Source organism: Telopea speciosissima, chromosome 9, assembly GCF_018873765.1.
Source record: "Telopea speciosissima isolate NSW1024214 ecotype Mountain lineage chromosome 9, Tspe_v1, whole genome shotgun sequence".
Lineage (NCBI taxonomy): Eukaryota > Viridiplantae > Streptophyta > Magnoliopsida > Proteales > Proteaceae > Telopea > Telopea speciosissima.
The window spans coordinates 25,850,136-25,922,224 of record NC_057924.1 but is presented as its reverse complement, the minus strand read 5'-3'; the positions used below and the strand labels follow the sequence as shown (position 1 = coordinate 25,922,224).

General features: G+C 42.8%; 1 protein-coding gene and 1 long non-coding RNA gene across 2 annotated transcripts; one reads left to right on the top strand and one right to left on the bottom strand.

Annotated features, from left to right (window-relative positions):
• Positions 1-37,507: 37,507 nt before the first annotated feature.
• On the bottom strand, positions 37,508-69,259 carry LOC122641115 (protein VTE6, chloroplastic). The gene is made up of 6 exons (XM_043834437.1): positions 69,208-69,259; positions 68,737-69,143; positions 68,354-68,607; positions 56,288-56,411; positions 40,876-40,980; positions 37,508-37,897 (listed from the first exon to the last, which is right to left on the bottom strand). The coding sequence occupies exons 2-6, from the start codon at positions 69,121-69,123 to the stop codon at positions 37,811-37,813; spliced, it is 957 nt and encodes a 318-aa protein (XP_043690372.1). The 5' UTR covers positions 69,124-69,143; positions 69,208-69,259; the 3' UTR covers positions 37,508-37,810.
• Positions 37,828-56,541, top strand: LOC122641117. Its single transcript, XR_006329811.1, has 3 exons — positions 37,828-37,950; positions 39,520-39,530; positions 56,529-56,541. It is a non-coding gene; the product is annotated as an uncharacterized LOC122641117 (long non-coding RNA).
• Positions 69,260-72,089: the final 2,830 nt, after the last annotated feature.

Below are 72,089 nucleotides of genomic sequence, written 5' to 3'. Positions count from 1 at the left end.
GACCCACACTTTTAGGACTTTGAAGGGGGTATGCATACAAAAAAACTTAGGGTCCAAGGCTTACCCATGGTGTGGTCCAATCACCCATCAAGGTGTGAATAAAATTCTTGTATTCGAGCTTCTCCGCCCCCCTTGATTGTTATGGTCCAAGGTCACAGGTGTTGACCGTTGGAATCGTGGCAATACCTATCCATAAGAAATTCAATTTGCCCCGGGATATTAGGGTGTACTTGGGCGCGGGTGTAACATTCCCCTAACCTTACAAAAAAATTTCGTCTGGGGATTACAATAAATGAGGATACAATAAATAACAAAACTCCCTACTCAACCACTACCCGGACTAGGTTAGGGAGTCCAGCCAAAAGTGGGGCAGTGCCAACTCAATACGCCACTGGTCAGGGTCTCACTACTTCACTTCCTTGTAGAAATGCACTACGTATGGGATGTGGTTTAAGTCAACCTCGAGATCAATTGGTTTAGAGCTCGATGCTTATAAGTATCCTAGGAGGTTCGGACCTCAGATACCAAACATAAGGGATAAGGGGTCTAATTGATCTCCCAGATCAGGCTCTTAACTCTCATCACCTTGAGTTGCAAGGTCAAGTTTATACTATCTTTCACACAAGGCTCTTGCCTTGAATGCTTTCATTTCAGATCTTTCCATTACCTAACTCAACTTTTGGATTAATTGGAATATTGATGGAATCTTCTATTGTTCACTCCCAATACGGAGGGAATGCATTTGGCGACCCATTACTCCATTCATGCCTATTGTTGGGAAAAGTCCTATCAAATCCTTTAGTTTTAGTTTTCAAAACCACACAAGTCTACAACTAACACCCGACAGAAGATAAATTTATAACAACTTCCTTTTGAGAGCTATAACTCACTTCCTAGTCCCAGGTCTACATCAACTCTTCTAAGCGACGCTCAAGGTTAGGCAAGGTTTACGAATTAGCTCTCCCAAGGCTCACCCAAGGCCAAACATCGAAATCACAACTATTAACCAATAATTCGCATGACCAAGGTTGATACTCAAGTCAACTAACACAGTAAAATCAGCACTAAGGTCACACTGGCGGTGTAGGGAACAATATAACTCACGTTAATGGCTATGAAGGTACCTGTTCCAGTTTCAAATTCAAACGTACATTAAGGCACAAGATAAATCTAAAAGGATATGACCCCATCTCTAAATAATGCACCCTCCTAAAACCTAACCCATGAAGAAAGGTCAACAACAAGTACAAAATGTTAGGGGATCTGGACCAGGAGATACTAAACACAGATGGATTGGGTGTCAGTACGGGTCATAACTCGGGTGTGGGTCCGATAAATTTTATAGAAACGGAGAAACTCGTGACTAATTCTCCACTCATGTTTTTGGGGATTTGTTCCACATTAAAATCCTTATTAACTTCATGATTAAAGGTAATTGGAAATTCTAAACACTATCTAGCATCCCATTCATGGATCTAGGTGGGGGTTTGGATGAACCGAAACCTCAATCAAAATAGAACTGCTACTGATTTGGGAAATTACATGAGTAGGCTTTCACTTACCCAATGCCTCCATTGGTTGCTTAAACTCAGTAATTTAAAACACCATACAGCCATTAATTCATTCGTTTATGAGTTTAGGCCAAGAATCTGGATTCTATATCTATACTAGTAGCAATTGATGCACTGTTTTGGGGAAAACGCAATGGAGCATGCAAAAATCCTATTTTCCACTATTTACTAGTTAGATTGGTTTCATAATATCTCCACCACGTACTTGATCAATTATTTTGCATCTCATACCCGGATTTGGGGAAGATTCCCACCCTATTTTAAGTCCTTATTGTTCCCATTTGGTTCAAGTTAGCGAATTGTGTTCATAGCTCTTGGTTAAGTTCCTCTGCCCACAAGGCTTACACTCCTTCAGGTAAGACTTATACTGCCTACCTCGTTATGTACTCTAATATGTTATGGTTAAGGTTACTAGTTTAATATTATTAATGAAACCCATTTCCTCCTACTCTTCTCCACTTCACCTAGGAGGCATGATATATCCCACTCCTGTGTTTTATTTCATTAACCTTATCTTTTAAGGGAGGGAACTCACTGGGACTTAAGGCTTTTATTCTCAAGTTAAAATCACCTCCTTTACCTATGAAATGGAAGTCACTGTTTGGACTAAAGACTGTCATTCCCTACAGACTTATCTTGCTTGCGCAGGCTTTAAACATTATGACCTCAAGGTTAAAACAAAGATTAAACAAAGTAAATGAGTAAATTACAACAATATGGGTGTAAACATTAAGACACAATCATATAATCATTATATAAAGGTATGGCCACAAAGTCTCAAAAGATTGGGTCCAAATGCCCAAAAGAACACGGACGGAATCAGTGTTGTGAGTCCATTCGTGACTCCATTGCATAATAGGCAGAACAGACTAACGGACGGATCATGTAACGTAAATCCGTTCGTGCATCCGTCCTCAAAGTGGTTGGTTTGACAAAAATACCGAATCAAATGGAACTATGGATGAATCCTTAGTTGTGCTTCCATTCGATGTTCCGTACAGTTCTAGGAACGAAAAAATACAACTTTTATGTTGGACGGATTTACGAACGGAATCACCATAGTGGATCCGTTCGCCAAATTTTATAAAAATACAGCCGCAAGTTTTTCAAACTCATTTTGGCTCTTTAGAGTGGACAAAACCATAGAGCAGAGGAGCTCCAATTGTTGTCCGTTCGTTCCTCCTTCACGTTCCCTTAGTGATTTGGAGACCCAAATCATCAAGAATCGGCCCCATTGCTACAAGGCAAAGGTTCTTCCCTTCTTTCTCTTCTTTCCAGATTGTTCTCTCTTAGACTCCTAGGGTTTTTGGTTGTTTCTTTCTATTCTTTCTCCCTTTTTTCTGTTCAAAGGACATTCGTGGAGATTTTGGGTGTCATCTTGCTCTATTTGCACTCCCATAACCATGTGGGTACCGAAACCATGCCAAAATTTTGATTGATGCTAGGGTTTGGTTGAATCAAGCCCCGACCGAATGATGCTACTATTTTGGGTTAACCATTGTGTGTATATTTGTGCTTTGAATATGTCAAAACTCCTTTCTAGAAAACACTTAAGTTTGTTAGCCAAGTACACTATGCCTAGTTGACTCATTCCAATGGTTTCTAGGAAATGGTTGGGATAAAACTCTCAAACTCCTACTGTTGTGGGGAAAGAACTTCAAGGCATAATCCATTTCATTGCATTCCTTATCATTTCCATGAGAGGTAACTTATTAAAATTTCCCTCAAGCACATTTGGTTGTTTGTGTAACTTCTAGGGTAGGGATTGGAAATACACTTACCCTTGCATTGATTCTCCCCAAATCAAACTTTGTTGTTGGCTAAAATTTTTTACTTAAACGACTAATGAGTTTGGTTCTTCGCTTGGAAACACTTGGTAACCAAAGGTATAGGTTTGCCTTTATAGAATCACCCCCTTTTTATACGCATGCTCAAGGGAATTCATTTCCTCCAATTATTTATATACTCCACCATTGTTAGAGAATTCTACTCCAACCTGGTACTTATTCATGAGGATGCGGACAGCCTCAAGTTGACTTCCTTTATGAAGGGAGTGCTAATTGCTTTCAATGAGGTGGAGTTGGGGATACTCTTGAGTATATCTTCAGGAGGGAACAGGGTGTACTACCCTCTAGGGAGTGATCCCAATAGGTGATTATCTTCGATGGATAACCAACTTCTGTACCAGACTCTCACAGACTATGTGTATGATGACAGTGATGACTTATCCAGATTTGGTCCTTCTCAGCGGGTCCTAACATACATTGCCAAGACGAACTTGGCCCCAGCTAGAGGACACAGCACTGAGCACCCATTGATGGCAGCCTCACTAGCATATTCCCTCTACACAGGGAAGCAGACTTGTCTTCCATAAGTTATCATCCAGCACATGGCGCATGCAGTCTCCAATCCCTTCCGTAAGAACAGCTTTCCCTATGGAAGGCTGCTCCCTCAGGTTTTCCTCTACTATGGAATAGATCTCAACAGTGAGACCCATGCTGCGAGTTCTGAGGGACCATTTGGGTTCAATGCATTATAGCGGATGGGCATACCATATGATTCCTATAGTTTTGGGGAGCCTGTCAACTATGGAGGGGGTGGGAGAGCCCAAGGGAGTGAGGAGGATGATGTATAGTAGTGGGATCTAGGCAGCACACTGCAGGGGCCACCAGCACAGAGGATACAGGTGCAAATTCGGTCCTTGTTGCCATCAAGCGGTTGAATCTAAGGATGACGGAGGGGTTCACTAAAATCAAGGGGCAGTTCTCATCTTGTAATCAACACCTCGAGAGGATGGAGAAAGAGCTTAACGACATCAACACTTTCCTCTATTATGGTGGGGGTGAGAAGACAGACGACAGAGATGGCATGGAGAACTAGCCCAGTTACTTGACTTGAAATCAACACTTGTTTAGTTTAAGATTTTTTTTTTTTTTTTATCTAGCTGAACTTTGGTGAGCTTTGATGGTGGTTTTATTTTTATATTTTGTTTTCAAAAGGTGCACTTACCTCCGAGGGAGGGCCTAAAATGTATAAACAGTCAGTGATTGAACTTATTATATATATATATATTTCCTATCAGTTTGGATTTCTATCTGACTGCTATAGTTATCATTCTTTGCGAAGTCAATGTAATACTCCCTTGAGGGGTAACAATGTAACTTGACAGCTGACACCCGGACATACACGCATCTCCATCTTGACGTCATAATTGTCTATTATTTTCTTTAGTTCTCGGTTTGCATCCTAGCTAGTCTTCTCCCAGTGTCTGTACACACTCATTTATGATCTTGAAGCTTTTAATTAGAACCTAATTGTTGGGAGTAAATCAAATGTTTCCACCAGACTGTGGTTGGTGCAGAGCATCTCACTCTGATACCATGTTGTCACACCCCCATCTCAATAATGGATGAAGTACCAAGAAGGGGTAACTAGGATGACAAGTTTCATCCCAAAACTACAAGGATCACAGATACAGTGTCTCAATCCACAGTTTATATCCAATATTAAAAACATAATAATATTAGAGGGCTTAAATCAACGGAATAATACATTTCGAGATAGATCGGAGTCAGCGAAAGCGAAAATCAATTAAAATCAAATAGTTACAAGGTATTCATTAGCTAATGATAATATATACTGTATCTGAATTTTTTCCACAACCATCAAGTGGTTCCTCCAAGGATACATGGAGTTTGTACATAATTTAAAATGATTACAAAAGTAAAGATTTAGATCATGCCCCAAGGGCACCGTCCTTGAATGTACATCAACATCCAAGTCTTAGCCACTAGCTCCTCTCGATTCGCATCTAGAGAGCACATCAAGAGAATTACCAGCACAACAGCTAAAAGGGGTTGTGCAACGGGGTTAGCTCCACAAGCTAGTGAGAGGCTAAGGGGAATGCACATACACACAAACACATAATTACAAATAGTTCATGATGTATGCACATGTTAGATTCATTTTTCACCTAGCATGAAAATCTAAGTCAGGTATATGCTACTATGATAACTCGGGAGATATTATGGATCACTTAACTTATCGCCACAATGAAACCTCAATTATCACAAAGGGGACCTACGCTGGTCGAAGGCACCAAAATCACCCAGTAACAGACCCCCATAGACATTACTACCCCTAACTTGGCCTCTCTCCCCCACAGGCAATAAGTGCTCTGACTACCCAACACATAAACCCCTGTTGGTAAGGGTCATAGCATAAGGAAACAAAATCCTAACCATAGATATACTACATGCAAGTTTGATCATCCTGAGAGGTATTCTGGGTGCATCGACGTCCCATTCCATCTAGTACCTAGGTATCAGCACGGCACGACACATATAGGGCAAGATGACAGTCAATGAATTTCATAAAATATTCCTGGGATTCCGGTACCGATACACCCAGCACCGTAACCCAATTACAATAATGAAACATTTCACATATCCACATTTGAAATAGCTCGCAGTTTAGACAAATAATGTAAATTTGTAAAATGCTTATTAATCATATAAATAGTATGATAATGATTCTTTAACAATTAACAAACCCAAACAAGCACCCAAAACCCACTCACTTAATTCGGATATCGTTCGCTGTGTTTGGTATGGGTTGCCTTGATATACGCTCTCCTGTACAAGTTAGACGGCCTAAAGATATGAGAGCAAGTGTTAGAAGGTGTGTGGAGGGATCCCATGCTGAGTCCCAAAGGTTAAAGTGGGGTTTTACACAAGACAACACGGACAGACTCAGGGACGGAAGCAACAGGGTGAGTCCGTTCCTGGCTCCGTCCAGGCCAAAAGGTCAAAATGAGGGACAGATTCACGGTCAGAACCTCACCATGAATCCGTTCGTGCATCCATTTGATCACTAAGACATTCCCGAGAGGGAATGGAACCACGGACGGAACTAGTAGGTGAATCCGTTCTTGGCTCCGTTCGAGCCAGCTAGCAAAATGTGTTGGACGGATTCATAGATGGAACCATAACACTGGATCCGTTTGTGCATTCGTCGGGGGTCTATCCGAGATTTTAAGGGATTTTCATTCTCACCTTGGAACCTGGAGGTCACAGGGCTCTTTGGGTCGGAGAGGGGAGTCATAAGCCTTCTTAGGTCATTAGAACCTAGTCCAACCCATGGGTCCAAGGTCTCACAAGATTCCAACCCTTTGGTTCAAATCTAGGTTTTAGAGTTGGGGAAGCCATAGGACAACAACAATGGTTGTAAATGGGGCTGAGTGGAGCTATAATTAGGGGTAGGTCTTCATTAATAAAACTCCATCATGAGCTAAGCTCCACCTTGAGTCCCAAGGGGGACCTTAGGTTAACCCACCCTTAGTAAAGCCTCCCAAAACCCAAAAACAGAGAAGGGGAAGAGTGTAGTAGGATGAAAACTTACCTAGATGAGTGGAGCCCAAAACTCCAGCCTCAAACCAGCCTTGAAGATCCATCTCCCACTCTCTCCTTCCTTTTTCTTCTTTTCTTCTTTTCTTCTTTTCTTCTTTTCTTCTTTTCTTGTCCAAACAGCGAGAAGGGAGGAGGGAGGAGGTAGGATAGCAAGGCTTCTTCTCTTGCTTCCCTCCTTCCTCTTCTTTCCTTTCCCTCCCATTCCTCTTTCTTTCTTCTTCTTCTTCTTCTCCTCCTCGGTTTGGCTTGGATGGGGAAGAAATGAGAATCCTTGAGCCAAACCCTCTTTCTATAAAATGAAATGTGCCTTAGGGCCTGTTAGCCTAGGTTCTTAAACTTAAGAATTCCTTTAATTCAAGTTGGGCCTTAGGGCCAGTTTTTCTAAGGTTCCAAGCCCTTAGATCTAACTAGTTAGGGTATGTTTGGCTTAGCCTAAGGTCCTAAAATGTATTTTGGTCTAGGGCTTATTTGGCTCAGTCCAATTAAAAGAGAACCATTATTTATTTTAGTTAAGCGTTGGGGCCCACTTTCATGGCCCAACAAATCAAGAGAAGGTAAGGGTGGGGGTCTATCATGTCCGAGGACTTAGTCACTGTGTTCGAAACACGTGGACATGGGCCCCACACAGAATAACAATTAAAAGTATAAAATAGCACGAACGGATCCACGGATAGAACCAGTCTTGTGAGTCTGTTCGTGGGTCCGTTGCTGTTGTAAGGGCTAAAACACAAGGAAAGTATCCAGGACTTCAAAGGGGGTATACATACAAAAAAACTTAGGATTCAAGGCTTACCAATGGTGTGGTCCAATCACCCATCAAGGTGTGAATAAAATTCTTGTATTTGAGCTTCCCCCCCCTTGATTGTTATGGTCCAAGGTTATAGGTGTTGACCATTGGCATCATCGCAATACCAAATTCAATTTGCCCTGGGATATTAGGGTGTACTTGGGTGCAGGTGTAACAACATATGCATGAATGCTAAGTTTTGCAAAGTAATGGAACTTTATCACTGATATCGGGACTTACCCTCGATCCCCAATGATACAACACCATTAGTCTACGACATAGTAGAGCCGTATCCCTGGTGCCAGAACCTACCCTCGATCCCCAATGATATAACCCTAACTATGTCAATGGAACCATGCCGGTCCAGGAACACATCATCGGTCTCCCAATAAACCTCCGATAATCCCAAGCCACAGTACTGGAACATACCCTCAATCCTCGGGCTGGATTATCAATAAGGCGATCACAATGTAGGAACATGCCCATCTGCAGTAGTATCCCTTTTATCACACTTAGGCGATCACGGTGTAGGAACATACACATCTACCATCTGTATCCCTTTTATCACATTTAGGCGATCACAGTGTAGGAACATACACATTTACCACATGTATCCCTTTTATCACATTTAGGCAATCACGGTGTAGGAACATACACATCTACCATCCGTATCCCTTTTATCGCATTTTACAAACCCAATATGCAAAATGCTATATGAAACTATCGTACTGAGAGGTATTCTGGGTGCATCGACGTCCCATACCATCTATCACCTGGATACCAGCCCAACACGACACATGATAGAACAATTATAGAACATGATAGATGCATTAAATAAACCACAACACCATCTCATCTATTTCCAACCACAATCACAATGCACAACCATCAACTAACATACACATGAACTCATTCATAGTTAAATAATGCAAACATACATTATGCATGAAATATGGCAAGTAACATAAATGCATAAGACATAACATTTAACCATAGAAACACTCAAGAAAGAAACAAAGTCCACCCCCCATCCACTAATTGCTTGTTATAGATTCGTAACCGTGCAATGATTCCTGTTCAAGGTTACCCTCCTGTAAGTATACGAATGCCTAGAGAAGTGTGTAAGAGTGTTAGGAGAGGTAGGGAAGGCCTCATAGAGAAGCCCCAAAAGTTACATAATTTAAAGGCTTCAAAACAGCATCAGATGCAAGGTTAGATTCAGACAGGGTCTTGCACCTGGCCCTGCGTCCGATCTTTCCTGCAGGTTCAGGCCTCATCAGATTCAAGGTCGGATGCATGTTGGACGTTGCATCTGATCCAGCCCAAGTACGAATTTTAAGATTTTTAACAGCCCATTTTGCCTCCATTTGGTTATTTAAGTTCTAAGGGGCTAGGGAAGGGGGTGTCTCAGGGTCTATTAAGGTCTTAGAAATACAAACCATTCAAAGGTTAAGAGATTTTATAGATTCAAGGATCCAAAAGCTAGGGTTTCTCTTGGGTGTTTGAAATCCTAAGGTCAATGGGGTTCAAGGAGTGGTTTTAATGGATGCATTTAAAGGTCATGGCACCACTAATGAGGTCCAATACATAATTAAGGTCATACCTTAGGTTCCAATGGAACCCCAAGTCAACTCTAAATTTCTAAGATTCCCAATCCAAAACTAATGAGGGGAAAAGGGGCTTTAAGGGCATCAAGGGTAGAGCTTGGCACCACAATGGGTCACCTAATTATTATACTTAAGGGTATCTTTAGGTTTTAATTAACCCCCACTAAATCTTAACAAGTTCTACTTAAACAATCACGAAGTAGGCGAGGTCACCGGATTAAAATTTTGTCCTAATGTTGCTGTCAAAACATAATCTTAGGGTTTGGGCCCACTCTCTAGGGACTTCCACTCTTATTGGCTCCAAGGTTCCTTCAGAATAATCGTAGCCCTTTAAGTCTAGTTTACAATCCAACTTTAATCGCATCGATATGACATGTATAGACAAAGTTATGGTCAAAATAGTGAGCGTAGGTCAAAGCTGGGCAGTTCTAGGCAAGACCGGATGCAAGTACGGATTTACGCCAGGATGTTGCATCCGATGATACCCAGAATATGATTTTTTCCCCCAAATCCCTACCAAATCGATCCCCAAATCCATTAATGGCTCCAAGGCCTTATAAGGATGATTTCTAAGGTTCATTAGGGTCCTATTAACCCTAATGCCTCAAAGAATTATAGCACCTATGGTCCATACTCAATCATCTAACCCAAACTTGGGTTTTTGGGTGAAATACCTAGGTTTTTATGGATTGGTTTGAATGGTACTTCAAAGAGAGGAGCAAGGCTGTACAATGGAGTGCAAAGCCCCCAATAGAGCTCCTAATCATGACCTCATGAGTATCTCTAGGTATCTACCCATATATTTCCCAAAATAGAAAGCCCTAAAACCCAGAACTCCTAACCATAACCTCATGAGCATCTCTAGGTATCTACCCATATATTTCCCAAAAATAGAAAGCCCTAAAACCCATTTCTACATTATGAAGGTGGAGAGAGAGATGAACTCACCAAGAGGATAGGGTTGAGTTTGTGGAAGGGTAGCTCCTCTCCTTTCCTTCTTCTTCTTCTCCTTCTCTTCTTCTGCCCTTCTTCTTCTCCTTCTCTTTCTTCTCTTTTTCTTTTTATTCTTCCTTCTCTCCATGATTTCTCTTTCCTTCTCTTCTTTTTAGACTTTGCAAATGAGAGGGAGAGATGAGGATGTTGGGTTAATAAATGACTTTAGGCCTTAAGGTTTGTTTGGGTAGGTTCTAAATCCTTAGGTTCGATTAGTTAGGGTATGTTTGGCTTAGCTTAAGGCCCTAGGTGTGTTTTAGTTAGGGTTTGCTTGCTTGGCCATCTTTAGGACTCAAAACTCATTAAAGCCCATGTTGAGCAATATGGACCCACCATCTTGATCCCACATAGTATGGAAGGATGGGGATGGGGTCCACCATGCCTGGGAATACGATGGCGATGTTTGAGACACAGGTTAAGTGGGCCCTACACAAAAATTTACCCATTTAGAGGCTCAATAGTACCATCAGATGCAACCAGCAGTCTTGCATCAAGCCTTTAATCCGAACCTAAGAAAAGTTCTTTTCACTTCCTATTTAGCTCCGGGCTTTGGCCCGTACTTCAAGGGCTTTAAGGGGGTATGTATACATAACATCTAGGGTTAAAAACTCACCCTTGGGTGGTGACATTGACCATTGAGGCAAAGATTCCATCCTTTGGTCAAGCTTTCCCCCTTGACTATCACGGTCTAAGGTCACAGGTGTCGATCGTTGACACCGTCGCCACACCTACCAATGAAGATCCAACTTAGCCCAGAAAATTAGGGTGCATTTTGGGTACGGGTATAACACAACCGGTCTGGATAAGTTCTTCTTCTATGTCATGCTCGTTGTCCTTGTGGAATCGACAGTACTCTTTGAGTTCCTATCTCTGGGAGTTGAATACATTAGCTTGGGCTGCTGAAGGAGTACATGATCGTTAATCTACATCAAGATCTTTGTTCGGGATGTGCTTAGCGGCATGTACTCAGGGCTCTTCTCTTTTCTTTTGTCTTCTAATTGATCAAATCTTTGTTTCTTCCCTCTGCTTCTTTGATCATCCTTCTCAGGGGATGGTCTCTTCTTTTCTTGGGCTCCTTGCTCCATCATCTTTCACGCCTCTAGGATGTCATCCATGTTGGTGTACTGATAGCACCTTTGCAGCAGCTCCATTATGGTATTAGGGAAATTTTTTTCCTGGCAGGTTCCCTGCCCCATCTGGTTGTCTGGTTCCTCTTATAGGGGGCAAAAATGACAACTTAACTACACTCGGGCAGTGTGTTCGGGCGAGGGTTAGGTCATTATTTTTGCCCCCCTATGAGAGGAATTGGACAACTGTACCAAGCAGGGAACCTGAGAGGATAATGATCTTGTGCTAGGGTGATCCAAAGCTATGGACCGAACGAGCCCCTTCTCTGTGACACTGGTGTAGAGCGCATTGTATGCCATGGCATCGTCTAGATCTTTGATGTCCAAGGATTCTTTTGTGAATCTTGTGATATAGTCACAGATGGGCTCGACATCTCTTTGTCTGACTGCCAAGAGGTTGACGGCAGTCTTCTTTTGCTTAATGCTACTCTGGAAATGGAGGACAAAGGCCTTTTCGAGCTCCACAAAGCTTTTGATGGAGCTTGGCTACAGGCGTGGGAACCATGGAGTTGTTGTCCCTTGTAGAGATCCGGGGAAAGCCCTACAAGATACTGTGTCAACTCCTCTGTAAATGGTCATCGTGGTGTTGAAGTAGTTGATCTGGTTATTTGGATCTGTGGTCCCATTGTATGGTATGAAGTTTGGCGGCTTGAATCCTTACGATAACTCATCATTCATGATCTCTACAGAAAATGGGTGATCTCCCGGGAGGGAATGTCTGGGAGGTAACGCCGGTCGACCAAGACTTTGGAGTCGGGTGTCAAGGTCTTGTATCCTTCTTTCTAGATCTTAGTTTGTCTATCTGCTGGACACCGTGATCTGTTGACTGGGCCCATAGCTTTTCCTGTGGGTCCTTTTGTGGTCATTGAGTAGGTCATGTCGAGGTGGATCCCCTACGTGCTCTCTAGACCTGTACATGTTCTCTATGTGCGGCTCTCTGGTTAGGGGTTCTTCTATTCCAATCGGATTTACTATCGAGTTGTGGGCCCCATGTCCCTTGGAACTTGCCTGCCTCATGGGAAAATGCCCATTGAGCATCTCCATTCGGACAATGGGAGTCGTTGTCTTGAGGGAGGATGGCTATGATGACCCCACTCGATTTTCTAATCTTTGCGCCTGAGGCCCTCGTGAATCTTGGGCTATAGGCACTTGCTACGGGGATACCACTAAAGGTGGTAATGGGAACCGAATAGGGCCCCCTTCCAAACAATGTCTCTAAGGAGGGCATTGGTCTATAGGACCTGGAGCTGCAAGTCTCAAATTTGTGCGTTGGTAGCCAGAGCGTGAGGATCAAACGCTTCTAGTATCATCATAGCCGAAACAGGTGGTGGAGGTGGGGGCTCCTCCATTATTGGATGACGTGTCCCCCTAGGTGATCATCAGGGACTGGTGCCACCAGCTCTATAGTCAAATCTTCCTGATTCATCTGTTGCTACACCTATTAAGCCATTCTCCTGGGGCGATTGGTTTTGTCGGTGTTTCCTCTTGGAGGACGGCTACTACCCCTCTTGTAGGAGGAGCTGGGATTTAAGTTTTTTATCCTCTCAATCATTGAAAGAGGGTAATCAAATGGGTGGAATTGAATAGTATCATTTCCATAGACAACGTCAATCTATTACGTCAAGAAACCTCTAGCGGGTCCACCGGGGGTAAGACCTGCACAGCACAACAAACAGGCAAAGGGAGGTGAGCACCGGGCTAGGGGTGCCGGCGGGGGACTCTTTGATGCCTAAGTTAGGTCTCTCTAGCAAACAGATGAAACAAGTGAGAGTTTCAAGATTCTAGTAGTGTTTCTTATCTTTTTTTTCTGTATATCTCCCTTTTGAGGGGTATTACCTTCCCCTTTATAGGGCTTGATCCCCTTGGGGCATAATGTTCCTTGAAGAGGTCCTGATGTGACCAATGGAGAAGGTTCTCTATTTTTTATACGGAAAGTCCCGTATGGAGAGTTCTTGATTGGGGTGAGGTCCCTTATAAAACATAGAAGCCTCTTTTCTTATGAGCATTGTGGAGGGTCATAAATGCGATGGAGAGTTGGTGAGTGGTACTATCCACTAGATTACTGTTTTTGGTGGCCGCTGATCTGCTTAGGCCCTTTGCCATACGGCTGCCCCTAGTGAGAGGTGATGTTTTGGGGTGTATAGGGCAGGTGCTGACGGGTTAATTGACCTAATTGGTGTGCCAACTTCTTCTTACTTCCATGGGGAGACCCGTGGACCCTTTAGCTATAGATCTTTGGGCGGATAACTCTTACTCGATATGTCCATCTTAGGTCTTCAAGTGGATAGTTCTTATGTCATGCCCCAATCCCAATAAAGGCTATATTATAAAAATAAAAATAAAAAAAAAGGGTGATTGGGATGAGAAATGTCATCCCAATACTACCAGGATCACAGATACAGTGTCCCAATCCACAGTCTATACCCCATATCAAAACATGATAGTAGCAGAGTATGTAAACCAATGGAATAATTCATTCCGAGAAGAGATCGAATTCAGCAGAAGCGTAAATCATTTTATAATCGAATAATACAAGGTGTCTGTCTACTAATAATAACATATACTGCAGCTACTATCTCCCATAATCATCAAGTACATTCCATCAATTTATACAGGGTGTTCGTACATGACTAGAGATGATTACAAAAGTAAAGATTTAATCACGCCCCCAAGGGCACCGTTCTTGGGTGTACACCAACATCCAAGTCCAAGTCACTGACTCCATTCGATTCACATCAAAAGGAGCTCATCAAGAGATTACCTGCATAATCAACTAAAAAGAGGTTGCACAACGGGGTTAGCTCCACAAGCTAGTGAGAGAGCAAAAGGGAATACACATAAACACAAACACAATTTGAAATCAATCCATGATGCATGCACATGTTATATATCATAGTCAGGTATATGCTACTATGATAACTCGGGAGACATCGTGGGTCACTTAACTTATCGTCATAATGAAACCTCAGTTATCACAATGGAGCCTACACCGGTCGAAGCCACCAAGACCACCCAGTGGCAGACCCCGATAGCCATTACTACCCATGACCTGGCCTCTCTCCCCACAGACAACAGGTGCTCTAACTATCCAACACCTAAACCCCTGTTGGTAAGGGTCGTAGCATAAGGGAATAAGAATCCTAACCACAAGTATACTACATGCAAGTCCTATCGTCCCGAGAGGTATTCCGGTGCATCAACGCCCCATTCCATCTAGTACCCGGCTACTAGCATAGCACGGCACATACATGATAGGATGACAGTCAATGAATTTCATAAACATTTCTGGGGTTTCGGTACCGGTACACCCGGCACCATAACCCGATACAATATTGAAACAATCCAAATATCCACATTTGAATAAATTGACAATCAAGATAAAAATGCAAGCATGCAACATGCTTATTTATCATATAATGGCATAATAATGAATATCTAGTGGACAGCAAAAACAATCACCCAAAACCCGCTCACCTAATTCGGGTATCACCTGACATGATTGACATAAATCTCACCGATGCACGTTCTTTCCAACGAGTTGGGTAGCCTAAAGACGCGAGAGCAAGTGTTAAAAGATGTATAAAGGGGCCCTATGTTACGCCCCCAAGGTTAAAGTAAGGTTTTAAACAAGACAGTACGGACGAACTCACGGACTGAAGCAACAAGGTGAGTTCGTCCCTGGCTCCATTCAGGCTAAAGGGTCAAAATAAAAGGGACAAATTCATGGACGGAACCTATCTATGAATCTATTTGTGCATCCGTTCGATCCCTAAGACATTCCCAAGAGGGAACAGAACCACAGACAGAATCAGTAGGTGAATCCATTCCTGGCTCTGCTCGAACCATTCACCAAAATACACTAGATGGATTTATAGATGGAACCACGACATTGGATCCGTTCGTTCATTCGTCGAGGTCCTTTTCAAGATTTCTTAGGATTTCTTTCCCATCTTGGAACCTGAAATTCACATGGCCCTCATGGTCATGGAGGGGAGTCATAGGTCTTCCTAGGGTCACTAGAACCTAGTCCTACCTCATAGGTCCAAGATCACACAAGGGTTCAACTCCTTTGATTCAAATGTGAGGTTTAGGGTTTGGAAAATCATAGAACAGCAGAAATGGCTGCACATAGGGTGAGTGGAGCTAACATTAGGGATTGGTCTTCATTAATGGAACCCCATTAAGGGTTAAGCTCCACCTTGAGTCCCAAATGGAACCTTAGGTCAGCTCTTCCTCTAGCAAAACTTATCCAAACCCAAGAATAACTGGAGAAGGGGGTGATGTCATGGGGTGGAAACATACCTAGCTGAGTGGAGCTCAAACCCCAACTTTAGCCAGCTTTGAAGATCCACCTTCTCCTCTCTCCTTCTTTCCTTTTTCTTCTTTTCTTCAATCCTTGTCCGGATACCAAGAGGAGAGGAGGTAGGACAGCAAGACCCCTCTTGCTTCCCCTTCCTTTTTCTTCCTTCCCCTCCCATTCCTTTTCCTTTCTCCTTCTCCTCCACGGTTTGTCTTGGAGGGGGAGAAATGGGAAAATGTAGAGTTGAGCCCTCCTTTTTTTAAAATAAATGGGCCTTAGGGCTTGTTTGCCTAGTCCCCCCCCCCAAGGCTAAGAACCTCTTTGTATTCAAGGTGGGCCTTAGGGCCTGTTTGGCTAAGGTTGCAAGCCCCATTAGGTCCAATTTGTTAGGGCACGTTTGGCTTAGCCGAAGGTTCTAAAAGGTATTTTTGTTTTAGGGGCTTGTTTGGCCCAAGCTAAGTAAGAGAGACCATTATTCATTTTAGTTAAGTCTTGTGAGTCCACTTTCATGGTCCAACAAACCAAGAGAAGGTAAGGGTGGAGGCACATCTTGTCCAAGGGCTTAGTCATTATGTTCGGAACACGGGGATGTGGGTCCCACATGAAAATACAACAAAAGGGCAAGAAATAGCATGGACAGATCCATGAACAGAAGCAGCCTTATGAGTCCGTTTGTGACTCCGTTGCTGCTGTAAGGGCCCAAATCACAAGGAAAGTTGTGAGGCCTTAACCCACACTCCCAGGACTCCGAAGGGGATACGTGTACCAAAATTTAGGGTTCAAGGTTTACCCATAGTGTGGTCCAATCGCCCATCAAGGTGTGAATAAAATCCTTGGGTTCGAACTTTGCCCCTTGACTGTTATAGTCCAAGGTCACAAGTGTTGACCATAGGCATTGTGGCATCTCCCGTCAGTAAAAGTTCAGTTTGACCCGGGATATTAGGGTGTATTTTGGGTACGAGTGTAACATTCCCCCAACCTTATAAAAATTTCACCCTCGAAATTTGTCGTGCCTGGGGACTCCAACAAGCGAGGATAATTTAAATGATAACATTTTCTATTCAACCACTACCCAGACTATATCAGGGAGTCCAATCAAAAGTAGGGCAGTGCCTATATAGCACACCATCATAGGTCAGGGACTCACACCTATCTTCCTTTTAGAACCGCATCACTACAGGGGATGTGGTCCAAGGTAACCCTGGACTCAATTGGGTTAAAAGTTGATGCTTTAAAATATCCCAAGAAAATAGGGCCTCTAACGCGAGGTTACACCATAACGAACAAAGGTCTATTTGATCTTCTAGGCTAGGTCAGTATCAAACTCTCATTACCTTGAGCTACAAGGTCAAACTTATACTATCCTTCACACAGGGTTCTTGTCCTGAATACTTTCACTTCAGATCCTTTCACTACCCTATTCAACTTTAAAATGAATTGGAATATTGATGGAATCTCCTATTGTTCACTCCCAATACGGAGGGAACACATTTGGTGACCCATTACTCCATTCATATTTATTGTTGGAAAGGTCCTGTTACATCTTTTAGTTCCAGCCTTCAAAACCACATAAGCCTACTAGTTAATCACCCAACAGAAGGTAAGTTTATATTATTCCCCTTTCGAGAGATAACATTTACCTTATAGTCTCGGTCTAAGTCAACTCTTCTTAATGATGCCCCAGGTCAGGCAAGCCTTGCTAGTTAGCCTACCCGTGGCTTACCCAGGGTTAACACCAAATTTATTAACTTTTAACCCATAATTAGCATGACTAAGGCCAGGGCTCAAGTCAGCCAATGTAGTAAGATTAAGGCCAAAGTCATACCAGCAGTGTAGGGAAACCTCCTAAGTCACACATTTAAGGATTTAGGAAAGCACCTATCAGTTTCAGATTCACATATACATATATATATATATATATATATATATACAATAATAAATCCAAGAGAATATACTCACTTCCCTAAGGATGCGCCCGCCAACAAGGCTAACCCGTGAAGAAAGGTCAATCGTAAGTACAACATACCAGAGGATTCGGACCAAAAGATATTAAACACAGATGGATCGGATATAAGTATAGGTCATTTCTCAGGTGCGGGTCTGATAGATTGCATAGAAACGGAAACCCGTGATTAGTTCTCTACTCAAAACTTGGGGTTTTGTCCATCATTAAAAGCCTCATTACCTTCATGGTCAAGGTTATTATGGGAGTTCTACACATAAATTGGTATTCCACCCATAGATCTAGGTAAGGGTTTGGAAGATCTAAGTTTAAAATTTATTTTTTTTTAAATAGAAGTGCTACTAATTCAGGGAAATACATGAGTAGACTTTCAATTGTACAACGTCTCCATTAATTGCTTAACTAAGTTATTTAAAACAACAAGCCCGTTAATAGGTCATTATCTTTTTCTTCCTTTGTCTGGCCACAAATTTGGATCCTATACATCCCATTCAAGGTTTCTACACTATATAGGTTCAGTTTTCTTCTTCTCATAAGCTAAGTGGGTTGCATAATGCTTACCCCACACTTGATTCTTTATCCCACACCTTGTTCTTGGAATGGGAAAAAGATTCCTCTCTGTTCTAAGTTCCCACCGATCCTATTTGATTCAAGGGTAGTGAACGGGGTTCAAGCTCCTTAATTAATTTAAGTCTCTTCGCTCACGAGGCTCACAACCTTTCAACTAAAACTTATATTGCCTACCTCCTCATGTGCTCTAATTCCCTTTTTTACCCTTCTTCACTTTGTCTAGGAAACATGATATATTTCACCACGGTGTTTTATTCCATCCACTTGTCTTCTAAGGGAGGGGGCTCATTGGGGCTTAAAGATTCTCATTCTCAAGATAGATCACTCCCTTTTGTATAAAATGGAAGCCACAATGTATACTAATGACTGTCATTCCCTACAGACTTGCCTTTCTGGTGTAGGCCCTAACATTTTGACCTTAAGGCATAAAATAAAGATTAGACAATTAAAATGAGTAAATAACACAACATAGGTGTAGACACAAAATATAGTCATATAATCATCACACATAGGCATGACCACAAGGTCGTAAAAAATTGGGCTCAAATTCTCAAAAGAACATGGACGGGCTCACAGACGAAATCAATGTTGTGAGTCCGTTAGTGACTCCGTAGCAAAATGGGCAGGACGGATTAATGGACGGATTATGTAACGTGATTCCGTTCCTGCGTCCATTCTCAGAGGGTTTGGTTTAATAAAATACCAAAACGAACGGAACTACGAATGGATCCTTAGTCGTGGTTCCATTCGATGTTCCGTGCAGTCCAGGAACAAAAAATTAAAATTTTACGCTGGACGGATTTACGGACGGAATCACTATGGTGGCTCCGTTCATGCATCTGTTCGCCAAATTTTTATAAAAACACAGTCACGAGTTTTTCAAACTCATTTTGGCTCCAAAGGGTGGACAGAACCATAGAGCAGGGGATCTCCAAGGGCCTTCCATTCGTGCCTCCTTTATCTTCTTTTGGTGGTTTTGAGACTCAAGACCTCAAGATCCGATTCCATTGCTACTAGGTAAGGGTTTCACCTCCTATCCCTCTCTTCCAGATTTTTCTTTCCCTTCTTTTCTAGGATTCATCGATTGTCTTTCTCTTCTTTTCTTCACCCCACTGAACAATGAACACTCATAATGAATTTGTATATATTAATGTTTTTATTTGCATTCTCTAACCTATGTAAATACCGAAACCATACCAAAACTTTGATTGAGGCTAGGGTTTTGGTTGGATCAAGCCCCAACCGAATAATGCTACTATTTTGAGTTAACTATGGTGTGCATATTTGTATTTTGATTGTGCTCAAAATTCCTTTGTAGGAAGACACATATGCTTATTAGTTAAGTGCACCTATGCTTAGTTAAAATTCAAATGGGTTCTAAGTAATGGTTGGGATAAACCCCCAAATCCTCACTGTTTTGGGAAAGAACATCCAAGGCATGACTAGTTTCACTGTATGCCCTATAACTTCCATGGAAATCAACTCATTAACACCTCTTCAAGCACATTTGATTGTTTGTGTGATTTCTAGGGTAAAAATTTGAAGTTCATTTCCCTTTGGTATTGATTCTTCCACATTCAAATCTTATTGCTAGTTAAAGTTTTCACTTATGCAAAGCATGGGTTTGGTATTTTGATTGGAAACATGTGGTAACCAAGGGCATAGGTTTGTTTCTACAAAATCACCTCCTTCCATTTCCATGCCCTAGGGAATTTATTTTCATCCAAGGTAATCGTACACCCTATTAGTAGTTATGGCTTGTCTAATTGTTGTGTAACTTCTCTTGTTCAAATAACTCCTACATAAATACATGTGTTTGCATCTATATATGTACATATAAGTTTTATCTTATTTATTTGAGTTTGGTTCAGTCATGGTTGTCCTTTGTTGGTCTCTTGTGTGTAGGGATTAATCCATGGCCCCACGCAGGAGGAATGCTCCAGCCACCTTGCCACTTTCTCCCCCGGCCTTTAATGTCGAGAGGTTTATATCTACAGAGATTGAGGGCCTTTATCAAGAGCATTTCCATGACAGGAAGATTTTAGTGGAGAGGGATGCCATGATTGAAGAAGTGATTGCTTTTAAGGTGGATATCAGGTTCGGCAACTTGAGGTGGAATAGCATGCTGACAAACCCCGAATTCTACTACCCCACCCTGGTTAGAGAGTTTTACTCCAATTTGGTACTTGTCCTAGAGGATGCGGACAACATTAGATTGACTTCTTTTGTGAAGGGAGTGCCTATTGCCTTCAATGAGGTGGAGCTGGGGATACTTTTGAACATATCACTAGAAGGGAACAGGGTGTATTATCCTCCAGGGAGCGACCCCAACAGATGCTTATCTCCTACTGATCGTCAGCTGCTGTATCAGACACTTACAGATTATGTGTTTGATGATAGTGATGACCTCTCGAGATTTGGTTCTTCCTAGCGGGTCCTTACATACATCGCCAAGACAAACTTGGCCCCATCTTGAGGACATAGCACTGAGCCTCCTTTGATGGCAGCATCACTGGCATACTCCTTCTATACCGGCAAGTAGACATGTCTCCCTTATATCATTATTCAGCACATGGCACATGCAGTCGCCAGTCTTCACCGCAAGAACACTTTGCCCTATGGTAGATTGCTCACCCGGATCTTTCTTTATCATGGAATAGACCTCAACAATGAACCCAAAGCAACAAGCACTGAGGGACCATTTGGATTTAATGTATTGCAGCGGATGGGCATACCATATGATTCCTATAGCTTTAGGGAGCCGGTCAACTATGGAGGGGTGGATGTAATACCCCATTTTTCTAGGCATTTATGTTAATTTATTTTAATTTGTAGCTTGGTATATTATGCTTTATATTTTTATTTTGTGCCTAAAATTACAAATTTAATTAATAGCATAGTGGTTATTATTATATTCCTATGGATCATAGGTCCAAGGTTCAAATCACCTAATAAGCAATAAGAAGACTATGTTTTTTTAATTATTTTGTCACAAGGCTAGGTCCATTAAGGGTTTTATGGGAAAGTCACAAAAACACAAAAAGGAGAATTTAAGTGGAGGTGTGCAAACCGTTGATAAGAGGGGGATGAGGCCATTATGTTAATGAGAAGATAAAATAAGGAAAGGAGAAGATATGGAGGGGCATAAGGGAGATTTCAAGGTTGGAAATAAGTTAATGAGAGGATAAAATAAAGAAAGAAGAAGATATGGAGGGGCATAAGGGATATTTCAAGTGGGATAAAAATCAAAGAAAGGGAGATTAAAAGAGAGATGGGATAAAAGAGAGAGAGAGAGAGAGAGAGAGAGAGAGAGAGAGAGTCGTTCTAAGGGGAGAGAGATAGGAGAGAGAAAATCAAAGAAAAAGGAAAGAGAGGGTAGGAAAATCGTGGAAGGGGGGAGTGAGTCCTTTTGGGATTTGAGAGTTCAAATTCTAGGATTTTGTGAGAAGAGTTCCAAGGCTGAGTTGAAGATTGGAGCTTGGAAGATGGTGGAGTGAGGGGCCAAAGCTAGGATCAAGACTTGGTTCTTCAACAAGGTAGGTTCCCCATCCTTGAATTCTGAATTTTTGTCTCTTGAGAGAAGATTTCCTAAATGGGATGGAAGAATAGGGCTTTGATGCTTGAGAATGCATTATGAATTTTATATAGATGAAGGCATACATTATTCATGTTATATGGATGTTTTTCTAAATTTAAATCATGGTATTAAAGCATGGAAATTTTGGATACAAGAGGTGATGAGAGAAAAAGTAAATGATTTTTTCTTGTTTCTGAAATTTCTGGGTTGGACAGAACAGTAGCCCAAGATAGTTCATGTTATCTACCATAGTTAGGGATCGATTCATGGTCTTAAATAATTATTGGGAGTATATATATGTGTTAATATAATCTCCTGAAAATTTCATTAAGAAATAAGTTCTTTGGAGATGTTTATAAATTCATACTCACAGACAGGTCACTATTAGGGTAGTTTTCTGTACCCGAGATTGAGAGATGTGTTTGAGGTATTTATACTTTGAATTTTGATCTAATTTTTGTACTGAATGAACTTTGATCAGTCTTATAAATCCTTCAAAAATATTGAGGACATTTGAGTTCATGAGAATGGACTCATGATTTTTACAAATTGATGACTCCAAATCTGTCTTAGTCAGAATGGTGTTTTAGAAATATTTGGAACTCTATGTTAGGAGGGGTTTCAAGACGTAAGGTCTTATTATGAAATAAATATATGGATGTTATCTTTCAGTAGCTACTGACCTTGTTCAATATTAAGCAAATTAAGTATTTATTTTATATTTTTATATCACTGTAGGTAAAACAGTGACATAGCAGAATTTTACAATTAATGATTTCCACTAGAACCTATCTTAGATTAAAAAGATTTTGAGCTTGTTAGAGGATCTGAGATATGAACCCCTAGTTTTGGGGTTTTTATTTGAAGAAGGACCCTCGAAAGGCCGATATTAATTGGACGATCGGAACGCAGAAGTGTTGGTAAGGAAGCATTGTTAATTGATGGTTAATATTGTAGATTGAACACATATATGTTTATGCAATGCTTATGGTGATATTTAGTAAAGATTTGTTGATATGACTATGTTAGGTCTCTATATGCTTGAATGTTGAATGATCTTATGGTTATTAATGGGAATGTAAATAGTACATGATTCTATGAATGACGAATAAAAATGATTAACAAAGAATGAAAATGAAAAGGAAGTTAAGTACCGACAGGCACGGCCAACATACAACCCGGTGCTCATGAAGTGCCTATGAAGATGGGCATTGAGGCCATCACTGAACCCGTTCTAGTGGTTTGTAACTGGAGCCATTTTGATGGTACAACTGAACCCATTCTAGTGGTTTGTAACTAGAGCTACTTCGGTAGTACGACGGAGATATACTGGAAGAAGATCTAAGACTGAAATGAAATGAAAAATGATAAAATAAATGAATTGTTACCAGTAGATAAATGATTGAAAGATTTATGGAAATTGACTGATTGAATGATTATTATTCAAATGATAAGAAATGATACCATGCTTATGGATAGGAAAATGAAATTTTAATTGCATGAATTTTGTGAGCATGATTGGCAATGTTATTTCTTACTGGGCGATAGCTCATCCCTCGGATGATAATCTTTTTACAGATAAGACAGGTATAAATAACGGCAAGGCATTGCTTTCGTCGAGCAAGATGAAGACTGATGATCTGAGGGTCATTTTGGAGTCTATTACTTTGAAAATGATAGAACTCTTCTATCGTAAGGATATTTATGTTGAAGGAAAATCTTGAACCTGGATGACTGGAAATATTTTTAAAGTTCTGTTCCTCTCCTTGGAGAGTATGGATTGTTGACGTTAGAGCCATCAGTACCATGTCTTAAGTTTTAAATCGTTATCTTTCGCTTACTATTATATCTTTAATTTTATGCACTTTGATTATATTGAATGCTTGACCGAATGTTTTCCTATGCGGTCCCGATCGGACTCTAGTGTCATGGGCCCCACCTGGTCCTTAGATTGGGGTCGTTACAGTGGAAGAGTCCTGGGGAACGAGGATGATGATGTAAAGGTGGTGGGGTCCAGGCAGCACACCACAGGGGGCAACCAGTGCAGAGGACGTAGGTGCAAAATCTGTTCTTATAGCCATAAGGCGAATGAATCTAAGGATGACAGAGGGATTCGAAGAAATCAAGGGGCAGTTCTCTTCTTGTGATCAAGGACTAGAGAGGATACAAAAAGGGCTCAATGACATCAATACCTTCCTCTTCTAATGCGGGAGCGAGAGGACAGATGACCGTGATGGCATGGAGAGCTACCCCGGTTGTTTATCTTGGAATCAGAAGTTATTTGGTTTAGGGTTTTTTTTTAAGTTTTTCTTTCTCTTTGGACATGTTGGAACCCTTTTTCTTTTCTAGCTTTTCTTTTTTTTCTTCTCTCTGTTTGATCAGTTGAACTTTAAAGGCTTTGGTGGTGATTTGGCATCTATGTTTTTTTTTTTTTTTGGTTGAAAGAATATGTAATTACCTCCAAGGGAGGGCTTAACTTATGGGCAGTTGGAGTTTAACTCAATATATATATATATATATATATATATATAAATATATATATATATATATATATATATATATATATATATATATATATATATATATATATATATATATATATATATATATATATATATATATTTACTTATTTCCTTTCAATTTTGGATTCTTGGATTATTATGGATTATTATGGATATTCTTGCGATGTCCATGAAATATTCCCTTAAGGGTATAACAATGCAACCTAACAGCTAACACCCAGACAAGCATGTACTTCAAGTCCTAAATTTCTTAATTGTCTATTATTTTCTAGGTTGTTCAATTGCAACCTAGCTAGTCTTCTCCCTACATCTGCATACACTTATTTATGATCTTGAGATTTTTAATTAGAACCTAATTGTTGGGAGTAAATCAAGAGGTTACGCCAGACTGCGGTCGGTGCAGAGCATCACGCTCTAATACCAAGTTGTAATGCCCCAATCTCTATAAAGGATATGTTATTAAAAAAAGTGGTGACTGGGATGACAAATGTCATCCCAATACTACCAGGATCACAGATACAGTGTCCCAATCCACAGTCTATACCCCATATCAAAACATGATAGTGTCAGAGGATGTAAACCAGTAGAATAATTCATTCTGAGAAGAGATCGAATTCAGCGGAAGCGTAAATCATTTTATAATCGAATAATACAAGGTGTCTATCCACAAATAATAATATATACTACAGCTACTATCTCCCGTAATCATCAAGTACATTCCATCAATTTATACAGGGTGTTCGTACATAACTAGAGATGATTACAAAAGTACAGATTTAATCATGCCCCTAAGGGCATAGTTCTTGGGTGTACACCGACATCCAAGTCCAATTTACTGACTCAATTTGATTCGCATCAAAAGGAGTTCATCAAGAGATTACCTGCATAATCAACTAAAAAGAGGTTGCGCAATGGGGTTAGCTCCATAAGCTAGTGAGAGAGCAAAGGGGAATGCACATACACATAAACACACAATTTGAAATCAATCCATGATCCATGCACATATTAGATTCATTTTTCCACCAAGCACACAAATCTAACTCAGGTATATGCTACTATAATAACTCGGAGACACTGTGGGTCACTTAACTTATCACCACAATGAAACCTTAGTTATCACAATGGAGACTACACCGATCGATGCCACCAAGACCACCCAGTGGCAGACCTTCATAGCCATTACTACCCCTGACCTGGCCTCTTTCCCCCACAAGCAACAGGTGCTCTGATTACCCAACACATAAACCCCTGTTGGTAAGGGTCGTAGCATAAGGGAACAAGATTCCTAACCACAAGTATACTACATGCAAGTCCTATCGTCCCGAGAGGTATTCCGGGTGCATCAACATCCCATTCCATCTAGTACCCGGGTAGCAGCACGGCACGACACATACAGGACAGGATGACAGTCAATGAATTTCATAAACATTTATGGGGTTCCGATACCAGTACACCTGGCACCGTAACCCGATACAATAATAAAACAATCCAAATATCCACATTCAAATAAATTCACAATCAAGATAAAAATGCAAGGATGCAACATGCTTATTTATCATATAATGGTATAATAATGAATATCTAGTAGATAGCAAACCCAAACAATTTACCCAAAACCCACTCACCTAATTCGGGTATCGCCCGACGTGGTTGACATGAATTTCATCGATGCGCGTTCTTTCCAACGAGTTGGGTAGCCTAAAGATGCAAGAGCAAGTGTTAAAAGATGTATAAAGGGCCCCTATGTTACGCCCCCATGGTTAAAGTTGGGTTTTAAACAAGACGGCACAGACAGACTCACAGACGAAAGCAATAGGGTGAGTCTGTCCCTGGCTCCGTTCAGGCTAAAGGGTCAAAATAAGAAGGATGGATTCACGGACGGAACCTCTCTATGAATCCATTCATGCATCCGTTCGATCCCTGAGACATTCCCAAGAGGGAACGAAACCACGGATGAAACCAGTAGGTGAATCTATTCCTGGCTCCACTCAAACCATTCACCAAAATACACTGGACGGAACCATGACGCTAGATCTGTTCGTGCATCCGTCGAGGTCCTTTCCGAGATTTCTTAGGATTTTCTTCCCCATCTAGGAACCTGGAGTTCACATGGCCCTCATGGTTATGGAGGGGAGTCATAGGTCTTCCTAGGGTCACTAGTCCCACCTCATGGGTCCAAGATCATACAAGGGTTCAACTCCTTTGATTCAAATGTGAGGTTTAGGGTTTGGAAAATTATAGAACAGCAAAAATGGCTGCACATAGGCTGAGTGGAGCTAACATTAGGGATTGGTCTTCATTAATGGAATCTCATTAAGGGTTAAGCTCCACCTTGAATCCCAAATGGAACCTTAGGTCAGCTCTTCCTCTTGCAAAACTTATCTAAACCCAAGAATAAATGGAGAAGAGGGGTGATGCCATGGGGTGGAAACATACCTAGGTGAGTGGAGCTCAAACCCCAACTTCAGCCAGCCTTGAAGATCTACCTTCTCCTCTCTCCTTCTTCCCTTTTTCTTCTTTTCTTCAATCCTTGTCCGGATAGCAAGAGGAGAGGAGGTAGGACAGCAAGACCCCTTTTGCTTCCCCTTCCTTTATCTTCCTTCCCCTCACATTCCTCTTCCTTTCTCCTTCTTCTCCTTCTTTTCTTCTCCTCCACAGTTTGGCTTGGAGGGGGAGAAATGGGAAACTGTAGAGCTGAGCCCTCCTTTTATAAAAGAAATGGGCCTTAGGGCTTGTTTGCCTAGTCCCCCTGCCCCCCAAGGCTAAGAACCTCTGTGTATTCAAGGTGGGCCTTAGGGCCTGTTTGGCTAAGGTTGCAAGCCCCATTTGGTCCAATTAGTTAGGGCACGTTTGGCTTAGCCGAAGGTTCTAAAAGGTATTTTTGTTTTAGGGGCTTGTTTGGCCCAAGCTAAGTAAGAGAGACCATTATTCATTTTTGTTAAGACTCGTGGGTCCACTTTCATGGTTCAACAAACCAAAAGAAGGTAAGGATGGGGGTACATCTTGTCCGAGGGCTTAGTCATTGTGTCTAGAACACAGGGACGTGGGTCCCACATGAAAATACAACAAAAGGGCAAGAAACAACACAAACGGACCCACGAACGGAACTAGCCTTCTGAGTCCGTTCGTGACTCCGTTGCTACTGTAAGGGCCCAAATCATAAGGAAAGTTGCGGGGCCTTGACCCACACTCCTAGGACTCCGAAGGGAATACGTGTACCAAAATTTAGGATTCAAGGTTTACCCATAGTGTGGTCCAATCGCCCATCAAGGTGTGAATAAAATCCTTGGGTTCGAGCTTTGCCCCTTGACTGTTACAGTCCAAGGTCACAGGTGTTGACCATTGGTATCGTGGCATCTCCTGTCAGCAAAAGTTCAGTTTGACCTGGATATTAGGGTTTATTTTGGGTTCGGATGTTACATCTTACCCATCATATCCGTCATGGGTTTTCGGGTGGATAGTTCTTACCCGTCGACCCTCCTTAGCTATCCTCCCTTGTGCCACGTGTCATGGGCCTATTAGGTAGTCATGAAATGGTATAACACTCCATATTGGTGGGCGGCTCCAACGCCATTGGCTTTATCAAGTCATTGTCTATGACCCCACCATATAAGACATTGAAGACCATGGCATCGTCTAAGTCCTTGACATTCAAGGATTCTTGGATAAACCTTGTGAGGAAATCCTGGATCGACTCGTTGCTCCTTTGCTTTACTGCTAGTAAGTTAGCAGTCATTTTCTTTTGTTTGATGCTACTCTAGAAGCGGGTGATGAAGGTTGCATATAACTATACCAGGTTATTGATTGACCAAGGCTTGAGGCTTGAGAACTAGGTTGTGGCTGCTCCTTTAGGGGAAGTAGGTAGTTTCACTCAGAGCGCGCAAAGAGCACTACGCAACAATGCTCTCCTGCTATCTTACTGTCGAGACCTTTCCTTTGTATTGCTTACAACTCAGGAACGCTCGGCAAATCACTGCTTCTGAGCCTCCATATAGCGTCATCATGGCATTAACGTAGTGAATGTGGTCGTGCAGGTCTGTTTTTCCATCCTATATCTCAAAGCTAGGTGGCTTAAAGTCGATGGGAGATCGGCATTCATGGTGGCTGCAAAGTAGGGATGACCGCCCGGGACAAGTTGCGCCTTAGCGCTGGATTGGCGATCTAAGCTTTTGAGTTTCTTGTCAATTTCTTGTAGCTTCTTCTCAAGGTCACTTTCCACTACCTGGTTCGTTCTAGGCAGGTTGAGGAGTCGTCGAACTCGACCCCCAGCTTCGGTTTGAGTACCCTCGAGCTCGGCGGATTGTCGAACCCAATTGTTGTTCGGCCATAGAGGGATCCCATTATCTACAAATCATTGATCCTGATTTGCGTCTTCCATGTTACCACCCGTCTGGTGATGACCCTGGTATGCCTACGTCTTACTTCTCACTGAGCGATGAGTGTAACTGCCTTCGGCCAGAATATCACTTCGTCGCTCTGTATGCTGGGTTCTTATACCCCTGGAAAGGGCTCGGGTCATCCCTTGGCTGTCGTGCCACCTTCCTCGAGTTTTGGTGGGCAAATCCCCAATTTTGGCTATCGGAACAAGTGTTGTCTTATGGCGCCGGGGATGAGATGATCCCGCTCGACTTTCAGTCCTGTCTTCTTCGCATGCAGGGGGTGATGGTATCCGGTTCTGGCTTGCCAATAATGTCAGGTGCAACGGATCGGGCACCCCTTGTGGATTCTGTACAGGAGCTGGCTGTTGTTGCTGTGGGAGGGTAGCAGCTGCCATCTGCTGTTTGATGAACCCCCTGACTAGTTTGTTGGTCTGTAACATCTGGGCTTGCAAATTCCTTAGTGGCTAGTGCGTTAGGATCAAGGGATTATGGCAGAGGCAACAGCTGCTCTGTGGGAAGTTCTCTTGATATCCCGGGTTAGGAGCACCTTCTGTTGGCGAGCTGACTTTTGATAGTGGTTGGCGATGGGGCCGTCCCGGAGCAGGCCTTCCTTCGCGGCGAGGTGGCTGAACCTGCCCTGCACCAGCACGCTCCTCTCCCCTGCGAGCGGTTTCAGGCGGTGGCGAGTTTCTTCGGATATGGTTTGATCCTACCATTGGTAGAGAATTCGAGTGGGTTTAATAATCAGATGATTGTTTCCTACAGACGGCGTCAAGCTGTTGCATCAAGAAATCTGTATGAATTATCTCCTTGTCCTATAGCCTGCATAGAGGAACAGAGTAAACGCAAGAGAGCCGGTTTGCACCAACGAGGAACTCTGTTAGATCTCTCTAAGCAACAATTGTCAATAATCCAGATGGTTCTGCGAGTGGTTATACCTGAGTACATATAGCGTTCGCGACTAGTAGGGGTAGTGGAGGAGAGAGTCCCAATCCAGTAGTCTTCTATTCATGGTAGGAACATCTCTGGTAGAGTCTCTTTAGGAATGTAATCCCTGATACATAGGAATCGGGGGCGCTACTCTTATAGTTTCCTTATTGGCATAAGGATGGACTAACCCACACTTAAGTGGCATGTTGCGCCATTCTTGGTAGACTCCTTATTGGAGCGGGTATGGATGTGACCTGTTGGACTTTCGATCGTTAATAGGTTGCAATGCCAATCTAAATGGATAACGTATAGATCTTCTCCTGTGTATTATACATTCACAGTCCATCTTTCCTTAAGACCAAATATGTTTTATGGGGAAAGTTCTAAGCAGCCAGCCAAGAAACAATAAAATGTTTTTACCAAAAACAAAATGAAACAATAAAATATGGGTTCGAGGATGGCCCATGAGAAATTTAGGCCTCAACTTTGAAATACATTGGGCCAAGTTGTAATCTGCCAAAGTACAATTTCACTATGGGAAGGCACGATCACAGTTGGATTAATGAATGCAATTATTGGAACTTAGATATAGAAACAACATGTGACGAAATCATCAAAAAAAGAAAAAGGTGTGTGGGTTTAGTCCCACATCGGGTGTGTGAGTGTGGTGTGTGTTGTGTATATTCGCCATTCCACGGTCCCAAAAGTCGGTTAACCTTTTAGGATTGGTGTGTGTTTTGTGTGATTACACTTTCATCAACAAAAAAACATGTGATGAAATGATGAGCTGCTAAAAATGGTTAGGACTGAAAATGAATATTAATGCAACTGTAGGAACATAGGGATACATAGAACCATTATGTGAAAAATAAAAAACGCGAAGTTAGTTGGTCCAATATTAAACGATGAACATGACCCATAACCACTGCAATTTAAGTTAGACATTTTATAGGAAGGATAACACCAGCGCCAAATGTGATGTGGAATTGTGGATGACCAATATAGTAAAGCAAGACCTGAATACTCTTGAGAACTATCTATCAGGTGCGTCTTACCTACATTCGCCTAAAACTTGATCACAACGAAAATTAAATCACCAGTATGGAAAAGCAAAAAAAAGGAAACAAGAGGATTTTTTTTCCCGAAACAAGGTTGTTGGGTGGGCTTAAAATTTGGATCCAAATAGGCAGATTATTCAACAGAATCGATCCTAGTCGATGAAGATCGATTCCAAGTAAACCAGATTTATTCATATTGAGTGGATCGAGTTAGGAAAATCAAGGCAAGTCCGGCCAATTCCATCTTAATCCAATGGATTCTGTGAGGATTGGACTCAGAATCGAATCTGAATTGGAGATAGATCCCATACCTGATTCTGAGACTTAAAACATTGCACACCCTCCATTTAACGGGTTGGATTAGGATTTATAAATTGGGGTTTTTTTTTTTTTTTTTCTGACTTGATTAGCACTAGAACGACCCTCGAATCCTCAAGGTAACAAAAACCCTAATTCGAACAAGAAAGAAGAGGAAATAAATTGATTTGATTCAAAACTTCAAAAGGATTTATATTGTCAAAAACGTCTCTTGTACAGGGTCAAGTTACAAAGGAAAAGAACCTAAACAAAATAGGAAATAAACTAATATAGAAAAATAAAATAGGAAACTAATTAAAATTCCTAAATCATACGAAGCTAGTAAATAAAAAAGGCAATGGGGGCTTCCTGACATGTAACAACAGACAGGTTGGGCAGCGGGTGTTACTGCCACAGTTATTCGAATATTTTTCTTGTCAGGTTCACTACCCCGTCCGGTTGTTCAGTTCCCCCTCATAGGGGAGCGGAACCGAACAACTGTACCACGCAAGGAACCGGAGAGGATAATGATCTTAGTTATTCCACCTTAACAACTGCAGTTGTTTTCTCTAGCAGATAATGTTCCAATTCACAAGTCATAGCCTTATGATAAACCCAAAATCACACCGGCCAATCGTGAGCCGCCATGTGTCCCAACCCAAGGAGGTGAGCCGTCACACGCCCGGCAGAGAACCAGCTCAGACATGAACCACAAGCATGACCATGGGCGCGGACCAGACAGGCGTGGCCTCACGGGGCGCGACCTCACAGGCGTGACCCCCTCTTGGGCACGACCTCCAACAAGCGCAACCCCCTCTTGGGCGCGGCCTCCCACGGGCGCGGCCTCTTCTCCAGGTGTGGCCTCCTCACTGGGCATGGCCTCTCTAGGCGCGACCCCCTCATCACCGATGCGGCCTCCTCTCCGGGAGCAGCCTCCTCACGGGCGCGGCCTCACAGGTATGGCCTACAGACGTCAGATCCCTGACCTAAGACCAAGCCACTACTGCTGCCATCAACAAGACATGCACCATCTCAAGGACTCTAGGCCACTGCCTATGAGTCACGTCATCCTGACGGACTCAAACATCAAAGATCTTATCACCACACGCAAGTGTCTATCTACTAAGGACCCCAACACCACTGAGACACTACCTCCTTTAGGGAGGCCACCAACTAAGGAAGAGCCCTGCTACCCAGGGACTCTATCAACTACACGGATCACTCACCATCGAACTGGGACTCTCCACACCGCCATACTCTACTATAAAAGGGAAGGTATTCTACTCCATAAACTCATCTTGAATTCTATCATTCATCTGTTTGCTCAGAGAGATCTAACTTAGGCATCGGAGAGTCCTAGGCTGGAACCACACCGGTTCTCCTTTGTCACCCTAGTCCTTTTGCAGGTTACGGCACTCGAAGGGACTGCTGACGATTTCTTGACGCAACAGATTGGCGCCGTCTGTGGGAACGACGCTAGCCATCAGACCTACTAGCTCGATTCCACCATCACTCAATGGCACCATAGGGTAAGAAGACCGCTCCCTCCACCAACAATGCTGCGAGGGAGGGGAATGGATCACCTCCTCCAGAGAGCTCGCGTCTTAGAGCCAATTACCATGTCCCTCAGGAGAGAGAGATCTCAGAGAACGAACAGGTTGAGGTAGTCGACCTTAACCTCGAAGCAGCCGTGGAGTCAGTACCTGACCCTAATGCACTAGCGACTGTGGATCAGATCAATGACTTGCAGTGGCATATCCTCAATGACCAACAACACTTTCGAGACTACCTGAGGCAACATGCGACGTCCCATCGCCGTAGAACATTGCCACCACCAAGGACAGATCCTGTTCCACGACAGGAGCAGAGCCCTAGGAGGTCACCTCCCAGGGGTGATAGATCAGAGAGGTACACCAGGTGTGCAAGTGCCACTCACCAACGGGGGGATCCCTCCGAGCATCCCACGAGAACAGCGGACCTCCCAGTACGGTCAGACCATGGGAGGACACCATCACACTGATCCATGGTACCCAGTCCGAAAGGATCAATTAGGAGGTCGGTGTTCCAGGGTCGACTAGGAGGAAGTCACATACCAGGGCGGAGCCAGGCCTATCGAGAAGAAAGCCCCTCACGTTCACGCCAGGGGTCATCACGACATGACCATTCGCATCCCGCCAACACTCAAGACGGGAGGGAACTTCAAGGAGAGGTCGAGAGCGAGGTCGCAGTGAACATCCAGCCAGACGTGAGGGACAGTCATGAGAAGAGGAGCTAGACAAGAGACTCCGAGATTTAGATGAGAAGCTAGAAAGATTGAAGAAGCAGACCAAGGGCGAGGCACACTCGACACCCAAGCAACATCCATTCTCGGCAGAGATCATGGCAGCCACACTCCCCTCCAGGCTCAAGTTACCCACCTTCGAACTCTACAACGGTACCACGGACCCTAATGACCACATCAACTACTTCAACGGGATGATGACCCTATGTGGGGGATCAGATGTGGTCTCTTGTCGAGTGTTCCCAACATCCCTCAAGGCTGCTGCTACTTCGTGGTTTTCTAGACTGCGACTGAGGTGGATAGGTTCATTCGCAAAGTTATGTGAATAGTTCGTCACTCGCTTCCAAAACAGCGTCAAGCAGAAAAAGACCACGGTCAATCTATTGAACGTGGTACAGAACCCTGAGGAGTCCCTCCGGGAGTACGTCACCAGGTTCACCAAGGAGTCCTTGGAAGTCAGAGACTTAGACGACCAGACCCAGCATACAGCCTTGGTTGGGGGCATCAGAGACTTGGGCTTGATCAAGGACCTGGCACGACATGAGACCAGGACCATAAAGGAGCTTCTGGAGCGGTGTAACGAGTTCGCCAACATGGCTGAGGTACTACCGGCTCGGAAGAAGGTGATCAAGGCCAAGCCACAGGATAACAAGAGATCAACGTCGGACGACTGTAAAGAGAGCAAGAGGTCGAGGTCCGAGGACGACCGCCAATGGCCGCGGACAAGAGACCACGGCCAAAGGGCCAGGGTCGTCATCAATGGGCGTCATCTATTAAGAGAGAAGAAAGAGAGTGGAAGAAAAAAAAAATTCATGAATGGGCGCCATCCGTCAATGGGCGCCACCCAAAAGCAAAGAAGAAAAGAGAGAAGAAAGAAAAATAAAAAGGGTCTTTGGCCACAGCCAAGGACCGCGATCGACAGGCATAGGCATGGACGAGGTTCGAGGACGAGGTCCGAGGTCCGAGGTCAAGGTTCGCGAAGGTTCAAGGTCCGAGGTCCGAGGTCCGAGGTCGAAGTTCGCGAGGGTTCGAGGTCAAGGTTCGAGCAAAGATGTATCTGTGGCCAAAGATCAAATTGAGTCACAAAAAAAAAAGAGAGGCCACGGCCCGGGCCGTAGGCGACAAGCCATGGACGAGGTTCAAGGACAGGGTCCGAGGTCGGAGTTCGCGAAGGTTTGAGGTCGAGGTTCGAGCAAAGATGTCTGTGGCCAAAGACCAATTCGAGTCAATATAAAAAATAAATAAATAAAAAATGCTACAGCCAAGGACCGTAGGCGACAAGCCATGGATGAGGTTCGAGGTTCGAGGTCGGAGTTCGCGAGGGTTCGAGGTCGAGGTTTGAGCCAAGATGTGTCTGAGGCCAAAGACCAATTCGAGTCAATATAAAAAAAAAAAAAAAAAACAAAACAAAACAAAACAAAAAAAAGGGGGAAGTACGAGACGTCATATTTGACGCAAGTTCGAGGTTTAGAGGCAAAGTCCGAGAAGTTCGTGGAGTTCGAGAAGTTCGAGATGGTTTGAATACCAAGGCGCAATGTCATCAAGGTCCGTAGACCACCAAGGCGCAATGCCACCAAGGTCTGTAGACTACCAAAGCGCAATGCCACCAAGGTCCGTAGACCACCAAGGCACAATGCCACCAAGGTCCGTAGACCACCAAGGCGCAACGCCACCAAGGTCCGTAGACCGCCAAGGCATAATGCCACCAAGACCAGTTGGCCACCAAGGTCCGTAGACCACCAAGGCGTAATGCCACCAACGCCCGTTGGCCACCAAGGTCCGTAGACCACCAAGGCACAATGCCACCAAGGTCTGTAGACCACCAAGGCGCAATGCCACTAAGGTCTTCGGACCACCAAGGCGTAAGGCCACCGAGGTCAAATGAGCACCAAGCCGTAAGGCCACCAAGGTCCACAAACCCCCAAGACTCAAGGCCACCAAGGTTCGATAACCACCAAGACTCAAGGCCACTAAGGTTGAATGACTATCAAGGCCTATCTGCCACATACGAAGGGCGAGGAACAACAACCCCCAGAAGGGAGGCAAGAATTCAATCATAAATATCAAAAGTAGGAAGCGACAATAATTACAGGCCAAGTGACCCAGTGACTAAGGCACGGGCAACATGGGCACAAGGAGGCGACAAGTTCGTGACCGAGACCACGGACGAGATCAAGATCAAGAGTAAGCAACACTAAGTAGACCAAGGCTGGGCAAGCCACCAGGAAGGCCAAGGGCTATTAGCCAAGAAAGAAAGAGACTAAGAGGAGAGCAAGGGAGACAAAGCTTCAAAAACAAAAATGAAAAAGGCTACTCTCTTGAACACTCCGTTCCAAGAGAGTGGGGGGCAAATGATAAACCCAAAATCACACCGGCCAATCATGAGCCGCAACCTGTCCCAGCCCTAGGAGGTGGGCCGTCACAGACCAGGCAGAGAACCAGCTCAGAATGAACCACAAGCATGACCATGGGCGCGGACCAGACAGGTGCGGCCTCACGGGGCGCGACCTCACAGGCGCGACCCCCTCTTGGGCGTGGCCTCACACGCGACCTCACAGGCGCGGCCTCAAGAGCGACCGCCTCTTGGGCACGACATCCCTTGGGCGCGGCCTCCCACAAGCGTGACCCCCTCTTGGGTGCTGCCTCCCACGGGCGCGGCCTCCCTCGGGCGCGGCCTCTTCTCCAGATGCGGCCTCCTCACTAGGCATGGCCTCTCCAGGCACGACCTCCTCATCACAGGCGCAGCCTCCTCACCAAGCGCAACATCCGGGAGCGGCCTCCTCACAGGGGCGGCCTCCAAGCGCGCCCTCCTCATCACAGGCGCGGCCTCATGGCAGGCGCGGCCTCACAGGTATGGCCTACAGACGTCAGATCCCTAACCTAAGACCAAGCCACTACTGCTGCCATCAACAAGACATGCACCATCTCAATGACTCTAAGCCACCACCAATGAGTCACGTCATCCTGACGGACTCAAACATCAAAGATCTTATCACCACACGCAGTTGTCTATCTACTAAGGACCCCAACACCACTGAGACACTACCTCCTTTAGGGAGGCCACCAACTAAGGAAGAGCCCTACTACCCAGGGACTCTATCAACTACACGGATCACTCGCCATCGAACTGGGACTCTCCACACCGCCATACTTTACTATAAAAGGGAAGGTATTCTACTCCATAAACTCATCTTGAATTCTATCATTCATCTATTTGCTTAGAGAGATCTAACTTAGGCATCGGAGAGTCCTAGGCCGGAACCACACCGGTTCTCCTTTGTCACCCTGGTCCTTTTGCAGGTTACGGCACTCGAAGGGACCACTGACGATTTCTTGACGCAACACCTTGAGTTTGAAACCTATTATGTACAAAGCCCCACATCGGTCCCGTAAGGGCTTGGATGTAGGCATATATAGTATTGGGTTCCCTCCCCTTGTAGACCGATTTATGAGGATGAGTTCTTCCAATCGTAACATTGGTGCTTTCATTGACCCGTCCTTTGCGGTCCACTACTTGGGAGAGGCGACCTGGTGCCACAATGTGAACCGTTGGGAAAGGGCTACCTGCCACCGAGCAGAATCTTGGAGCAGGGTGCAGCCGCCTAGAAAGGGCTACTTGATCCGGAGTGGACCGATGTAGGACTATTGTACATAACATTATCCCGCCCTTTAACGGCCGATGTCCTCGTCGGCCAACTCCGGATCAAGTAACCCTTTTTAGGAGGCTCCACTCTGCTCCAAGATTCTACCCGACGACAGGTAGCCCTTTCCTAGCGGCTCGTACTCTGGCACCAGGTCACCCCTCTCAAGTAGGTAACCGTAAAGGACGGGTCAATAAAAGCCTCAATGTTACAATTGGAAGAACTCACCCTCATAAACCGGTCTACAAAGGGAGGGAACCCAATATAATATATACCCACACCCAAGCCCTTACGGGACCGATATGGGACTATGTACATAACATAACCCCAATAAATAATGACTAATTAAAATAAAGCATCAGCAGCGATCTCTTCACTGGAGTGATATTACTGTATTTGACCATACACTGATTCAAAATTATTCATTGACAGGAGAGGAAAAACACAAAGCGGACTATGGTATATTGAATTCTATCACCAAAGAAAATCATTTTTCCCAAATATAAACAAGTCAGAAAAAAATACATTCCTTTCTTCAACCTCTTCTGTTTTCCCCAATCTCAACTTCCATGAGATACTAACACTATTCCCAGAGAATTTGCTAAAATCATTTCTGAAAGAATTTCCTATGCCTTTTTTCTCTGGTTTATCACTGTCTAGTTGATTACAGTAGTATAAAAAATGTAATAAAATATTCAGGACTGATGGCATAGGCAATGAGAGAAAACTCAGATGCCTGTGCTTCTAAGGAACTAACTGACATTGATGAATCAAAGTTCTTTCGCTCATAAATTAATGGTCAATTTCTAAGCATCAGCTGTTGCATCAAGATAGCCAAAACACTGCCGATTGAAATGTTAATTACATTAACAGCGTCATTATTGAGCTGCAAAACAGAGTGGGGAGGTCAGTCAGCTCCATTGATGATATACATAAAGTGTTCGTTATCTGATAAACTGATGTAGATCTAAACATGAAGAAGAAAAGGACGGAAGTCAAAATTTGGTTTCAGTTAATTCCCACGGTTCTGATTCTGACCAGGTCTAGTGCTAGCATGCATAGGCCCTGGTTTGGTGGCTACTGTTCACACAGTTATTGTTCATGCAATTACTGTTCACATAAACTTAGTGTGGGACCCATTGTAGATAGCAAGAAAAGAAAGATTGTTTTGCTGGTTTAGTTTAGTTGCTATTTGCTTAAGTTTCTATTTTTGTAACCATCGCCAAGTTAAAGTTTCTATTTCCTAGTTATTCGTTAGATTTTAGTTAGTTTCTGTTTTTGTTTTGAAGAGATTTTAGGCTAGATTTTATTAGATAGCTAAGAACATGTTTCCTTCTTATTACTACTTTTAAATTTGTAATGGTTCTAGAAGAGAGATCGTAGAATAGGAATAGTTTATTTTTTAAGTTTCCAACTTCGTAATACTTGCTTTACTATTTAATAAAGAGAAGGGGCTGGACAAATGCCAAGAGTTGATGAAAAAGTAACAAACAGAAAAAACAAAGAGATGGTTTATTCCAATGGCTGTGAGAGGCAGTGTAGGGGAGTCCCATGTGAGGTGAAAGGCCTAGGTGAGAGTGAGAGGCTCGAACCACTATCCTCCCCTGTTTTTCTTTTATTTGCAGTTTCTATTTTATATCCTGCAATTGGTATCAGATCTTATTCAAAGTATCTGTAGAAAGTTCCAAGAGTTGAAGAACCTTACTATTTAGGTGTACTGGTACTTTATATTTCTGATTTACTTGCTGTAATTCACTAATTCATTATAAGTTGATCATGTTGTAGAGTTGGGTTCCAAGTTGGATAGTTGGGGACTTGGTTCTACATTATTTAGTATCAGAGCCTACCATGGCCAACAATGAATGCCGTCTCTCTAACCTGGACAACAATCCAAAGGCTCGTGATTATGTTTATAGAGAGTTGAAGTGTTTATTAGACCACATGACAGCTGTTGAGCAAAAGTTTGAAGCCAACTTTGGTCATCTATGCCCTCAACTTCCAAGGAAAGCTACCATGGCAACCATTGCAGTTTTGAAGGTGGAAGAGTAACAAGTAGAATGTCCTACCGAAGAGATCTACGTTAAAGAAATCAAAGTAGAAAAAACTGATGCAATGGACGCTGAGGGACTTAACACTACAATTGAAGTAGTGGTTGAAGAAACAACTGAGGTGACTGAGAACAAGGAAGAAGAACCTAAGAAGCTCGAGTTTGAGGTGGAGGTTGAAGACACAATTGAAGAAAGTCCTATGAGCACGACAGCCAAGTATACATTTGTTGAAGTTGATCACGTCGAGTTCATCATGCCACCTGAGTTTTTCAAAGAGAAAGAACCACGACTCCAAGACTTCATTCCCAACTTCAAGGAGCTACCAGAATTCTGCTATGGGCTTAAACAACACATCCATCACACAAAGCTTATCCAAAAACTTAATAAAACTTGAAGTCTGAGTTTCTTTTGTGGGGGAGATTTGATGTAGATCTAAGCATGAAGAAGAAAAGGACCAAAGTCAAAATCTGGGTTCAGTTAATCCCCACGGTACTGGTTCTGACAAGGCCTAGTGCTTGCTTGCATAGGCCCTGGTTTGGTGGCTACTGCTCACACGGTTAATGTTCATGCAGTTACTGTTCACATAGACCTAGTGCGGGTCCCATTGAAGATTGCAAGATAAAGAAGGTTTATTTGTTGGTTTAGTTTAGTTGCTACTTAGTATTCACTTAGATCTCTATTTTTGTAACCATTGCTAAGTTGGATTTTCTATTTCCTAGTTATAAGTTAGATTTTAATTAGTTTCTATTTTTGTTTTGAAGAGATTTTAGGCTTGCTGGAATCGCTTCCTCTAAAAGGCCGACCTTGTAGGAAAGGGAGGAAACAATATCTATATCATACAAGAGCTCTAACACGGCAGACTATCCAAAGGGGGACACGGGTGGATAAATAATTTTTTAACACCTGCCTACTCCCAGGGGGACTCGATACCGTGACCCCTACCTACTCTAATACCATGTTGGAACCGCTTTCTCTAAAAGGCCGACCTTGTAGGAAAGGGAGGAAACAATATGTATATCATACAGGAGCTCTAACACGGCGGACTATCCAAAGGGGGGCAATGGTGGATAAATAATTTTTTAACAAGGCTAGATTTTATCAAATAGCTAGAACATGCTTTCTTTTTATTACTACTTTCTAATTTCTAATGTTCTAGAAGAGAGATCTTAGGATAGGAATAGTTTATATTTTTCAAGTTTTCAATTTTGTAATAGTGGCTTCACTATTTAATAAACAGAAGAGAGGATTGACAAAGGCCACGATTTGATGAAAGTATAAAAAAAAAAAGGTTGATTTATTCCAATGGCTGTGAGAGGCAGTATAGGAGAGAGTCCTATGTGAGGTGGGATTACGAGGTGAGAGTTAGAGGCTCAAACCACTATCCTATCCATTCTTCTATCCCCCTTCTTCCCTGTTTTTCTTTTATTTTCAGTTTCTTTTTTATACCCTGCAATTGGTATCAGATCTTATTGAAATTTGAAGGTACTGTTAGCATCTGTAGAAGGTTCCAAGAGTTGAAGCAACTTACTGTTTACTTGTACTGGTACTTCATATTGCTGATTTGCTTGCTGTAATTCACTTATTTATTATAAGTTGATAATTCTGTTGGGTTCCTAGTTGAATAGTTAGGGACTTGGTTCTACATTAGAAACCCACAAGACGGGTCAATGGAAGGAATAGAGAGAATAAGATGTAAAAGAAGTGGGGACCAGATGAATGGTCTTCATCAGATGAGTGAAGAAAGGGAAGGGCCACAGAAATGTAAAGGACAAAAGTCCAACCATTCAAATAGTATATTAGTGCAAAAGTTGCCTACCCATCGAAATCCTTCCTTATCTTGCAGTGCAGCACCAATTACACTCTCCCCAAGATTTGCAATTTGGGAAGCCGCCACACATATTACAACTTCAGGTACGTTTATCTGCATAATAGAAGCATGGCCTGTTCAGTGTGAAGCATACCAAGTCTTAAACATAATAAGAGAACAATAAATTACCTATGTAGGATATTCAGGGGCAATTCTTTTTTTTTTTAAAACCCGAATATTATCTAGGACCTGGGCTGGCCCTTAAAATTTTATTAATTAAGGAAAACAATGGAAGATACAAGGGGGGGGCATAGCCCACCTTACCCCTAACCCGCAACGATAGCAAAAAACACTATCTAAGCTCTCAACCCTCCCAAAAATAAATAACATTTACAATCTTAGAACTGGACGCCCTTCCTTGTCCCCTCTAATAAAAAATTCCAACTCATTGGAAACAAAGTCTTCCTCCTTAATATCTAAATCGGATTTTCTGGTGCAAGCCGCATTAGCAAGGCAATCAGCAACCCGGTTTCCCTCCCTATAAGAGAAGGAGACCCTTGCATTTAAAGAGTCGCACAAACTAATAATCTTTTTGAACCAGTACCAGTCGCTCCAAAGACCGCAGGATCTTTTAGCAATCATATTAACAACCGTGGTTGAATCTGACTTGACGTGGAAATCCTTAAACCCCAATCTCTCACACAGAGCCAAACCATCACAAAGGCTCCTTAATTCAGCAATCGTGTTGCTATTAATACCATAATAATTTGAAAAACCTGCTATTAAGGAACCTTGCACATTCCTAATAACCCCACCCCCACCACTCTCCCCTGGGTTGCCCTTCGGCACTCCATCCATATTAAGCATAATGGAATTGAAAGGAGGAACACAAAAAACCGGAGTAGGAGGTTTAGGATAAAAAGTCTTTGGCTGTAATCTCAGAACTTGCAATGTCAGGATCCCTTTCCAAGTCTCTTGTTTCCTGAATTTTGTAGGCAACATAATATCACCCAGCCAATGAATAATTTTATCCACGATAGCTGAAGCCGGACGAGCCTTCTCTTCGTGCCTTCTGCGATTCCGTTCTTTCCAAAGCTCCCAACAAATGAAAGATGGAATTACACCCTTCAAGAACCCATTGAGGTTATCCATGGATGCCAAAGAATGCCAATATACAATTCTTGCTTGAGCCGAATGCAATTGATGAATTTCAACTTCCATAAGCTTACCGAAAAACTTCCACACCTTATTAGTTGTCGCTCCAAAGCACAGGATGTGATTAGTAGTCTCACAGTTAGGAACCCTGCAGCATCCACATTGGAAACAATAGGAATTCCTAAACACCTGATCTCCTCATCTGAAGGAATTTTGCCTATAAGACACTGCCACACAAAAAAACTAATCTTAGTAGGAACACTTTGATTCCACACCCATTTGGCAAAAGAAACGCGAAGGCTGGTGAAAGCGCAAATCTGCCCACGCTGATTTCACCGAAAAATCGCTCTTGGCTTCCAGAACCCACACCACTTTGTCTTCTCTATCCGAAAGAAAGATATGGGAATCAATGATGGATTCTCTTATCTCATTACTAGATATACTCAGTAAGAAGTCAGAATTACAGACTCCATCTTCATTAAGCACATCCTTCACCTTTGTATTCAAATCTAGAGTTAAATCCTCCGAAACAACCTCCTTCAAAGGACCACACCCCAGCCAATTATCAAGCCATAGATTGACCTCCCCACGTCCGATCAGCCACTTCGATCTCGAAAGCACAAAGTCCTTCATTGCCAAGGACTTTCTCCAGGTCTTCGATCCTCCATTACTAGCATGTGCTTGCGCCACATGCACCCCTTTTAAGAACTTGGCTTTAAAGAAAGAAGACCAAATAGAATCCTCTGCAATAATCTTCCATAAACCTTTAGCCCGCATGGCTTTAGACATGTCATCCAGCCCTCTAATTCCCAGACCCCCTTCCAAGATCGGCCTACACACCTTCGACCAGCTTACCCAATGTCGCTTCTTCTCAAACTCGGAATCGCCCCACAAGAAAACGGCTAAAATCCTATTAATAGCCCTTTTCACCGAGGAGGGCAGATCCATACATGAAACTATATAAATAGGCATCAAAGCTAGCACATGTTTAACCAGAGTAAGTCTTCCTCCTGACGAAAGTAACCTTCCCTTCCACCCTGCCACTTTCAATCTGATTTTAGCAAGCAACAGATCAAACAAAAAAACTGTACTCCTCCCCACACAAACCGGGGCGCCCAAATACACAGATGGAAGGGATTTCCTCGGGATACCTGTGACATCACCTATCAACCGCATCCTGGAAGAAGAGATCTTTTTTCCAACCAAAAAATGACTTCTCTTTATTAACCAATTGACCCGTACAAATAGATGTTATTTCTTGGGATACCCTAAGACTACAATAGGCTACTATTTCTATGACCCTGTTAATCAGAAAGTCATAGTTAGTAAGCATGCGACATTTCTAGAGGATGACATAATCTCACCAAGATCGGATCCAGCCCTATCCATGACCAACGCAACCCACCTTCCACCTCTTGGAGCTCCCTCTTCTCCGGCAACTCCTCAGCCACCACTAATAGACATTCCCTCCATTTTGCCCCTCCTTCCATCGTCGACGATTATAGGGTTGGCTTCTGCCCCAAGGGTCTGCTAGATGACGAGCTCTTCAAATGGCAGTGCTGCCTCGTGGGGCACTTCCTTGGTGCCCGTCCACCCTTCCATATCGTCAAATCCTCTCTGCAAAAACAATAGCGTGCAGCAGGGGCTATCTTCACCTACCTGCTGTCCAACGGCATCTTCATCTTCAGGTTCTCCGACAAATCCGACAAGTCTCGAGCCTTGGAGGGTGGCCTATGGCTGGTTGGCAAGAAACCGATCTTCCTCCGACAATGGGATCATCACTCCTCTCTCAGCAAAATCAACCTTAAGTCCATCCCCATCTGGGTCAATCTACCTAGTCTTCCCTTCCACTATTGGTGTGCCTCTAGCTCAGTATCGTTGGATCGACCGTCGGCAATCCTCTCTTCTCCGATGAACGCACCAAGAAAATGGATCGTCTCTCCTTCGCTCGTATCTGTGTGGAAATCACTGCAGATGGCCCTCCCCTTGTTATGTCACCATCCAGGAAGAAGACGGCCACTCCTCTCAAAGGGTTCTCTACGAGTGGCTGCCTCACTACTGCTCCGACTGCCAATCGTTCGGTCACCCATGAAGCAATGTCTCCCTGGTCCTTTAGGCACTAAGCCTCCTACGAATCCATCGACCTCTGCTTCAGCCCCTTTGGTTGAAGATGCCGCCGGTGTTGATGTCTCTGCAACTGAGTCGCTTACTGGAGAGGAGGAAGACGTCGCAACCACGATGGAAGACGACAATGCTGCTACGATTGGTGTTCAGGCAAAACTTGCATCTGTGGCCAGCAGAGCTCAGTTGTCTGAAGGTTCTCTGAAACTCTCGCTTGGCCGGAAAAAACAGAGGAATGAAAGCCACCGTGACTCCAATGAGGTTCCCAACCATGGTGAGTAACCCGATGCCCACCTACCACGCAGTTCTGACATTGACCACAACAGATTCGCAGTTCTTCAGAGTCTCGACCTTGGTGTCGACGGTGATGTCGCTGTCTCGATTGCTCCTCTCGAGCCCTGGAAGAGCTGTGGTACCGATCTACAGGCTCCTCCTGCTGATACACCTGCAAACCTCCCTTTGCCATCGTCCTGTTCTCCCTCCCCTTTTGTCAATCCAAACCTCACCTTTTCCCCTGATAACCAAACCCCTACCTCGCTTTACACGAGGTCCACTGTTCCCAAAAAGAAACATCCCCCTCTCCACGTGTCCCATCTAACCACCACACCCCCCCCCTTTTGTCCCATCTCACGTTATCACTCCATCAGATATTCCTACTCCCCAGCCAGACCCGACCCATCAACCCACCCACTTAACCCACCTAACCCGTCTAACCAATCCAGCCCAATTAACTTCTCCCAAAACTCCTTACCCCTCCTGGCCGAATCTTGACGAACCAGTTCCTGGTCCATCAACTGGTCCCACCTTGGCCCACCTCCCTTAATCCTTGTTCCCTTCCTCCCCCTCCTCCCCTCTGGTTTGCTTTCCCCCCTTGAGAGAGTACCACCTGCAGCCCCGTAGTGTTCCCCCGAGGTCTCGGATTAGTTCCACTGCAGGTTGGCTGCCCCCTCGCCCCCTATGCTCATGATCCCTTGGACCATTTCGAATGTCTGTGGCCTCAACGCCCCAGCTAAACAAGCTGAGATTCGTGACTGTATCAAATCCTCCAAATCCCCCCTCTACTGCCTCCTTGAAACGAAGGTTCTTGAACCCAATTCTTCTCGCATTGCTCACTCTCTTGCCCCCTCATGGTCCTTCCTCTCCAACTACACCCACTCTCCTAATGTCCGAATCTGGATTCTCTGGGATCCCTCCAAATTCCATATCTCGGTCTCCTCCTCCTCCCCTCAATACCTTCATCTCAGCATATCTGATCATCTTCACAATCATCTTTTCTTCTTTACCATGGTTTACGCTTTTAATCGTTACCTGGATTGGCTACCCCTTTAGGACGACATCCGTTCCATTTCTTTGTCTGTGGGTTCCGCCCCTTGGGGTATGGGTGGCGACTTTATTGTCGTCCGTTATAGTCATGAAAAGTTGGGTGGTTCCCCCATAGATCACCAAGCTGTTGATGCCTTCAATCCTTGTCTCGAGGGTGCTAGGCTAAACGACCTTAGATGGTCAGGTGCTGATCTTTCTTGGCACAATAAGCGCTCAGGCCTTGACAGAGTAGCTTGTAAGCTCGACCGAGTCCTCGTCAATGATCCTTGGCTCTCCTCCCTTCCTTCCTCTTATGCCTTCTTCGACCTCCCTGGCCTCTCTGACCACTCCCTCCATCCCTCTTTTTGTCCTCCCTTTCTTATCCTTTGGCCCTAAACCCTTCAAGTTTTTTGACATGTGGTCCTCCCATATTGGATTCCTTCCTACTGTTCAAGCAGCTTAGGATCTTCCTGTCCAGTCCTTCTCCTCCCTCTCCTTGCCTTCTCAAAAAAACTTAAAAATGTCAAATCGGCCCTCAAATCTTGGAATTCTTCTACCTTTGGAAACATCTCCTCCCGTGTCTCCTCTTGTCGTGACACCCTCTCCTCCATCCAGTACCATCTCCAGTTCGACCCTCTCAACTCCTCCCTCGTTGAGGAAGAGATCCTTGCTGCCTCTGAGCTGTCCTCCTCTCTCTCTCTAGAGGAGAGCTTCCTTAAACAAAAATCCCGGATTAAATGGATTGAGCTTGGTGACTCGAACACCGCCTTCTTTCACCGCTCCCTCAAAGCCAGATCCAACTCCAACTCCATTCTCTCTTTTGATGGCTAGGTTCTTTCCTCTGTCGATGCTATCAAATCCGAAGCTATGGCCTACTTCACTGGTATCTTTTGCCCCCCCTCCACCACCCAATCCACCATCCCAGACGACCTAATCAACTAATTCGTTCCTTCCCACCTCTTCAACTCCCTCTGCTCCATCCCCTTTGACTCCGAGATTGTCTCTGCTGTTCGCTCTCACAAGGCTAGTAAAGCTTCTGGCCCCGATGGTTTCAGTATGGGGTTCTTCTCCACTTGCTGGGACATCATCGATGCTGAGCTTTATAGTGCCATCAGGAGCTTTTTCTTTAACCCCCACCAGATCCAAAGCATCAATCACACCTTTCTCTGTCTCATCCCCAAGTCTTCAGGAGCCTCTTCCATGCTAGACTTCAAACCCATCTCCCTCTGCAACCTCCTCTATAAGTTCATTGCCAAAATTCTTGCCAACCGCCTTCAACTTGTCATGGACTCCCTAGTCAGCTCCAAGCAGTCCGCCTTCATCTCCGGAAGAAGCATCAAGGACAAAAACATCCTTTACCAAGAACTTGTTCGAGGCTTCGACCATAAATCCCTCTCTCCTTCAGCCCTTTTGAAGATGGATATCCACAAAGCCTTCGACTCCATCCGTTGGGATTTCATCTCCTACGTCCTTCTTAAGATGCCCTTCCCTCCCACCTTTGTTAACTGGATCCACTTCTGCATCTCCACCCCTCGCTTCTCCGTCCTCCTCAATGGCAGCCCAGCTGGTTACTTTACCTCCTCTGTTGGTATTCGTCAAGGCTGCTCCCTCTCCCCCTTCCTTTTTTGCCTTTCCCTTGAGGTCCTCTCTCGTAGTATCCAATCCAAAACAGACCTCCATCTCATCTCCCCCATCCCCAAATGCAAGCCTACCAACCTGACTCACCTAGCCTTCGTTGACGATCTCATTATCTTCTCCAAGGCTGACCCCCTCTCCCTTGAGTCCATCATGTCTTTCGTTCACCTGTTCCAGGGGCTTTCCGGTCTTCGCATCAACCTCCTTAAATCCCAAATCTTCCTGGCTGGTGTTCCCGATATCAGCAAAGCTTCCCTCTCCTCCATCACCGGCTTTTCCCTTGGCACCTTACCTGTCCATTACCTTGGCCTCCCCCTCATCCATGCTGGACTTTCAGCTCACCACTGTAACCCCATCCTTGACCTCCTCCGCAAGAGGCTATAGCTTTGGAAAGCTAAACTTTTATCCTATGAAAGTCATCTCGAGCTCATCAGATCGGTACTTCAGTCTTGCTACATCTATTGGAGTGGTGTTTTCGGCCTTCCCAAGGCTACCATCAAGGCTGCCGAATCTATTATGTGTGCTTTCCTTTGGAAAGGCGTGGATTCAGCTAGGTTCCTCCACCCCAAGAGCTGGTCTTCCATTTGCACCCCCAAATCTGAAGGAGGTCTTGGTCTCAGAAGGATAAAAGATGTAAACATTGCTGGTTCTATCAAGTTGTTATGGAAGCTCCTCACCAACAAATCCAACATCTGGACTTCCTGGGTATACGCTGGGCCTCTCCGTAAAGACTCTATTTGGACTGTCAGCTCAGTGCCAGACACCTCCTAGGTTTGGCGCAGAATCCTCCACGTCCATATAGCCAGGGGCACTATATCTTGCAGGATCGACGATGGGTTGCAAACCTTCCTCTGGCTTGACAAAGGACACCCTTTAGGTGTCCTAGCTTCCATTGTCAGCTCCCGTGCCATTTATGCTTCCGGACTGGACAGATCTGCACTTGTGGCTTCCATCATCACCAGAGGCTCTTGGTCCCCCTCCCCCCCTCCCCTCGCAGATATTTGGAGCTTCCTCCCCCCTATCCCCCCTAGTCACCGAGGTAGAGGTAACACCACCTTGTGGTTCCCCTTCCCCTCTGGCAGCTTCAGTTCCCACTCCGCTTGGGACATGGTTAGACATAGAGGGACCCCCTGACCTTGGCATAAAGTTGTTTGGTTTAAAGGGCACATCCCTCGACAGAGCCTTACCGCTTGGCGCGCCCTAGCAAACTGCCTCCCAACCCAAGCATTCCTCATGCATCGCCACATGCAAGTCTCCCCCAACTGCTGCCTTTGTTGGAATGGGCATGAAGATGCAGATCACCTGTTCTTCAGTTACCCCTTTGCTTCCTCCATCTGGAACCGTGTTCTTCGCCACTGCTGGCCTGCTCGAAGAAGGCCGCTCCCTCTTTCCAGAGAATGGGTTTGGATTGATATGACTTTCGGAGGCAACTCAATTTGTGACTTGGTTGGCAAGCTTGCCTTTTGTGCCACTATCTCCCACATTTGAATGGAGCGTAACCTTAGAAGATGGACGTCCAACTCCCGCTCTTTCGACAAGATTGGAAGGCCATCTTCTTTGCTGTTTCATCTAAAATTAGCTCCCTCCCCCTTGTTGATGTTAAGGATACCCCAAGGAACAGGCTCATTGTTGTCTCCTGGGGTCTTCCTTCTTCCATTTTGCGCCCTTGCTAGTCTCTAGCTTCAGTTTTGTTGGACCTTGGGCTTATATATTCCCTCTCCTTTCTTCGTAATTAAATTTTCATTCATCCAAAAAGAAAAAATATTCCCTTTCTCTGTCATTGTCTTTTGTTCTTTATGTTCCAAATTTTGCCACCAATCTGTTATCTATTAGTAGTATTACCCGTGAGCTGAATTGTAAGGTCATTTTTTCCCTTCTCATTGTGTGTTTCAGGACTTGGAGACGGGCAGTACGATTGCATGTGGTAGGATGGAAGGTGGCATGTACCTGTTGGAGCAGCCACCTACGGCGTTATCTACTATGGCTTCTCTCCCAGGCTCTTCTTTTAAAGCTCTTGCTGATTTGCAGACTTGGCATCGTTGATTAGGCCATCCTCCTTAAGAACTCTTGCACATTTATTTCCTGAATTTTCTCAGTCTTGTAATTTGAACACTTTTCATTGTGACTCTTGTATTCTTGCAAAGCAAACCAGACATACCTATCCTATTTCTGATAAACGAAGTTTGGTTCCCTTTAGTTTAATTCACTATGATGTGTGGGGCCCTGCCCGAATTGTTTCTTCTTCTGGTTATAATTGGTTTGTGACCTTTATCGATTGTTATAGTAGAACTATTTGGGTGTATTTACTGCAACAAAAAAGTGATGTGTTTCATGTTTTTCAGAATTTTCATAATATGGATCGTACCCAGTTTGATGCCAAAATCAGAATTCTTTGGTCTGACAATGGCACCAAGTACTCTTTGGGAATTTTTCAATCTTATTTTTCTACTCATGGGATTATTCATCAAACCTCCTGTGTTAATACTCCACCTCAAAATGGGGTTGTAGAGAGAAAAAAATCGTCATCTCCTTGAGGTAGCTAGGTCTTTGCTTTTTTCCATGAATGTGCCTATCCGTTTCTGGGGGGATGTTGTTGCTACGTCTACATTTCTTATTAGTCGGATGCCCTCTCGTGTTTTGGGTAATAAAAGCCCCTTAGAAACTCTTCTTGGCACAATTAATTTTCCTGTTCCTCCTAAAATTTTTGGGTGTGTAGCTTTTGTTCGAAATCATCATGTCCATGGAAGATTAGATCCCCAGGGTCTCCGGTGTATTTTTCTAGGATACTCTGCTACCCAAAAAGGTTATAAATGTTAACATCCCTCTTCTAGGAAAACTTTTGTCTCTATGGATGTTGTCTTTCAAGAATCTGTTCCCTTCTATTTCGTCCCTCTTCAAGGGGAGTTTGTTCCAAGGGAAGAGGTCCTTCAGTGTATTTCTCCTATAAGACTGCCATGGGTTGAGGAGGGTGTTACTAGTCAGGATCAAGAGCAAAGCCCAAGTGTGGTTCCTATTCAAGAGGAGACTCCTGAGGTTCCTACTCAAGAGGAGAATACTTCTATTCCTGTGGAAACCACAATTAAGCCTGTTCGATAAAATAAGCTTATGGGAGAAAAGCAAGTTAAAACATATTCCAGAAAGAGGAAGCAAGAGCAGCTCAGGCCTACTACCATCCCCCCTACTCAATTGACTGAAACGGTTCCAGGTCCTATCAATCCTATTATCTCCGGTAAGCAATTATCTATCCCAATCAGTGATCCTACTCTGGACCTTCCTATTGTTGTTAGGAAAGGTAAACGTAGGTGTACTCATCATCCCTTATCTAATGTTGTCTCATATGACTCTTTGTCTCCTACTTTCCAGACTTCTCTTACTTCTTTGTCCTCTGTTTCCATCCCTAACTCTTGGCAATAAGCAGTGGCACACTCGGACTGGAAAGAAGCTATGGAGGAAGAGATGAGAGCCCTAGGCAAAAATAACATGTTGGATTTGGTTCAGCTACCATCGGGAAAGAAAGCTGTAGGGTGTAAATGGGTATTTACAGTGAAACATAGAGCTGATGGGAGCATTGAGAGATATAAAGCCAGGCTTGTTGCTAGAGGTTTTACCCAGACTTATGGAATTAACTATCAGAAGACGTTTGCTCCAGTGTCCAAGATGAATACTGTGAGAGTGCTCTTGTCATATGCTATAAATTAAGGATGGAATTTATTTCAGCTTAATGTAAAAAATGCTTTCTTGCATGGTGAGTTAGCTGAAGAAGTCTACATGGACATTCCCCCTAGTTTTGATTCTCAGAAGACTTAAGGAAAGGTTTGCAAGCTCAATAGAGCTTTATATGGACTCAAGCAATCTCCTAGAGCATGGTTTGGGAGATTTCACAAAGCCATGATCTCTTTTGGGTTCAAGCAAAGCAATGCAGATCACACCTTATTCATTAAGAGGACTACTACTTATGTGACTATAGTAATTGGGTATGTGGATGACAAATCATCACAGGGATTAGTTAGGAGGAGATTGAGTCATTAAAGAAATTCTTGGGCACTGAGTTTGAAATAAAAAATCTGGGTAAGCTTAGGTACTTTCTGGGTATTGAGGTTGTCTACTACAAAGAAATCTCTCTATCACAAAGGAAGTACACCATAGATCTTCTGACCGAGATAGGTATGGTTGGGTGTAAGCCAGCTGAATCTCCAGTTGAACCAAATTGTCATCTCCGGTCCAAAGAAGGAGAGCCAGTGAATAGGGAGCAATACCAGAGATTAGTTGGGAGACTTATTTATCTGTCTCACACTCGCCCAAACACTGCCTTTGCAGTAAGCCTGGTAAGCCAATATATGCATGATCCCTACTCTACTCATATGGATGCAGTTTATAGAATTTTGAGGTATTTGAAGGCTGCCCCTAGAAATGGGATTTTGGTTTCTCCTTATGGTCACATGAAGGTTGAAACCTATACTGATGCTGATTGGGCTGGTTCCCCAGATGATAGACGTTCCACTTCGGGCTACTGTACTTATGTGGGAGGTAACCTTGTCACTTGGAGGAGCAAGAAACAGACAGTTGTAGCTCGATCCAGTGCAGAGGCTGAGTTTCGAGCAATGGCCCAAGGCATATGTGAAGTTCTTTGGCTACAAGGGTTGTTGCAAGATCTTGGTATTCAGGTTGAGATGCCAATGCGATTATACTCTGATAGTAAATCTGCAATTAGCATTGCTCATAATCCTGTTCATCACGATATAACAAAGCATGTGGAGATAGATCATCACTTCATCAAGGAGAAGCTGGACAGTGGTCAAGTATGCATTACATTTGTTCCTTCGGATGATCAGCTTGCCGATGTCTTTACCAAGGGTTTGAGTACTAAGTTGTTTAGTTCTATTGTTAGCAAGTTGGGCATAGTTGACATCTATGCACCAACTTGAGGGGGAGTGTTGTAATATGGGTACAAGGGTAATTTTTGTCTTATGGGGGTATTATTGTCTTGTACTCGTCTCTAGAACATTCATTTAATTATTATAAATAAAGTGGGTTGTGTGTCACATTGACACAAGTCATTCACACAATTCCGAGATTGGTAACATCAAAAACCTTGTTGGGCTGGTTTTAGGACTTGTTCCTACAGGTACATATGGACTTGTGATCTACATCAGCTCTCCCCATCTTTAAAAAACACTCGCCCTCAAGTTGGGTAGAGATGTCGAATCTGACTTGCATGATGAATCTTCAAGTAGAATGCAACAACCGTCGATCTTGAACCACCTGTCCTTAGCTTTAATACCAAATAATGCATAAGTCGACCTCGAACCAGGGAAACCAGCGGGAGATCGATTGCAGCAGGATCGATACAATGAAAGAACAAATTAAAACTGCAACTCTTTTTTTTATTATTATTGCTACCTGATGTAAATAAGTCACTTAGAGGGCTTATTTTATTGAAAATAAGCTTTGGGTTAGGTTATATATGTGTTGGGCTTTTGATTCCATGGGTTTATTTTGTAATTGGTCAATTTAATGGGCCTAAAATATGGGTAGAAAGTAGGATAACGGGATTTACCTCCTTAGTTTAGTTAGAGTCCTATTTGAGTTTGTTTTCTTTATTATTTCACTTTCTTAGTCAATTTAGGTTACCTTATTAGTTAAGGATAGGGTTAGGCCTTTCTTTTTTAGTGTCTAAGTCTATTTTTGAGTCTTCTATATAAGTTTATAAGGGAGGCCAACATTGAACACGAATTTGATTAATGAAATATTGGCTTTAGCCTTGTGAAAATCCTGAGATAGGTTGGGTGAGATGCCTAGGCTATGATAGTCTCACCCTTCCCCAACCCCATTCCATCAATCTCCATTCAAGTTTCATCCAAGCTCCAGTTCTACCCTAGCTGATCTCTTGAAGAAACATATTCAGTTGCTGGAAATTCTCTGCAAGGTTCAAGATATTTTTAAACAACAAGTCTGAAATTGATATTGTGCAATTATTAGTCTTCCCTTCTAGAAGATCACATGCAAGGTGATTTTCGCGAGAATTCTGCCCAATCAAATCTAACCATTAGAACCTGCTGAAACTTTGATCAAATCTTCCTCAAACCCTAAGAGAGACTTTATCCAAATTTCATTACCGTCCACCCTTGTGTGAAATTACCCTTTTACCCCTCAATCCTATTTCTACTAGGATTCCTCAATAACTTCAGATTTCGTCATCTGATTTAACTATAACTTCAGCATCTCTTCTCTCCCATATAATCCACACTCTCCTAACTTAACCCTAACATCTAACCCTAGGTCCCATCAAACCCTAACCCTAATTTTACAATTTTCACATATTAGACCTAGTCGAATTATCAATTCAAGAACAGATCCTTGGTTCTAACTGGTATTCTAGCCATCTAAAATTACATTATTACCTTTCTGTTACATATGAAGAAGAACATAAAAAGGATAAGAAGAAGAAGAAAGGGGCATAGTACAAAAACCCGTTATATCTCGGTCGAGATTTCGAGAATTTCGAGTATCTCGACCTTCTCAGAACAAAATGCTAGTTCGATACTAAAAAATGCAATATTTCGACCGAGATTTCGATTATCTCGCGAGACTTTGAGCCTTTGTAACATTTCACCGAAATATCAGCAAGATGTTACAAACCCACCTTATAAAAAGACCAAGTCTCGTGACTCTCGGTCGAAATTTTGACAGAGAGCTCACAAGACAGCTGTTTTTCGAGTTTTTGGTCCTATTTTTCATTCTTCACTCATTTTTGGTTATTTTTGGTTTGTTCTTCAAATCTTCGCCACATCTTTTGTGGATGACATCTTCTTCTACCCAACCCACCAGTTGTACCCGTACATGCTCCCAAAGTAGTCATATCACAGTGGATCAGTGGGTAGTCATGGTTCTTCACACTTTGGTGACCCATATCCTAAGATAGGTGACCTTCAGCATGTTGATGATGCACTTTACATGGCAATTGTGGATGACTTACTCATTTCTTCTCCCAAACTATGACGTGGCATTCATATGCTCTACAGTCGAAGAACAATGCACATCGGCTCCATCGGATTATGAGTGGGGTCGATCCTGGATGGCGGAGTAATTAGTATTAGTACACATTTGAGTCACTTGATGACTTCTTGACTTTTATTGGGAATTTGGGATATGGATGTCATCCTGTTATTGACTTATTGTACTTAATATTATGACTTAAGTTATGAGTCATTGACTTTATGTTTCCAAGTGAATTTACTTGTTTAAATTGCTCATTAATTATTAATTTATTATGTCTTCTAGTACTTAAAGTCTTAAACAATGTGTATGTGTAATTAACTAAAGTTATACATTAGGATTTGACCGTATACTGCCAATCAAGGGTGCAAATCCAAAACAACACTTTGGGTGACTATTTTTACAATTTGAACATATACAAGTGTTTATATAGCCTAAAATAGGGTTTCCATGAAGTTTCAGGCCTTAATTTGGCCTAACACCCACTGAAATGACCTACCAAAATCTACCAGAAAAATACAATATTTCGACCGAAATTTCGGATATTTCAAACATTTCGGTCTGACCGAAATACCGAAACGAGATTTTAAACCTTGAAAAGGGGTATATAGGAGATAGAAGAGAAGTGGGGTAGGGGAATGACTCTCTCAGCCTGGGTCTCTCACCCACAGCTATCCCAGCTGTTGAAACATGGAATTTCTCCCATAACCGATGGCAAGCTTGGCCACAAATTCTATTCTCCAATTCTGATCCTTCCTTACAATCGGGGGCCTTAATAGCTTAGGCAAGCTTACAAAATAAAAGGTAGAAAATAGAAACTACCTAAAACCAAAATAGAAGGTAGGAAAATAGCAACTACTGAAAAATAGAAACTAGCTGAAAATATAAACTACTAAGGTTTTTTAGATCTAGTCTTGTAAACAAGCAAGGAAACAAAAATAGAAACAAACTGAAATTAGAAGCTACCTAATGTACTTTCTAAAACTGAAAATAGAAACTAAACTATGGCAGCATTAGAAGAAAATATTTCTCCACTTGATGGGCCCAGAAGATCTTCTAAAAAGCATCCCCACACAAGGCAAATATGGGTTGTGACACTGTTCACATGAACAGCACCGTGAACAGTGTTTTGGTCTTTTAACTTCTTCATGCTTCACTCTGGGCCGAGGCTGCCTTATGTGATGCTCCATCGAACCAACAACAACTTGCCACATCATCAGACCAGGCTGCCTCTCACAGTAGTCGAATCCAAAACCTTGTTGGGCTAGTTTTGGGGTTTGTTCCTGTGGGGTACATATGGACTTGTGATCTACATCAGAATAATTGTTAGGGAACCAAACTGTAGGTGCTAGGTCAAAAAAGGGAGGGTGACTTGCACCCAAAATACCAGATCGAATGGATCTAGTATGAAAGTGATCAACCGCTGCAACTATCGCCCAGAACAGAGTACAAGGGTACAACTGATAGTTCTTTAATGAACTGATAAGAACTATAGAAGTAGATAATAGGAAGAAGATGGAGGTTAGAGGAGTAACTCTGACCTGGGAGGATGAAACAGAAGGAGAAAAGTCAAACAGGGAGTGAGGAGAGGACTGAATGAACCAACTTTGGCCCCCAAAAGTTACGGTAACAGCTAATCAAATTCTTTTCATTCCATATTCCAAAAACTGCAAACTCATGAAGGATAAATGTACATATAGACTATAGAGTCTATTCCCAGTTGTAATCAACATCTAAAACAGAGTTCAAAGTTAATTTGGACTCACTTTTACGTAGCTAACAAATAATAAAAAAATTTTAAAAATAAGGAAATTGACAAAAATAAATAACTCCTATCTAACCCTGCAAGTAAGTTGTAACTGCATCAGTTTTCTTTTAAATGGCCGAACTCTATGCGTTTGGTTCTCATGATAATACTGAATTTGAGGCAACATGAGCCCAATGAAGCTCACACTGAAATAAACTCCCATGGGAGAAGGAGATGACAAAGGCCTTTCAACATTGACAAAACTGAATTTTAAAAAGTCAAGGCTGTTTCGGTTTCTTCCAGATACAGAAGCATTAAATTTTCTTCCATTATTATCTGCCACTGGAGTTCTTCAAGAGGGTTTAAAATGGGAAACAAGAGAAATCAAACAACGGAAGATAATTTAAACCAAAAGGAGGAAACAAATGCAGAGAATGGGTAATTTTCCACAGTACTGAACTGTACCTCACCCATGACACAGCCAATGGATGCCAGGAGAATTGAAGCTAAAAGTCCAGCGATGGTTCCCTCAATGCTCACAGCCCCTTCTGTTCCTCCAGGAACTACCTTAAATGTTGTAACAAGATACCTGTTCTTGAAGCACCAATCTGAAATATTCAGATGCTGTGTATCCAATTTTATCAGAGATTTTGCATTCCCATAAATGTATACTTTCAGTCAAGTCTGTAGAATTTCAAAAAAAGAGAAGGTAAAGAAAGTAATGAGAAATGGAGGCATATTCATCCCACAAAACTTCCCATTCTAGAGTGTTCTGGTGCCATAAAAGAGACATCTAAGTCAACTATCAAAATTAAGAGCTACAATTGTTTATAACATACTTTTCTTTGGCCATTTCAAAATCATCGAGTTTTGCATTATCAAGCCTAAGCATGCATATTCATCATCGGATTCATACCACAAAGGCGCATCAAGATCTTGAATCCATCATAACAAATCAAGTATTAAATAGTAGAATGTGCATGGACCTACTTCTCACTGATTCAATATCCAAGGAATTCTAACCTTTAGTTACAAATATGCAGAGCGATGAATCTACCCAATCACTACTGTGAACAAAACCACTGATGAACTTACAACTAAAAAAACAATTACATTGTCAATAAAAATGCAACTGCAAAGGAAAAACAAAGGTGATTAACAAAAACTTTCTGATTTGGACTCCGTTGGAGACCAATGCAAAAGTTAGCAAGTACAGGCATGAGGTCATTGGCCTTCAATATGACAGGATTCTTTCTGAAAACCTGGAAACTTAACTTCATAAATAACACTCCCAAATATGGTCACCAATCAAAAATCCCCAACATCCAGTAGCTGTGTACTTAATCCCAATTATTCAAAGAATACATTATTTGTATCTTTTGGTATGCAGTTAAATTAAAAGCACAAAAAAAGGAAATAACAAAGAAATGAAAGAAAGGTCATGGCTAAGACCGAAGGAATTGTATCTAATTCCCCCAAAAGTGAATATACTATGGAGTCAATTTCCTTACAATTACAATAATAGGTAATCCAAGAGAAGTGGTCTAGTTTGTAAGCCATTGTTTTTTATGTTTTAAAGCAGAAGAAACAGCACACATATGTTTTTTGGATGTGATGTAGCAGTGTGGTTGTGGACCTACTGTTAGGGCTGTTTAGAGTTTGAACATTGGATTCCCTAACCCCCCCCCCCCCAGTTGAAATGTATTTATCCTCAAAAGTCTACTCCAAATTCCAACAGCAGCAACGTGTGTGTATCATCTCCTTCCTCTTCTTCTTTCAGCTGTTTTTTTTTTTCGGTTTCTTGCATTGAGGGGCTTCCCCTTCCATCTCTACTTCGTCTGTTACCTAATCTATTTTTCTTTCCTTGACAAAATAGGAGTGTCCAAGCCAGGTGAAGAGGATCGGACATGCATCCCACACCCATATCCATGCCATGCTATGCCATGCATGTTGACACAGCCACACAGGTACTTTGGGTGAAGTGATGAGGATCGGACATGCATCCCACACCCATATCCAAGCCATGTTGTGTTGACACAGCTACACAGGTACTATGGGGTGAAGTTGAAGGATCCATGTAGAACACACACACTCACACAAACATACAAAAGTCTACTCCAAATACCAAAAGCAGCAAGCGTTTTGGAATCTCATTCCTTATACTGTCAGCTGGGTTTTATGGAATGAAAGCAATCAAAGTTATTTGAAGATAAAAACCCCTCAAGAAGGCAAGGCTATGTCTGGATACTGGTTTTCTGTTATTTAAATGGGCGTCTGCTTCAACAGAATTTGGAGTCAACAGAAGGGAGCTGTACAAGAACAGGTGGAACATGCTAGCTTGAGTACCAATGCTTCCAGATATGCTTCCTTGCTTCTCATCTCTCCACAATTTTTATTTTTAGTAGAGCATACTGTATATTTTGAAAGGCTTTGACATTTTCGCCTATCCTAAAGAAACTTATTTGTCAATGAAAAAGAAAATCCAACTTCTATTTAACTGTCGAGCCTTGGTGCAGCGGTTCAGTTGTGCTATTGCAACCTGTTGTTGAAGGTTCAAAACTTGAAAACAAACTCTCATGCAAAGCAAGGGGTAAGGCTGCATACATTTGCCCATCCCAGACCCTGCAGTAACAGGAGGCCCATGCACTGGGTTGCTCTTTATAAACTGTTAGAATATCAAATTCTTACAACCAAATTAGAAGAAACAGAAAAAGAAGAAGAGAAACGCACAAGCTCAAAGGTGGGAGAGAGCCTACGGCTAGAACTGAATGTTCTACCGCAAGTCTATCCCTCTCTATTAATAATAAATCCCAAAATAAAGCATTGGACCATACTGCCCTTACAACTACTCGACTTTACATAAGCTTCAAGAACAAATAAAAAAAGAGAATGTAAAGACTAAAATACCCCTAGATCCTGACAATAAAACTTCAACACTCCCCCTCAAGCTGGAGCATATATATCAACCATGCTCAGCTTGTTACAACAAGCACGGAAACTAGGAGCAAAAAGTGATTTGGTAAAGACATCAGCTAGCTATCAGACGAAGAAACAAACGGTGTCTCGACCAACTTCTTCAACACGGCGCTACGAACGAAGTGACAATCCACTTCAATATGTTTGGTCCTCTCATGAAAGACCGGATTACTAGCAATGTAGATAGCTGCCTGATTGTCACAATACATTTTCATAGGAGTCGGTATCGGAAAACCCATCTAAAGGAGAAGCAACCAAATCCACATCAACTCAGCAATAGTATGCGCCATAGCTCTATACTCTGCTTCAGCACTAGACCTGGCAACCGTGGATTGTTTCTTGCTTCGCCACATGACCAGGTTCCCTCCAACAAAAGTACAATACCCTTGGGTAGACCAATGACCACTAGCCAAACCTGCCCAATCTGCATCAGAGTACGCAACTAACTCCATATAGGACGATAAATAAGCCCCTTTCCAGGAGCACCCTTCAAATATCTAAGAACCCGAAATGCTGCATCCCAGTGAGACTTACAAGGCGACTGCATGAACTGACTGAGAACACCAACAGCAAATGATATGTCCGGCCTAGTGACAGTAAAGTATATTAGCTTTCCAATCAAGCTTTTGTAGGAATGTACCTCTTTAAGAGGTTTACCATCATCAATCCCAAATTTTTTATTTGGATCCATAGGGATATCCACAGGTTTTGTAGTAAGTATACCAGTATCAGTCAAAAGATCTAAAACATACTTCCTTTGAGATAGGCTGATGCAGATCAAAGCTTGAAGAAGAGGACAAAACTAAAAGTCAGAAAATACTGTTCACGAATTACTATTCACGTGACACTGTTCACGAGAACAGTAATTTAGGTGCATATTCTCCTATTTTAGTTTCTTATTTAGTTTAGTATATTAGTTTCTATTTTTATGTCAATCCTAGTTACTATTTTATTTCAGTCAAGCTAATCAGAAAGGTTTCTTTTTTTTAGATTGAAGTTAATTACTTAAGTTTCTATTTTCTTCTTTCTTGAGGAGCAAGCTTTGCCCTCCATATTTTTGTAATGGCTTTTAGAAGCCCCCACGATTTGATTATGATGAATGATAATATTGTTTTGCTTTGTTGCAAGTGTGATTTCTTCTCAAGTTGAGTGATTGACTTGAAGGGCTGAAGGAGCCTGGCTGAGAGAGCCTAATCCATCTATCCCCCAACCTTCTATTTTCTATTTCTCCATCTACTCTACCTCTCCATCAATCTCTGAGTGCTGCTATGATATTATGACTGCTCCATCCATTGAGAAGATCACTTGAGTGCTACTGCTGCTGCTCCAGTGTTGTTGTTGCTGCTGTTCTTCAATTAAGAATCGAGCCATTTGTTGCTTCCCAATTTTCTTCCAGATCTGGTGCAGGGATTTGTGAAGTTCATATCTCTGCAAACAACCATCAATTTTACTTGATCTTTGGAGCATACAACCTTCCCACCATCACCTCCATTCGATCCTCACTTCCACCCCCACACCAGGCCTGAAACTTCCATAATCTCCATACCTTCTATTTTCATTCCACCCCCATAACTTCACTTCTACCCATCAGAACTTCATCAATCATCCAGCTCAACCATCAGAATCAATTGAAACTTTCAACAGTGTTCTACCCTATACAAGCATCATTTGATCCAAAGCTGGAAGAATTCCTTTGGCTGGTTTGGTTGATTTCATATACTTTCGAATCCTGCCTCTTGTTTCTATTTTGGATTTATGGGTTTATCGATCCTACTGTAGAGTGGTTCTTAGCTGAACTACTTCTACATTATAGGTTGATCCCCTTTTTGCTTCTAACAACTTCAATCCCAAAAAAGTAATGAAGTTGGCCCAAGTCTTTGGTCTGAAAATGCTGTTGTAAGTAATCTTTTACCTCCTTAATGCCACCATCATCATTCCCTGAGACAATGATGCCATCTACATAGACAACAAGGACAACCAATTTCTCTCTTTGGCGACAAATAAACACTGAATGGTCTGACAAACATTGAGAAAAACCATGACCAGTCAACACTAAACTTTTCGAACCACGCCCAAGGAGACTGTTTCAGCCTATAAATAGCCTTGTGCAACCTACACACACGTCCACCATTGTCCCCTTGAGCAACATACCCTGTAGGTTGCTCCATATAGACCTCCTCAAGTAAGTCACCATAGAGGAAGGCACTCTAAATTTACAGCCATAGAAATAGGAAGGCAAACTGAATTCAACCGTGCCATAGAAAAGTCTCAAAGTAGTCTACACCATAAGTCTGGGTGTATCCTTTAGCTACCAGGCGAGCTTTAAGCCACTCAACAGAACCATCAGAGTGATACTTGTAGTATACACCCACCTACACTTTACCAGGTCTTTACCAGGAGGTAAGTCCACCAACTCCCATGTATGACGAGTCAATAAGGCATCCATTTACACATCCATGGCTTTCTTCCAAGCAAGGATGCAAGGGCTTCAGTGTGGGTGCAGGGAATGGTATAGGTACACAAAGAGTGAGCAAAACTATGATAACAGGATGGGAGATGTGAGACAGACACAAACTTATCAATGGGATAAGAAACTAAGGATTTTTGGGTACATGACCTCTTACCTTTACGAGTAGTAATTGGTAAGTCATCTGGTTCAGCTGGTAAGTCAAGAAGAGCAAGTAAGGGAGGATCCGCACCAGAGGTTGAGGTTGGTACAAGAAGAGATGGAGACAGACCAGTATTATCTGTACTATGCTGCCCAATATGCCTCTTACGCCGATACACCTGTAGTGGAGGGTTAAATAGAGGAACAACTACAAGGATGGGAGGAGGGTCAGACACAATCAAAGGACCATCTGACACGGTGGGGTGATCAGAGAAGTAGAAGGTACCTTCAAAGAAGGTGACATCAGTACTAACAAACAGTCTCCGAGTAACAGGGTCATATCACCGGTACCCCTTCTGAGTGCGGGAATAACCCAGAAAAACACTTAGTGAATCTAGGATCTAACTTATCACCTGGTTGATGGAGATTATGAACAAAACAGACACAACCAAAAACCTAAAGTGGTAAGTTAAAAATCGGTAAGTCCGGAAATAAAACAGAGAAGGGAGACTTACCGGCAAGCACAAAAGAAGGCATTCGGTTAATTAAGAAACAAGCAGTAAGGACTGCATCACACAAAAAATGTTTAGGCACTTGCATATGAAGCATCATAGCATTTTCAGAGCTTTTATAATCATATTACGTCCCTTCCTCGTTTTTTTCTGCTGATCTTCCTTTCTCGATTTTTCCCTGTGGTGTGTAGCCAATTGCTGTATCTACCATGAATTAAAGTCACTCCTTCCATTATTAATGGAGTGTTTTATCTCTATAAATACTGTTGATGCTTGCTAAGTTGAAGGTTGAACTGCCTATTGCCAAGGACTGCAAATATCGATCCTGGGCAAAAACCCTGGAGAAATCGATCTCCTCTGTGTGGTTATGTTGAAGCTATGCTGATTGAAGACTGTGGTGCTGATTCTTGGTGATTAATGGCATTTGTTTGCACACCAAATTACTTGCCTATGCTGCATAATTGAATGTGTGTTGCTGCTCCTCTTTCACATTCTCAAGACCCTTGGCTGCTGCCAACAAAGTGTTTGAAGAATTTCCTGAATTAGTGCTGCTGGAGTCGGTGTGTGTTGCTACTCCTCTTTCACATCCTCAGACCCTTAGCCGCTGCATACCAAGTGTGTGAAGAATTTCCTGAATTAGTGCTGCTGCCCCTTTTTTCTTTTTTTTTGAAAACCTTTTTCACTCATCATGGCTGACACAAAGACAACCATAGATAATGTTAATGTGCAGATTACATCCATTAAACTCAAGGGGAATTCCAATCTCCTTGAGGCACAAGTTGTCAGTGTCTATATTCTGGCTAAGGACAAACTTAGCTATATTACTTCTGCTCCTCCGGCTCCGGACTCAAAGGACTACATTACCTGGGTGAAGGAGAATGCAATTATTCTGATTTGGTTATGGAATAGCATGGAACCTGATATTGCTGCCAATGTCATGTTTCACACGACTACGAAAGGAGTATGGGATGACTTGAAGGAGATATAATCTCAAGAGAAGAGTATGACCCAAATTTATGATCTTTATGAGAAGCTATTCCAATTCCAACAGGCTGACAAGTCACTTCAAGAGTACTACAATGCTTTTAAGGGGATTGTTGAAGAGCTTAATGTATTTCAGCCCCTTACTACTGACATTGAAAAATTGAAGGATCAACGGAATGAGTTCTTTGTCTCAAAATTTTTGGCTGGATTGAGTCTAAGTTTGAAGGTTGTGAAGGGTCACCTACTGGCTGGTGAATACGACACTAAATGATACTTACTCTAGGCTGCAGCGCATTGCCTCTCCTAGTTCCAAACCAAACAACACTCCTCCCAAGGAAAACTCAGCATTCACTACTAGTAGAGGCCATGGCAGAGGTAGTAATTCAGGGGGAGCACGTGGTGCTGGTGGTCGTGGCTTAGGTGGGCAGCATATTGACAAAGCTGTCCGGCAGTGTTCCTATTATGGGAAACTCAATCACACTATTGAGACATGCTGGTCCAAGCATGGGAAACCAGAGGGGGCTCAACACTTGGCCAATCATGCAGCTCCTGAAGTTGGTACAAACATGGTTACACCCAGTGATACTAAATCAGGTTCAGTCGTGGCAGATTCCTCCACTACTCTTCGTGATGAGGTTCATCAGTTGATGTAAAGCATAAAGAGTCTAGAGTCATCCACTTCCACTACTAAGGCGTCCACTTCCACTACCACACTGGCTCATGCAGGTACACCTACTTTTCTTTCCACCACTTCTACACCCTGGATTATTGATTCCGGGGCTTCCGCTCACATGACTGGTAAGTCATCTATTTTCAGTTCCATTTCATCTAATTCTCATACTCCACCCGTTATCCTTGCCAATGGATCTTCTACACCTGTTACTGGGCATGGTACTGTTTGCCTTAACTCCAATCTTTCTCTTTCCTCCGTATTACATGTACCTCAATTTCCCTTAATCCTTCTTTCAGTTAGTCAACTCACTAAAAATCTGAATTGTTCAGTAACATTTTTTCCTTCTCACTATCTTTTTCAGGTCATTCATCCGAAGAGACTGTTTAATACCATAAATAGCCTTGTGCAACCTACACACACATCCACCATTGGTACAATGTTAGAATATCAGATTCTTACAACCAGATTAGAAGAAACAGAAAAAGAAGAAGAGAAACACACAAGCTCAAAGGTGGGAGAGAGCCTGCAGCTAGAACTGAATGTTCTACCGCAGGTCTATCCCTCTATATTAATAATAAATCCCAAAATAAAGCATTGGACCATACTGCCCTTACAACTACTCGACGTAACATAAGCTTCAAGAACTAATAAAAAAGAGAATGTAAAGACTAAACTACCCCTAGATCCTAACGGTAAAACTTCAACATAAACCATCTCAACTGATAAAATTCTAGGATCCATGCTAAAGGGTGTAGCATCCATATTAAAGTTTTTGGCTAAAGTTTTCTTAAAATGCCAATTGCCAACCTAACACACCAACCCTCCACCTTTATCTAGGCTTGGGACCAGCAGTGTGAAGAAACAACATATAAACAAACTTAGTGTAGCTGAAATTAGATGGTGAGATGGATGAGTGGTAAAACTATAAAGATAAAATAAGGAATGAATAAATTATAGCTAATTTAGGAGTAGCCCCAATACAGATAAGTTGCAAGTAGTCATTTGATGTGGCATGGACATGTGCAACGGAGACCTATGGATGCTCCAGTACGAAGGGTGATTTGATTCAGATTGAAGGAGATAAGAGAACCAGGGGTAGGCCTAAAATGACTCTAAGAGAAGTTGTGCGGAATGGGACTAGTAACAAGTATAGCTTTGAATAGAGTTGATTGGAGAAAAAGGATCCATGTAGCCGATCCTTATTTAGTTGGGATAAGGCTGAGTTGAGGAGTTGAGTTGTATACTAATGTAGGACAGGGTTGAAGGTTCAACCAGTCCCAAAATAGGATCTGGAATCAAGGGAATTGGTCCAGTTCAATAGGTTAATGCTGGGATGGTTTGATAGTTTAGGGTTTAGTTCAAGGGTGAAGTTTAGTGTGAAGGGATAGGTTTGAGACAATAGGGAAGCCAATGGGTTAAGCAAACAAATCTGCAGCAGGGTTTTCTTCTCTGCCTATTTGAGTAGCAGGCTAGGGAAATAGGGTTTTGATGGGTTTTAGGGAGATTTCTTGTGGAGGCCAATCAACAGATCAGAAGGGGCTGAAAGGAGGATCGAATGGAGCTCTAGGATGGGGGAAGGAATGCTCAAAAGATGGAAGAAAAGTGATGGCTAGATTGGGCAGGAGGTTGAGGTAATGAAATTACAAACTTAGGCTTAAAATAGAAAGTAACCTCAGAACAGCAGATTGAGCAGCAGCAGAGCAGCTCAGTTGAAGGGATGAGGCTTCTAATGGCTAGAGAACTCAAAGGCGATGAAGAACAGCAACTGAAAACAACCTCCTAAGCTTCCCACCGCAAGGAATCAACTGGATCATACACCAGTTCTTTTCTCCATGGATCAAACACCAACGAAAACTTCAACAAAAGTAAACATGCATAATAGTAGTAGTTAAATAATCAAAATTGTGGTGTAGTATGGCCTCATGGGTTGCTTTTATAGATGTTGGACATGTGTGTCCATCAAACCCGGTTCATGACGGTTCAACCCGGTTTATTATGTATTAAACATTTCATACATTTTTGTTTAATATGATCACATGCGATATAAACTTTTGAGCAATGGAAGTCCATAAGTAGTACTTTAAATTGGAAGTCACGACTAGGGTTGGGTTGGGCAGCCATTATCATATAGTCGTCGCATTGGGTATACCTAGACATGTTTGATGTTGGGGTACGAATGCGAGTACACATATGTTGATGTGTGTATTGGCGAAGAATCTTATTTTTTCAATTCCCTCATGTATTACTGCCAGATGTAGGTTTGGAATAGACATATGTCACCGAAACCCAATACCTGAGAGGATCTTGTTACTGTATGATGTGAGTGTATTCTTTGGTTCACCAATGACTGCGGTTCAAGAGAACTAAAGTCGGTGTTCTGAGAATACGTAAATACTATAGGAGTGAAAGAGTCACTCAACATGGTTTCCACTGTTCGATTGAGGAACATCAAGGGGAGTTAGTCTGTGGATGGTTGGATTTGAATCAAGATCGTGTACCATTTTGTTAAATGGCTTTTGCAAAACATATTTTTACATAAAATGATAATTTATAATTATCTATTTGATTAAATTGTTTAATTGTGTTTTGCAGATTCCGACCACGTACACAGGTGCTCCGATACGGACATGTACCATGGCATGGGGTTTGGCAGTACGAGTGTAGATGCCCTAGATTCCATGACAATAATGTTGTTTAGTGGAGGGTTAGTGCATATTTGTTATGCAGGGGTATTTCTGAGATTTGCAAATTAGTAATTAATTTATTTAAACTAATATGGGCTTGATGCTAATTATTTAAGGCCCCTTAATGTTTAAATTTATTAATTATAATTATTCTCTTTTAGATTCTACTTCTTCACTAATTAGAAGTCCATCAGGATTTAAGTCAAACAGGAGAGAGAGTGTCAGACTCTCACTAGGAATGAGGTTCATTAGAACCTCATCCATTTAAAAACACCAGCGGGGGACGATCAGGGGGCATGCTAGTCTTGGGCGAATTTTTTTCCCCCTAGAAATCGTCCTCTCTCTCTCTCTCTCTCTCTCTCTCTCTCTCTCTCTCTCTCCCTTGCTCTCTTGCTCTCTAGAGTTGTGAGATCGGTTAGGGTTTTGGAAACCCTGGATTTTCGGATTGGATCCAGTTTTGGAGAAGAAATTCTGATTTGGCTTAAGGATCCTCTACTGCATCAAGGAGATCCAAGTAGGGGCTTTCTTGATCGGCTTGTTAGGGGAAGAACCATAATCTGGAGGAGGAGCAACAATTGAGGCTCTACAAGTTAGCAGATCTTAATGTTTAATTAAGTGTTTTAATTATTTGATAATCATGGGATGTGAAAGAAACTCGAATCGATCTATTTTCCGCTGCACATTCGAGTATGGGATGGATCCCTCTTTCCATGGGATGGAAAGGAGATGACCTGCTCTATTCTTGTGAATCCCATAATTTTATGGCACAAGAAAAGAGAGGGTCTGGTAAAAAAGCAAAAAAATTTCAAACCCTAATAGGGATTCACTAGGGTTCCCATGGACAACCATGGGAGACCCAATTTTTATTTAGGGTTCCCATGGACAACCATAGGATTGCCCTAGGGTCCCATGGGAGACCATGGGGTGACCCAAAATATCCAATACTTGTGAACCCAAAATGATCCCATGACTATTCCTATAATAGATTGCAATGAAAGAGAATGTCAAGGAGTCAAAATTAGTAAGTCTCAAATTAGAAACTTCCAACCTTGGCCCTTACTTGGGTTACAAGACACTACCAGCCCAAATAAATTGTGGCTGATGTGAGACTGACTATTCTAATAACAACTTAAATAAATAAAAGACTCAACTAAACTATGGGACCACCACTTAAATTAGACTAGCTGAACCAACCGGTTCACTAGTTCATTACAAGACTCAAAAAATAAAAACATAGGCAACCAATAGAACCGGCAGCAGCCTTCTTCTTCTTCTTCTTCCTTGAATACACCCTTGGCTCTGCATCATATACATCATCCCAATTCATCTAGTGCTACTTAATATCGCATCGTAACCCAAGAACCTTTTCTTAAAAGGCACTCCAAACTACTTTACACCGTCCTATGAATAACATGAAATAGGTAAGCATGCCGAGTTCAGGGAAGGTTAGTGGAAACCATCACACTTCTTGAGAGAGAACTTGCCGCTGCCATCTAGATTGCATATTTTGTTTGTCTTCCATGAATGGTAATAATATAGCCCTGGTCTAATTAATGTGGGGATTACAGTGACTTTCAGTTTGTGGACAGACTTTGCCATTGTAGTTCCCCCCTATAGATTTCTTTTATTTATCTCAGCTCTCTTTTCTCTTTTCTCTTTTCTCTTTTCTCTTTTCTATTCATGTGGCCTATTCATGTCCCTCCCTCTTGATGCACTCCTGTTTCTTTTCAACTTAATATAGCTCATCATTATTCATCACGAAGTAATTACCTATCTGCATGTGGAAAGCCAGGAGGAGCCATAAAAATTCATGCCCTCATGGTAATCACAAGGGAGAGAGAGAGAGTATTGTAGGACAAATTTGAAAGCTTTAAACAGTCCCAGAACAGGATCTTAAATCAGAGAACGAGTAAAACCACTTTTCTCTTTCTTCATGAATTCGTTCTTATATGTCTTCAGACATCTGTTTGTGTTGTGCCTTAGGTTAATTATTAACTTCTGTTTCATTGGCGGGTACAAACATGATAACACTAATAAACAAAGATAACGATCTTAGAGACATGGTTGAATCATTAAAGAATGAATATTACTTACGTTGTCTTCCCATATGCCTTCCCTACCTCGCTGGAAACCGTATCGCTCAACTTAGTGCAGAAACTCGCCACAAATCCGAGTTGCCACAGTCCGAAAAATGCTGCTCCACCCATTCCGAATATTGACAGAAAAGCACAAACACAGCCAGCAGCACTGGAACCGATAACACTACCAGGGCCTCTCCTTCCTTTCCTCTTCTCAGCCACCCCTTGAGCCTCCTTCTGCGCCATTTTCAATTTTGTGACCGCTGTGCCCTGCAATTCACATCATTTTAACAGAGAAAAATCGCAATAATTCACCAACAAAAACCAGAAAGACCTGTACTTCCTCGAATTCCACCAAATTAGGAGAAACACGAAAACCCAGGCATAATTTTCACTTACGATTACAAAATACAAGGCTACTAGAAAAAATCCAGAGGCACCAAAAGCCCGCCATGTCAAAGTACCCAGCAAAAAAGCAGACCCAATTCCTGAAAGTGATAGACCGGAGACGAGAATCGGAGAACCCACTATGAATATGAGGAGATTACTGAAGAAAGAAGACTGCCATGTTGGGGGTGTGGCTTGGATTAGATCAAAAACTCCTGAAACAGCTCCCTGAAGCCCTTGTTCAGGAACAGCAAGGGGCTTCACACGAAACATCTTAGGAGCACTGGATTTCGAGTGCCACTTATGGGTTGCTGTTGGGAAATTAACTGTATTTGGTGATGCGAGTTGCAGGCGTTGGAAAGGTGGGATTATTTGAAAATTTAGAACCGAAGCTGCCATCAAAACTTTTGTAAGGAGACCTTTTCTCTCTTTTTTTTTCTTTTTTTTTCCTTTTTTTTTTTTTTTTTTGTGGTTTGAGGAGACCTTTTCCAATAGACTGAATCTTTACGCTTGTGGAAGTCAGTTTAGGCCTTGAGGTCTTTAAAGCAACAAAAAGCAAGAGATCGTTGATGGTTGCGTGGGCTCTGGATCAGCGCAAGGCCTAATGTGGACTGAGCAAAGGATGCGCAAGGACATCGACATGGTAGGGTTTTCCATTTGCACGGCATGCATGAAGGCCAGCAAAGGGCAAAAGCCCCCATCCAAAATTATCAAAAACACCCCCGCCCCCTATGGGACAGGCTCGATGGGAGGAATCTCCCATGTACGAGTCCCGTGAGAAGGAGATGAACTCATGGAATCACAATTACAAAGATTGATCACCCATGGAGTCGAAGTAGGCCAGGATGTCGTGTGTTCTATAGACACGGCCTTCCTAGCAACGGTATCCGCAACAACGTTGAGTGACCTTGTGTTTCCCTAATTTTGTTTTGGCCAGGAGACCCTTACTAACTTAGGGAAAATCTTCTCAAAAATTTCTTTTGGCAACGGTGGATTCTTCTCCCGCCATGGTAATCCAAGGACTTTCCTACTCACAGTAGTAAAGAGAAGAATAAACGAGACAAAAAGCCAATGGAAATGATGTTAAACCTTGATCTGAATCGCTCGTAGGGAGCAGTGTAGACACTGAATTTTTTCACCCCCCCTGCGATGACGAGAATTGAACGTAAATGACTGGCAATGTCCCTGAAAACCTACCTTCCAGCACCGCATAGCCCGAAAGTGCCCCCGCTCGCCCTGTAAGATGTACATCGTTCGTACGGTAGCCCCGCAAACAAAGCATAGCCCCACCAGGCAGCACCTGTGCTGCCCCACAAGGCAGGCCACTCGCGCTGTGCGACCCCACAAAGCGCCGCACGCGCCTCACAGTCCTGCCAAGCAGCCCTGTCTTGCGAGGCAGCCCCGCGACTCCCAGATTCCATTTTTCCCCTTTTTTACCACTTTCTGCGGCCCCGCACAACCGTTGCAGCACTGTCGAACCCAAAATTTGCCTATAAAAAGGGGGGTCCCCCTCATTTGGACATTCGAAGTTTGCGGGAGAGGGGCATCCCTAGAGCTCCAATTTTCCAGTTTTGCCTAGTTTCCTTGTTCCGGGGCCTTCCCCAACCCGATTTCAAGCCTTCGGGCCTTGTTTTCTTATCCAAAGCCTGGGTTATCCAAATCCGGCTTCTTCGACCATTTTTTGTCCTAGTCCCGGGAATCTCCCATGGTCTAACCACTCTGCCCAATATTCAAGCATCCGGTTTTTAAAACCTTGCAACGTCTTTATTCTGCCCGAGATCTTTAGATCTGATATCAGTAAGCCGTTACTCTGTTCGACAAAAGACAAAGCCAGTCTTTTGCCTCCATCTGAGCTGGCAATCTTGCACAATTGCATTTGTTTAAAGCATACAAGTATACATTTCTTCCGTTAATTTTTACTTCCGACACAATGTAGTCCTTTTAAGCATTCCCTTGTAATGTACAGTAGTTATTGTAAATTAGTTTAATTTTAAGCAATTTGTGCATCATTATTTAGCCATACATGTGGATATAGGACATTCATAAAGGGAGAATATTTGAAAACAAATGTCTAGTACAAAGACCAGTTTACCGGGGCGAGGTGGGTGCCTAACACCTTCTCACTCTCGTAACCAGATCACTTACCCTGAATCTCTGACCAGACCAACACCAATGGGTCCTAGGCCCTAACCCTAGGTAGCAATTCCATTTTAAATTATTGTATGACCCCCATTCCCTGATAAATCCTGATAATTATTGACCCCTTTGAGAAGACGCATTCATTCTCTCTCTCTCTCTCTCTCTCTCTCTCTCTCTCTCCAAACCGAGGAGGAGCAATTGACAACCCGATGACCCAGCCTAAGCTGCGAAAACGCACCAAAAAGTGGATCCTCACAGTGGCGACTCCGTTGAGATTACTAGATGGTCAAGCTTTTAATACTAGATGCTACCGTTGAACGTAAGAATTTTCGCCCTTCTACATTAATAGATTGATAACATGTTTGGCTAACCCTTTTTGTTGAACTAACTGCATCATGCTCGTGTTCGAAGTGAAATCAAACGACGAGGGTACTCCCTGTTGTGCCTCTACCCCCGGGGCGGTGGGGCACATCATACTAAGTACTCTGAGATTGGATGATACCCGCTTCCTGCACCACTATCATGCACACACAACACTTCATGGGAATACACAACCCTGTGGTTAGTCATTGGACCCCATGTGTAGTCATGGACAATTCGTGGTAAAGCCATAGCCCTTGATATTTACTGTATGGGTCTAGAATTACCGACGAGGGTATTCACTAGTGTGTCGTGGGATACATCGCTACTCTAAAAGGGCACTAGCTTGATTACTGCGTGATCTATTCCCCAGGTATATCAAAAGAACCATGTACCCACAATTCGTTATCACGAGTGATAAGTATATCGGTCTTGTCAAGGGTGACCTTGTCCTGTCCTATCAGCCTACCTATTGCATGCATCATGTAAGAAATCAGACCATATACAGCTAGGATACGCCACAAACTAACCTCATAGCTTTTCGAGGCCGAAAGTGGTACTCTCAGTAGTATACCTTCTCCTAATGCAGAATACCAATCAGGGGAAGAATTTTATTTGTCCCTCAAATGTCCCTCGATACGTGTCGCTTATCCATTTGGATCAGTGTGTCAAAAAATGGAGCCTCGATTGTCCCTTGGAGAAAGATACATTTGTCTAAATAATGCGACAATGGTAGAATTCTGATGAGAGGTACTCTGTATTAGAAAAAGCTAGATCGTTGAGAGGTCCTCGATTAGGTCTCCTTGTGATGATTCAAATTTGATCTCTGAGAACTATTGAACGACAAAGGTTCCATGGTAAGATTG

Coding starts and splice junctions, on each gene's coding strand:
- LOC122641115 (XM_043834437.1), bottom strand. CDS start 69,123: ATGGCAGCTTCGGTTCTAAATTTTCAAATAATCCCACCTTTCCAACGC. Junction 68,608..68,736: donor TAGCCTTGTATTTTGTAATC/GTAAGTGAAAAT, acceptor TGTGAATTGCAG/GGCACAGCGGTCACAAAATT. Junction 37,898..40,875: donor ATAAGGAAGGATTTCGATGG/GTAGGCAACTTT, acceptor TCTGTTTTGCAG/CTCAATAATGACGCTGTTAA.